The following is a 72,089-nucleotide window of genomic DNA, read 5'->3' on the forward strand; positions in this document are numbered from 1 at the left end:
TCACTACATAAAATGCAACTTCCAACCAAGGAAGGTGGCTTTGGTCTCCCAAATCTGGAACTATATTACCAGGCCTACCTGCTGAGTAAGACTAACGATTGGAGAGCTAGCAGGAATCCCAGTTGGGTTACTCTCGAATATAGTTTCTTTGAACCTCTTGTAGGGTGGACTAAACTAAGCTCCAATTTTATGAAACATCCTATTATCCTGGAGACTATTAAAGCGCCTATAAAAATTTGGATGAATATAAATAAAAATAATAAGGACGACCCCTATCAGCATGAGAAATTAACAATATGGGCCAACCCAAAATTAAAAAATGGAAATCAAGTAATAATTTGGCAAAATTGGATGAAAAAAGGTATTTTGACATTGAATCAATTAATTGACAAATTTGTGGAACATAAGACTTTGCATGTAAAGTATGGATTAACCAGTGAAACACAATGGCAATACATCCAATTGATACATATGCTGCAAAGGCAGTTTGGCCCTGACGCTATAGCAGCATCGGAAACACCCATGCTGCTACAAGATTTAATTTCTGCAACAAAAACAAAGAACTCTACACACTTGCACTATATAAAACCCTACTCAACAGAAAGAAGTATGATTGAGAATATGATAGACAAAAATGGAGTGAAGAGTTAAGGGTACAGATAACAAATGATATATGGGAGTCAAGTATAAAATTAACAGAAATAGCTTCTATGGATCTAAGACTAAGACTTATTCAGCAGAAAATAATATTCAGAGTCCATTGGACTCCAGCAAAACTTTACGAGAAGAAAATAACAAATGCAGACAACTGCTGGAGATGTGGAAATAAAAATGCAAACTTAGTACATATGATGATTAACTGCCCGATGATAAGATCATTTTGGTGTGAAGTGAGGATATATATAGCAAGAGTAATAAAAAGAAACTGTTATTTAGGGGATTTGAATTTAATTCTAAATTATATACCGGAAACGTGGGAGATTACAAGGAGATTACAATGCATGTTAGAAGCAAAAAAAACTTGTTTTGATGAATGGGAAGAGCCACAAAAAGATCCCATTGAGCACATGGATTGACAATATGGACAGACTAGTTACATAAGAACGAATTGCATATCGACGCAAATTAAGAATGGATAAATATGAAGAAATCTGGAAGGAAAACTTAAGCGATAAGGCGGAAAGTGGTGGGAAGTAGGGGAGGAGAGGTGGGGAAATATTGTTAAAAAGGTGTAGTTATAGGTATATCAGTACTCAAATCTAAATTATTAAATTGTGTTATTAGTGTTATTGTGGTTTTTGTTGTATGTGTTTTTTGTGGTTGCTATTTGTATTGAAAAAATGATTAAATAAATAGAAAAACCAGGCCTGTTGTTCCAGAACCCTGTTGTCACAATGGCCAACCAGATTATTTATTTATTTCATTTCTATACAGCTTTATATTTTAAAGAAAAATCTCAAAGCGGTTTACAGAATATTAAAACATCCCAAAAAAATTTAAAAAAACTGTAGAAAATCAAATATGGCGTTTACAGTCAAAGCAATATAATTAACAGAAAACTAAAATATTATCTTAAAGATTTCAAAATAAAACATTGCAAAGGAGGTCAACTACAGAATACATATTTAACACAACCAAAGTTGCCGTATTTTTCGCTCTATAGGACGCACTTTTTCCCCTCCAAAATTGAAGGGGAAATGTGTGTGCGTCCTATGGAGCGAATGCAGGCTTTCGCTGAAGCCTGGAGAGCAAGAGGGGTCGATAGCTTCAGGCAGCTATCAGGAGTTCCCGCTGCTCTCTGAAGGCTTGCAGATAGCTGCCTGTTCTGGAGGCTGGGGTTGGGGGAAGCTCGGGGTTCCCCGCCCCCAGCCCCACAAGCTCTGGGAGCGGCGGCGAGGTTGCGAGCAATCTTGCCACCGCTCCTGGACTGGGGGGGGGGGGGAATAAAAAAAAATTCTTTATTTCCCCTCCTAAAAACTAGGTGCGCCCTATGGTCCGGTGCACCCTATGGAGCAAAAAATACGGTAACAAACAAAAACATCTTAAACATTTCCCCCCAAAAAAAAAACATTTCCAAGTGAAATCAAAATTTAAAACAGCATAATTTAAAACAGCACATTTAAAACAGCATAATTAACAAGACAATACAATATTTTCAGAAGCATGACCCGGCTGTTTGGCAGGCACAAAAAGATGGGGCAGAAGAATCCCATACTTAGGGTTTGGGGTCAGGCATAGCGATGTCCCTCTGGTCTCCCCAGGAGCCTCTTTAGTAAAGTTGGTGAATCTGGCCCCGACCCCTAGGGTAGGCCAGGTCGAAAAGGCCTTGCAGGAAGCGGCCTTCACGACTCACAGCTGGGCGATGCCTGTGCAAAGCCTAAAAGCAGGACTGGATAGTGACACCACTCTCCCCCTTTGTGATTCCCAGCGGTTGATATTCAAAGGAATACTATCTCCAACAGCTGGGGTAGGATATGGCCAAGTGGGATAGTAGCCATTGGTAGCCTTATCCTCCATGATTCCTTTTCCTCTAATCCTCAGTCAAGCAAATCCAAGTTGCTTCCTGTGAGCGAATTCCAGAGTTTAACCATGTGCTATTTCAAGGAGCATTTTCTTCCATCTGCCTCGAATCTTCCAACATTCAGTTTCATTGGCTGCCCACGGATTCTAGTGTTATGAGAAAGGAATGAAAACGTTTATCAATTTTTATGTATTTTTAGAACCCACCTTATTTCTCTGATTGCAAATTGCTTAAAACTGTTCTGAATCTTATGCTTTAATCCCACAATCCATCCTGAGACTTTAAGGTGAGAAACAGATAGTCAATAACAACAGCAAGAAGTAGTGAACACACTGGGAATTTTCAGGGTTAGTGGGGGGGGGGGGTTTGATCACCACCAGGATGATCCATCGCTGTGGCTGGAGACTTGATCTGGAATCTGTCCTGCAGAAGTCATCGTATCATAGAGCAGGAAGGGAGCCCCCCCCCCCCCCCGTCATTTAGTTCAACAACTCAAGTGATAACTGCTCATCTGACAAAACTAGACATGACCCCAGGAAGGTGTACGTATTTGGAATTCTATCCCACCTTTTGCTGCAGATATGTGGGATTGTTACATGTCACATTGTAGCCTTATGAGGCTTTGCCCTCGGGTGGGAAAAATATTGTGCCCGGGAAAGGGAAGTGGGAGTCAACAGACACTCAAGGAATAGTTTCAGAGAAAAAGCTTTATTTCTGCCATCCATGAACTGGTAGAAGGAGCAAGTGTGATAACTCACAAAACAAGCACGGGTTCACAGTCATTTGCACAGAGCATATATTCCCCTTCTAGTTCCCTCCCCTTTCTCCTCCTCCAGGAGTCCTGCCCATGAGTTCCTCTGAGCATGAACAGAAAGCTCCTATCTTTGGGACTATTGTGGACTCTTCCCAGGAAAGGGGGTGAGAAGCCAAGGGGCTTCAGCATGCCCAACAAGTTGCAACTGAATGAGATAAGAGTCAGTTCTGTTCTTTTAGCGAGGTCAACTGGCCTGAGAAATTGTTCTATTCAGCTACCTTTGTTACAGCAGAGCAAATGAGATAATGCCTTTTAGCTGCTGAGAAAATGATTTTGAAAAGCTTTGAGCCTGCTTTAGGGGGGTGACTTTGGGCCTAGGTGGGGTCACCTGTCCTCACCTTCCTTCAACATGTCTGTTTACATTCCAGCACAGATTGCTGGCATGAGTGGAACTTCTTCTCTGTATTGCTTTTGTTTTTCAGTCTCTCTCCGAGAAGACGGCAAGGAGTGAAGACATGTTTTCTTTGTCATGTTTTATGTCTAACTAATACATAGCCTTAGTATTGTATCTACGCCTCAGGCCTCTTCTGTTGCACAGTTTACACTGCTGAGTAATGTGTGCTCAAGTATGCACTGCAGCTTGAGTCACTGACGAACGTCAGAGGAGCAGAGGTCGATGGATCTCCGCAGCAGCTGAGAGGGGAGATGCTCCAGCTGGGGCTGAGCCAGCTGGCTTTTAATCCCCAGTTCCAACAGTACCTGGGTCAGAAAGTACGATGGCAGTGCACTGCGTGTTCCATGGCAGGTGAAGACTTTCTGGTTCCAGTGGGCTTTTGGGAACTGACTACTTTAAATTAAGGGATGGTGCCATGGTGTTTTTATTGCAATCATTGGCATGGTTTTAATAGGGTGTGTGTGTCTTTTTTCTTTTCTTTGTTGACTTCCTGTTTGTCTGCCATGACGATCGGATGTGCCAACTTCTGTGCTGGTATTAGAGGATAATATGGGAGAAATTATCCTCCCAACCCCCCAAGGGTCAGGGGGGCACTCCACCTGCAGATCGTCTCATATCTGCTGCCCATCCAGAAGGAATAGGGGGTAGGGGACGCTGGGTGTACACCGCACGGTTGTGGCAACTCTCCAAAGTCAGTGTCAAGAGCAGAAAACACCTGCTTTTTAAGATAAAAATTCACACTTAATTAACAGGCATGCCCTGAACCATCGGAGTTAAAATAACTTGCTGATTTAATCAGCCACTAATAAGGAATCAATCTGGGAAAAGACTTTCATTGTGACTAAAATACAACGGCTTGAAAAATGTAAGTGGACACTATCTTAATTATGAAACAAACTGGTGAAATCGTATGACTCTGGCAATGATCATTAAGGGAAAGATGAAAGGAATTCCTGATGGAGTTATTGGTTTAGTGTGGAGGAATCATCTCATTAACAGCTGGATGGAGGCCAAGAGGAGAGTTTGAATAGACCAGTGGTTGCATAAATAAATGAAAATTAAGTGAAGGATCAACATCGGAATGGATTATTGACTAATTAAGAAATGCAATGTGATATTAGATTATTAGCACTCCGCAAAATTCAGAGCATGTGAAGTCACACAAAGATATATAATTTGGCAATATACTTGGCTTCTGTATTATATTGTAATTTGGAATGTTATAATGTGGTTTTTATTGAATTATTAAATTGGAAAACTTAATAAACTATTATAAACAAGAACAAAAAAAGTTTTCTGATTATTATTATTATTATTGCTCCTCTTCAGGATGATGAAAATCCAATAAGATTGTGAAGAGCAGGAATGAGAAGCTGTGGTCCTCTAGACCAGTGTTTCCCAACCTTGAGTCTCCAGCTGTTTGTTTTTTTTAAAAAAAAAAGCACCCGCAATCTCTCACTCTCCCTCCCTCTTTCTATTTCTCAGATAACAGAGTCTAGATTAGGAGTACTTGGGAGGAGGAAGAGATTTAATTTGTTTTCAACACTGTGCTTTAAATTATGCTATAGCGTGATTAGAATTCTAGCAATTTGTGACACTGTCTGAACCCATTGTTCCCAAGTGCTGGCAAAGTGCTCCTTGCCATAATCTATAAATTCCCTCAACTAAGGCTCTTCATGCATCAGTTCCTTCTTCCATCGGGGGGTTGGCATATGTATTTCCCCTCCCTCTTTGCTCTCTCACCATCATCCATCCAGCAATGTAGAACCATGTGCTTGTCTGGGCTTTGGAACTCAGACTCCATCATAAGCTGGACCAATGTCTTTGTAACTAGATCTCCATTTTAAGACGGCCTGGACAAAGCTGCTGTATCTGTTACTCTTCAACAAGTACCGGTATTCTGAGTGAGTAAATGTTATCTTTACCTTTTACAGCAATAATCTGTGTGATTATTAAGGGGAGAAAGACTTTTTAAGCTGCTGTACTCAAAACATGAGGAAGGTAGGATAAAATCTAATAAATGCATCCTCTCCTAGCATCAATACATATCTCTACTTGAAGGGCAGCAGGCGACGGCATGATGTGATGGCATGACATCATGGCGTGTGTGTGTGTGTGTGTGGTGGGTACCCACAATCTGGGGCCCAAGTTGGAGCCCCTGGTCACAGGTGTCTTCCAATCCTGCTGCAACAGGCTCTTCCCTTTCTCCCCCCCCCCAAAAAAAAACCCAGGAGGGGCATTAAAAGGGCAGAGGAGAAATTAGTTGCACATAGCGTCAGTCTTGGGAAAAGCCCTGGAAATAAGGAGACATAGGCATCAGGGACCTTTTGTATTGGCAACTGATTTCAAGAGGTGAAACAGGATGTGTTGCCTCTGCCCTAATGTGCGCGGTATTTTTCACATTGTTTAGCTGGTGAACTGCAACAAAAAACTTGAGGAAGTGTGAATTTCAAAGCATAACAGAGATCTGGTGTGAATTATGTTGTTCCTGATTAAAATGCCAATTTCTCCAGCATTCTTAGTTGGGATCAACGGGAATTGGAGTCTTTCAACATCTGGAAGGCCACAGGTTCTGTACCCATTCTAAATGTTTCTTCTCTGTATTTTTTTAAGGTTGTGCAGTCCCCTTTACTATACACAATCCAGTTTATTGATGTCTTTCTCACAATAAGTGGTGTCCCACCTGCCCCAGGGGCGGCAGAAAAATGGCACTGGCATCAGCACCATTTTCCAGCAAGCTCTCGCCAAAATCTCATGAAATCTAACCAGAACTTGCTGCCAGTTGGTGCTGTTGCCACGCAACCTAGGGAAGGGATGCCTTCGTGTGAGTTACACAGCACGGCTGCTGTGCCATTCCCCATTTCACCTCAAGTGGCAAAATGGGATGCACCATCCCTGACAACAAGGGAGCCCAAAGTTGACACATTATTGATTAAAATTGGACATGGAAATCTGGCCAGGGATTTCATCCCTGCCCGCTGCCAAAGCTATCTCCCATCTCCAAGCACTATTATTTTTTCCAAATGTTGCATTTGAATAAATGATAGAACACACATTATTTGCCATATATATTTATTTTGGACATGATTCAATGACTTCATTTGCACATGAAAGTCAAATACAGCCTGTCTTTGAGGAGGAGCTTCTAGACTTCTAGAAAGAAAGCCTGGGAGTCCTCAGGCTGAGACCACCCCTCTTCAACCATTAGCCCATCATTTCCATAAATGGCGGGTTCTTCTGGGCTGTGGAGGTTTGCCTTCCCTCAGCTACAAGTGCATTGGCATCGTCCTCCATTGCTTTGGTGCACTCTGCATGAATGACCGCAATACTTAATCTTTCAAGAAGAAATTGAAACAACCAATCAGTCTGGTTACAGAAAGAAGCTGTTCCACAGCCTTGGAGAGCACCCAATACATCAGCTCCCCCTGTTGGGAAAAAAACACACACATATTTTTGGAATCCAAAACCCTCTCCCTCAAACAGAAGGGTGGGCAACTTTTTTTCAGACCAAGAGCCTTTTTTGAGTCTGGGTGACCTTCTGGGAGGTGCACATGCCAATGGAAACATATGTAAGATTCACCTTTACACAGCAGGCTATTTTCTAGATACATTCAAATCCCCCTCTTTGTCCTCCCTCCAGGTAACCAAGAGTTCAGGGGCAACAACCCAGCCAGGCCAAAGCATACAGGTAGGCTATGAAGTGGGGCTTGTGAGGGGTGTGGCCTAGGGAGAGGAGGTGTGGCTAAGTAGGATCTGAAGGGCCAGAGAGAGAGAGTCTTAGAGGGATGCCCTTGGATCTTGGGCCTGTGGGTCTCCATCCTTCCTCCCCTTCCAAATGAAAGTACAAATTTTAAGATGTATTTTTATTTAACAAAATCTATATATTGCTTGATTGCAGTAAAAACTGATAGGGGTTTACAAGAAATATTAACATTAGCAATAAAAGCAGATAAAACCTGAAATATACTCGGAGTTGAGTGTTGATTTCATGCTCTTTATATCAGCTCATGATGAACATGGAGTGGCTATATATACATTATTTACACAATGGGTCCTGCGTGATTGGCTGATTCAACTCCCCTCCTGGAGCCTGATTGGGCTGCTGCTGCAGGCCAATCAGCTTGCTGATTCACTTCCTTCTGGAGCCAGATTGGGCGGCTCCTGCAGACCAATCAGGGTGCTGCCATCTAGGATCCTACTTGCCTATTGTTCTAGGATCTAAGCTCAGTACATAACATGGGTCTCCTAATAAACTTCAGAACCCTTAATAAACTAAGTACCTTAGTGTCTTTTAGAGGAAGCCATGACTGCTCAAAGTGGTGTGATACTGCTTTAAATGCAGTATAGATGGGCCCCAACTGCACTCCATCAAAGAAGGCTCACCGAAAGTATAATGAACCCCAAAGGAGAAGCATTGATCCTCCTCATTTCTACAGCTGACGGTAGTGATGTACTCGCACGCGTCTGTGTGGGATTCCAAGCAAGCCGGGCACTTCAGCCCATTGTCCTCCCTCTTCTCATGCTCAGGAACTGTAAAACAATCACCACACCACCCCAAGATGGGGGTCAATGTATTTCTTTTGCAGATGCAAACCACAACTTGCTGTATGTAAGGGGCAATAATTGTTCTCCTCCTTCAAAGAGGGATGTGTACCACCTTCCAGCACTTCTCCAATCAGAGTGCTTCAGCCATGCTCCATTCATCCAGGGCTACATTAAGGCATGGGGCAAGAGATTTTGACTAGGGCCACATTCACAGCATACATTTCAAGCACAGGGATACCACTTTAAGCAATTGGGCTTAGCACTGAGCAGCACTGGGGGGCATTCTGAGAGACAAAATGGTAGCCACAGATGCACACAAATGATGATAAAATTCTACAAATTGGCCCTCTTTCTTAGAGTGAGAAAGAGAAAGAAAGCTCTCAGCAGTTTTATCCTTTAAAAAATCTCTTCTGGGAAAAGATGTGCTTAGTTCTAGGTAAAATAATGATTTCATAAAGATAATAATGATTTCAATAAAGATAGTAGGTAATAAGAGCTATTGTGTGGGGTTTGATTGCTAATACATTCCTCTGTGAGGGGGATAGGGGTTTTCCTATAAATTCTCAGCACCCTTAATAAACTACCTCTCCCATAATTCTTTGTCCTAGTGTTGCTATAGTGCTTTCAATAAAAGCATACACCAGGGTGGGGAAAATGGTAAGCCGAACCACAAAATGGTGCCTCCTCCCACCAAGGAAGGAGGAGTGAGTGAACATCTCCATCAAGAACAAGGGTGGGAGGGGACTAGAGTTGAAATCTGTACTTGAGCCACGACACTTGCTGGGTGACCTGGGGCCAGACACTGCCCCTTAGTCTGAGTTATTTCACATGGGTGTTTGAGGATAAAATGGTGAGCAGGAGAACCAGACACGCCACCTCCAGCACTTTGGAGGAAAAGGTAAGATGTAAAAAGCAGGATCTCTGACAACGTTATATGGAATTAAAATTAGGCCACAATTTTATGTAGGAAGAGCTTGGCTTAGGTCTTGGGCGTGTATCCCTCCCGGACCCCCAGCCGGGGGGAACTGGGGCTAATCAGGGTAAATGGGATAGAGGGGGGTGAGTCACCACTTTATGCCACCACAGGGGGGTGAGTCACCACTTTATGCCCATTACAGGGAAGAAAGGACTAAAGAATTCCACCCAAGGCCATAACCATTGTGACAAGATGCTATGGGGAAGACAAAACCTGCAATGCAGGAAAATTTCTTCTCAGTCCTTCAACAGCAACCAGTCAAAGACCGTAGTAGCACCTACTAAACAGGAAGAAAAAGTTAACCTGCAAACAAGAAACATTAAACAAAGGGAAGGTAGGGAGGGTGAATCTCCGGAGCCGACTGCCTGGCTATTGTCAGCTCCAGCCCCTATTTATAAATGGGGCTGGCTCCACCTCCCAGCAAGAAACTTGATTACTGAGGCTGGGTGTGAAGCTCCAGAGATTAACACTGAGAGGCAAGCCAGCCCCTGTTTGCCAGTCAGCTCCCTGGGAACGGTAGCACCACACACAATCCCGGAAAGGGCACCCGCAGTGTAAAGTGTGAGTGCTCATTTTTGCACCATCATTTTTGCAGGTAGTGCAAAAATGAGCACTCACACTTTACACTGCGGGTTCTCCCCTTTGTGTAGATACTGTTCCTCTATAGCTTAGTAATTAAGTGGCACAGGAGCCCATTGCATCTAATAGATCTTTATTAGCATTTGCTTTTACCTGAAGATATTAATTCTCTGGATGCAAACCTAAAAGAAATCAGTTTCCTCCCACACAAGAAGGACAGGGGCATGTCCCACTAAAATATCTCTACAAATGCAAATGCATCAAAGAAAGTGGGTTGGTGTAGGTTTGGGGCTAGAGCACTGGGAAACCAATGAGCCAGTGAAGTGTAGTGGTTAGAGGGTTGGACTAGAATCTAGGAAACCAGGGTTCAAATTCCACTGTAGCCATGACACTTGCTGAGTGGCCTGGGGCCAGGAACCATCTCTCAGCCTAACCTATTTCACAGGATGTTTTGAGGCTAAAATGGTGAGTGGGAGCTCAAGCTTTTTGGAGGAAAGCATAGGATGTAAATACCAGAAGCTGCTGTAGGAGAGGAACTGTGAGTAACGTTATGGGACGGGTGTTTCTAGCACTAAGGTAAAACTGTGACGCTCCCTTGTAATTTTTGCTAATGAATGCTGCATATTGTTCTAGTAATATTATTGTGATTTTGGGTTTTGTTCTATTAGTTCCGCCACCCACCCCCATACTATGGCTCCAATGCTTCCCTGCTGGTTCCCTCTGTCAGTGGCTCCTCCCTGTCCCACCAGTCTGAATCAGGTTTGAAATCTTTCCTAGTGTCACCCTCAGGCACCTCCTGGAGCAACTGGCTGTCACCACTCCTCCTTGTCTAGCCAGTCCCTGACATCAGGATACTGGCAAAAACCTGTATGTCTTTTTTTGACCTCTCTCATTGCTTGAGTTTTGTGAAACCATCTTTCCTGCTGATGATACTTACCTTCGGGAGGTCCGCTGTTGCACATATCTGTCTTGCAGCAGGACATCTTGCTGTAGATGTATATTAATGACATTATGGAGCCACTGGAATACTGGTAGTTTGCATCACACAACTCTGTCTTGATGCAGGACTTGAGAACCATTGGGATCGTGTAAACTAGTAAAAAAGAATAGGAAGGAAATAACTAGACCTGGAGACAGGGCTGGCCCACCCATGAGGAAAGCTTTGATTATCACCTTATGTGGCAGGATCCACAGGGGCAGCAGATCTGACCGCCAAGTAAAGAATTGTCTGATGTTGCTGCCTTTGAAGCTGTGGTGTGCAACTTGAAGGCAAGATCTGCCATCTCTTTGTCAGCACCTCTTCCCCATTTGAGCCACCCAATGTCCCTGTCATTCGTGGCAGGGACCTCGGAGCTCCTTTCTGAGGCTCCCTCCACCTTCACTGGTGTCAATGGAGGCACACAGCCTCTTTTCTCAAGGGGTGGTCATTCATTCCAGGAGGAAAGATGCAGCCCACCCTCCCAAGTGAAATCCACAAGGCACAGGATTCAAACTCACTCAATCTTTGCCTCACTCTATCTCCGCTTGCAGAGCATGGCTGCCTGCGCTGCCTGCCTGTCTTCAACCAGGAGAGTGGCCTCCGTCTTTCCAACTGTGGTGAAAAAGGCAGCCAGGTGGCAGCCAAGACGACAGCCAAGACGACCTCCACCCAGAGCATGCACCTCACCACTGGCTCATGTAATATGGGGGCTCCTTCAAGCTTCTACATTGAGCAGTGGGCAGCCATGCCCCCCTCAATGGGAAAGGGTGATGGAGCCCATAGCACACCAGGTGAACAGCTGGGATACCTCTCCTACTCGTGTGCAAGCAGGAGCAGGGTCATGGATCTTGCAGCTGGGGAGGGGGAGCAGTGTGAGCCAGTGGTGGGTTGGGGTTTCTGCAAAACTGTTTGGCTGAGGCAAGGGCAGCGGTGTGCTCTTAAACCAAGCAGTTTAAGGAGGGAGGGAGGGATGAACAAGTTTTAGAAGCCTCGTCATGCAGCTTGTTTCTCCCCCTGATGGTATGAGGGACAGACCATGATGATGATTTCACTCAGTGATATATCGTTGATGAAACTGCCACCCCTCCTGAGTCCCTCTGCCTCCAGCTCCCGGCTGCAGCTCGTTTAGTTTTTCCTCAGTGTGCTGGGTGCTGGAGGCAGAAGGACTCAGGATCGGCGGGGTTTTCCCCACCGATTTACTGCTGAGTGAAGCTGTCATCACGGTCTGCCCCTCATACTGGTCCTGCAGCGACATGTCAATAAATCGCCCAGGCCTAATCTTCAGTCATCCTTTCTTCCTGGTCTGTGGGGTGGGGAACATTTCATGGTTTTCCTCAGGTATCCAATTGTCTTGAGCTGGCCCTGCTTGGAGCAGAAAGAGATTTCTCCAGTTATATCTAATTGTTGAATGTGAGTCAGGAATGGAGAACATTTGGCCCTCCAGAGGTTTCTACCACCCTTCTCCTTATTGAGTGGGATCAGTTCAGGAGGCTTCATGGGAAGCAATTAATGAATGAAACAAGTTTTGTTGCTGCCCACGTAACTGGACCAATGAGAGTCGATGTTGGAGCTCATAAAGGGAGCATGTACCACAGGCAATTAGGAAGGGGCAATATGTCAGTATCAATTTCTCTTGGTTTCTTATTTTAAGTTCATTTCTCCACATTTTCATATCAGTTTCCAACTCCCCCCCCCCCAATCAACATTTAGTCTGAATGTTATTTTCACTCTTAGGCCCTATCTGCAGGGTCATACTGATTTAAGCAGTCATGGTTTCTCCCGTGGAGGGGAGGGGTGGGCAGGAAGTTTGTTAACCATCTTGGCTGTGAATCCTGGCAGCCTAGTTCTCTGCCTTGCAGGCCATTTTTCACTTGGCCTGGAAGATGGGAACCGACAGACTGACTCCAACTACAAAAGCTGAGGCTGCTGGACGGACACTTGAGTTGGGGTATTGTTTGGCTTGTTGTTTTTATATCAATTATGTGGCTGTTGCTTGATTTTGTTGTAGGTTCTTATGTGCATTTGTCTACTGATTACATGGCTGGACAACTGAATTGCAAAAATGGGAGAAGTGCAGATTCTGAAGGATGACTTTCTTTTGCTCTGCCAATTGAGTAAATGCACCTTTAAATATGAACTGACTTGAATTTCTTCCCTGCTCCTACAGGCAATGCAGAACTCAGAACAACTCTTTATGAAAAGTCATGTTCCGTGGCTTGTGGCTAAGATATGGCCTTAGAAAGTGAGTCTAGGGGTTTACGTTTTAGTGGTCAAAAAGGTTGAAAGTTCTCACTTACACAGTTGGCCAAATCCAACAACAGACATGCAGGACTGGTCACTGGACTCATCACACTCCTCAGTGGTGACAGTGTTGGGGCGGCAATCTGTTCCTTCACTGTTCCAACAAGACTCACATATCAGAGATGCCACTGCAGACAGGGAGTAATGGGTTTACAAATCCTTAGCAACTATGTAGGGGGAATAGGTCTGTGTCAAGGTACAGAAACACAACACTTTCTGCTACAAACCCCATCTTACAAGAGGCAGCAAAGGCCACCAACTTGGATAGCTCCGAAAGCAGAATAGATAAATTAATGGTTACCATCCTCAATTGATATATTCTTTCTCCAACATTGGAGGCACTATTCATCTGAATACTAGTTTCTGGAAAGCGCAGAAAGGGAGCTGTTGCACTCAGATCCTGCTTTTGGGCTTCCCATAGGACCCATGGCAAGAAAAAGATGCTGGACTAGATGGACCATTGTTCATCGATATAATGCTTTCTATATATATTCCCTCTGTAGTTCTTAAACTCTGTGAATGGGGGTGGCCCTTGCATAGACCAGAGAATGATTGTCCAAGATGGCTCCTGCAGTCTGAGGGAGAGGACCAGTAGAGAAGGTGCGGGGAAACCTTTAACCCTCCCGAAGTTGTTGTACTACAACTCCCATCAGCACCAGCAAACGTAGTAAAGACTCTGGTAAGCACATCTGGTACCCCTGGGACCTGACTCCACTCAGAGATTGGGGTGGAGTGTAACACCAGCAAACTAAAACATTGAATTTGGGCAGGATAATTCCACTCCAAAATATGAGATTGTCTCCTATCATATACATTGTCTCCTATCATAAGTTTTTACAAATGCAAGAAACTTACTCTTTACTTTAAATATAAGCTAGTATTCTGGTTTATTGAAGAGTGAGCTACTTCCTCTCTTGCTCCCCGAATGTACTTGGGAATACCACACCTCTCTGTACACATTGGGTTAAATAAAAATTGAATATTGGGAAGAAGAAAAATCTATCATGGAGGATCCCTTGTAGTTTGGCCTTGTGCTTTATTCCTCTCCCTTTCAAAGGAACCACAACTCCTTGTTCCTTTCTTCTCCTGCTTTAATGGCTGACCCCCTGCTTAGTTCCTTCCTGGAAACAGGATGATCAGCACAGCAGATGTGGTTCTGCTCACCTGGATTCAGAAGGGTCAAGAGGAGGCAGGAGATCAGGAGTGTCTTCATCATTCTAGAGAGCTGAAGAGCCAGGAAGGAGTTCTGGGTCAAGCAAGGAACTGATGCACAAAGTTGGGGGGATTTATAGAAGATTGCAAGAAGCACTTTGCCAGGACCCCGGAACAACGTGTTCAGGACAGTGTCACAAATTGCTGGAATTCTAATCATGCTATAAGATAATGAAAAGCACAGTGTTGAAAACCAGTTAAATCTCTTCCCCCTTCCAAGAACTCCAAGGACACGTCCCTCCTAATCTGTTCCAGCCTCAATTTCTCAACCCTGGATGTGGGGAAACGAGTCCCATCAGGTTACAGCACTGAAATTGGATTAGGTTTCTGGAAGCCAAGGCAGTTTCCCTGACAGCATGAACTTTTTTGAAAGGGGGACAAATGTCTCTCCAGAATTTCCTTTATTGTACAGTTATAAAATGCACAGTGAATTTTAACAGGGAGAAATGTAAAGTATTGCACTTGGGCAAAAAAAATGAGAGGCACAAATACAAGATGGGGGACACCTGGCTTGAGGGCAGTACATGTGAAAAGGATCTAGGAGTCTTGGTTGACCACAAACTTGACATGAGCCAACAGTGTGATGCGGCAGCTAAAAAAGCCAATGCAATTCTGGGCTGCATCAATAGGAGTATAGCATCTAGATCAAGGGAAGTAATAGTGCCACTGTATTCTGTTCCGGTCAGACCTCACCTGAAGTACTGTGTCCAGTTCTGGGCACCACAGTTCAAGAAGGACACTGACAAACTGGAACGTGTCCAGAGGAGGGCAACCAAAATGGTCAAAGGCCTGGAAACGATGCCCTATGAGGAACGGCTAAGGGAGCTGGGCATGTTTAGCCTGGAGAAGAGGAGGTTAAGGGGTGATATGATAGCCATGTTCAAATATATAAAAGGATGTCACATAGAGGAGGGAGAAAGGTTGTTTTCTGCTGCTCCAGAGAAGCGGACATGGAGCAATGGATCCAAACTGCAGGAAAGAAGATTCCACCTAAACATTAGGAAGAACTTCTTGACAGTAAGAGCTGTTCGGCAGTGGAATTTGCTGCCAAGGAGTGTGGTGGAGTCTCCTTCTTTGGAGGTCTTTAAGCAGAGGCTTGACAACCATATGTCAGGAGTGCTCTGATGGTGTTTCCTGCTTGGCAGGGGGTTGGACTCGATGGCCCTTGTGGTCTCTTCCAACTCTATGATTCTATGATTGTAAGAGAGAATTATTATAAGATGATGTACCAATGGTATTTAACTCCAAAGTGTTGCGTATATAGCAGATTAATTGCGCTGCAGAAAGCATGCTGGGGAGACCACACATTCAGGAAACAACAAAGAAACGCAAAAACATCTTTTGCTTGGCTTTAATTACAAAAACAAAAACTCCTCTTACATTAAATCTATAAGTATGACCCATTCACCAGAGTACTGAGAGAGGTACACACTGCTCTTTATATACCATATCCAATTGCTGGTGCAGCTTAATTAACACAACTTAACAGCACCTGCTATACTGTTTCATAGCTGTAAAACTAGGCCATGATATCTACTCTGGCTTTTAAAGAGATATGCATCTTGTGAAACAATAATAAACCTTAATGTTTAAATAAACCATTCAACACAAAGAGGTCAGCTCGAATGTATAAGAATGTACCCAATAAGTTTTAGAAATGTAAACATTGCAAGGGGTCATTCTGTCACATGGGGTGGACCTGCAGGGAGGGTAAGGTCTTTGGGACATGTTATATAATGATTTTTTTAAAATAAAAAATCAGACTGACTTTTCCAAGAGTCCAGAACTCTTCTGGCTGGGGATATTGATCAGCAAAATTCCAAAGCAAGGGATCTTTATGCTCACAGGTGGAAAGTTGTGAGAATACCCTGAAAGGAAGAATGTCCCTATTTTCATCTGAGGAATGTTGGAGGGTATGCAGTGGCTATTGAACATCAATATGAAGCTGTTGGAAACGATCATTTGGAGTTTTGGAGTGAAGTGTCATCCATATACTCAGAGTCAAGAGTGGATTTCATGCTCTTTATTCAGCTCATAGTGGTGAGGAGGAATGAATGTTTCCCCAAAGTATCTGCTTTATATACATTATTTACACAATGGGCTGCACATGTTTGGCTAATTCCGGAATTCTCCTGTAGGCCAATCAGGTTGTGGATTCACTTCCATCTGGAGCTGGATTGGGTGGCTCCTGCAGACCAATCATACTGCTGCATTGTTCTAGGACCAATCAGACTGCTGCATTCTGAATCCTATTGTTCTAGGACCAATCAGACTGCTGTATTTTGGATCCTATTCAACTCAGTACATAACACATATGTTGAAGATACCCAGCCCTAGAAACTCCATAATGCAAACTCTGGATTGGTGCTTGGATGCCATGGTGTGTGACAGCCAACAAACTGAGCTTGAACCGTGAAAAGCTGGAGGCTTATGACTGAGTGATTTCTGGGTCTTGGAGGTCAATTGCTTGGCAGCCTGGACACAGTGGTTCATGCACTGGTAACTTTAAGACTTGATTATGGCAGCATGCAGTGGGGCTGCCTTTGCATCAGGTCTGGAAGCTGCAGCTAGCGCACAACGCAACAGCCATAGAGTGCTCATAGCAGCAGGCTACTGGCCACGTGTCACTCTGTTGCTGAGACAGTGGTACTGGTTGCCAATTTGCTGCCAGGTCACATTCAAAGTGACCACATTCAAAGCTTTATTACCACAAATTCCTTTTTATTCCTTTCTCATAACACTAGAATTTGTGAAAACAAAAAAAAAATCCTTCCAGGAGCACCTTAAAGACCAACTAAGTTAGTTCTTGGTATGAGCTTTCGTGTGCATGCACACTTCTTCAGATACTAGAATTTGTGGGCAGCCAATGACCGTGAATGTTGGAAGATTCAAGAAAGAAGAAAGAAAGTGCTGCTTGAAATACACACAGTTAAACTCTGGAATTTGTACTCAGGGAGTAAAGATGGGCAGCAACGTGGATGTGTTTGGTTGAGGATTAGAAGAAAATAGTGGAGGAGAAGTCTATCAATTGCTACTAACCAAGTTGGCCATGTTCTTCCTCAAGTGTTGGAGACAGTATTCCTATGAATGTTAGTTGTTGGGAATGTCAAGTGGGGAGGGGAGAGACTGGTGTTGCTGTCCAGTCCTGCTTTGAGGCTTTGCACGGTCATCTTGCTGGCCATTGCGACAACAGGGTTCTGGCACAGCTGGCCTGGTTCAGCAGGCTGATGCAAGCTGTGCCAGTTGAAACTTGTGGGAAAACATTAGCCCAAATCTTGATTGCCTCAAAGTGGTGCTCACTCAGTGTACCTGCTGAAGACGAGGGGATTCACAATGTGCTTGCTGAAGAAACATGGTTTCACAGATTCTTTCTAAAATCACCTGCTCAGCTGTTCATTTGGCTGAGTCAGAGAAGCCAAAGGAGAGAGAAAAATGGGAAACTTTGGAGCCCTTTTGTAATCTATACCAGGGGTGGGGAACCTCTGACCTGTGGGCCAAATGCAGCCACTGCCTGCCTCTCCATTGCTTATACCATTCTTAAGACCTTTGAAAAGAACTTGAACTCTATCTGAAACTGAACTGGATTTAAAATGGAGGACTGAGAAAAAATACAATGCCAATTGATGGAATAATTTATAAATATGTACTTTACTAAAAAGGCATCTGCTGGCCAAAGGTCAAGATGAAAAGAAGAGGACAAGATTATTTACTGTGAACACCAACTAAAATAAATTTAGTAACTTTGATTTATTATATTGGATTCTCTTTACTGACTGCCAATATCGGGAGATTTTAAAAGGTGCTACAATGCAGCATTGAGAGACAGAAATGGAAGGCTGTGCCAGACTCCTGGGAGCATCAGAGAGCCCCAAGTAAACTTTTTACTTATGGTTGTGAAAAGGAATGTTTTTAGTAATTGAAATCTATATAAATATTTTATGTTGGATCTTTTTTTTTTTTTTACATGAATGGATGCAAAGATTTGAATATATAATTGTTAAAAATTGATATTTGTGGGAGGTTTGAATAGGTTTGAAAAATAGGCTTCCTCTACTGCAGGCATCCCCAACCTTTGGCCCTCCAGATGTTTTGGACTACAATTCCCATCAGCCCTGACCATTGGTCCTGCTAGCTTGGGATCATGGGAGTTGTAGGCCAAAACATCTGGAGGGCCGCAGGCTGGGGATGCCTGCTCTACTGAGTCTACGACCTTGATAAAGTACTGATAAAGATAAAAAGAATACATGTTGTGGTGGGAAAGAACTCTGTGTTTTGGAATTAAACTCTATAGAGGAAGCTGGGAAAAGGAGAGAGAATTCCCCCCCCCCCCCGTCAATCTAAACTGGAAACGGCAAAAGGAAAAAGTTCAATGCTAAAACTAACTAGTCAGGCCACAAGGCAAGATAATTTAAAATATGAATTGTTTGATTTGCTTTTTGATATTGAAATAGAATTTGAGCAGATAAAGGAAGATGTTAACAATGCAGTCTCTAAAAAATACAGTACAGTGCTACCTCGAGATGCGAACGGGATCCATTCTGGAGCCCCGTTCACATCCTGAACAGAACGTAAGACGCGACAGCGCGTCTGCACGTGCTGCATTTCACCACTTCTGCACATGCGCATGATGTCATTTTGACCATCTGCGCATGCACAAGCGGCAAAACCCAGAAGTGACGCACTCCGTTACTTCGTTACTTCTGGGTCGCCACGGAGCACAACCCGAAAGTGCTCAACCTGAAGCATATTTATTCCGAGGTATGACTATATACTTTTAGAGGCTGCAAGGCCATTAAAAGAGGTGAATGCACAAACCACCAAAGTGGGACTGGTAGACAAACAAGGTCTGAGGAAAATTCAAAGGCAAGTAAGAATAGTCAAAGACAAAAATGAAATTGCACGTGTAATGATATGGGAGGACCTGACTGATAAAGATGGTACCTCGTGTGAAATTATTTGGGAGGCTTTGACTGCATTAGAGAAGAAACAAAAAGGAAGGGCAAAATAAGAGGCTACCTTATGTGGTGGCAATGTAAAATTATCAAAAAACGCCTGGGAAAAGACATATAAAGATTTGAAGAAAATGTGGGAAATGATTGTTTTTTTAAAAAAAAATGAAGTTATATTGAGGTGTACAGGACTTGATGGATTGTTTAAGTGAAAGACTTTGTTCCAACATGCAAGATTGGATGCCAGGCCAAGACTGATGGAAGGAAGAAGCCCTGGCCAAAGAAGATAAAGAAGTAGAAGAAAAAGAAGAAGATTGGCAAAATAAACTACTGAACTGTGCAGGACAAATTATTACAAAAAACGGCAATTGGTTTAATGCATGGTTTTTAAGCTTTGTGTATAGATCTTTACCGCTTTCTAGCGGGAAGGTAAACGGCGTTTCCATGTGCGGCTCTGGCTCGCCAGAGCAGCGATGTCACGCTGGCCACGTGACCCGGAAGTGTCTCCGGACAGCGCTGGCCCCCGGCCTCTTGAGTGAGATGGGCGCACAACCCCAGAATCTGGCAAGACTGGCCCGTACGGGCAGGGGTACCTTTATAGAATCATAGAATCATAGAGTTGGAAGAGACCACAAGGGCCATCGAGTCCAACCCCCTGCCAAGCAGGAAACACCATCAGAGCACTCCTGACATATGGTTGTCAAGCCTCTGCTTAAAGACCTCCAAAGACGGAGACTCCACCACACTCCTTGGCAGCAAATTCCACTGTCGAACAGCTCTTACTGTCAGGAAGTTCTTCCTAATGTTTAGGTGGAATCTTCTTTCTTTATAGCTTTATAGATCTTTACATTAGTATAACGCAGGGGTCAGCAAACTTTTTCATCAGGGGACCGGTCCACTATCCCTCAGACCTTGTTGGGGGACAGACTATATTTTGAAAAATATAAATACCCTGCAAGCCAGTCCCACAGCTGCCTCCAGACCTGGAAGAGGAACGCACTCTGCAGACGCTCAGGAGCACGTCTCGGCGGGCAAGCCGCACAGACGGAGCGCTGGGCAGGCGGCACACAGCTCACCCTCCAGCTGTTCTAGCGCGGCCGCCAAGCACGCCACCAGCAGCAGGGCTGAGTGGGGCGCCAGGCGCAGGGCCAGCAGGCATGCCAAGCTCTAGCTGAAGCCACACGACATGCCCGTCATGATGCCCATGGCATGGCCCAGGCCCACAGCCAGCCTCTCCATCCATGGCCGCGCTGGGTTTACTTCAGCATGTGGGCAGCAAGGCTTTGGATTGGCTGCAGGACCTTCCTGCAATCCGAAGCTGCGCCAGCGTCGCCACCTGCCCAGAGCCATCTGCAGCTTTGGATTGGCAACAGGAGCTTCCTGAAGCCAGTTCGAAGCTGCGCCAGTGTCACCGCCCACCCAGAAGCCGTGCCAGCATTGTGGAAGTCAGTCCCCGTGCAGTGAGACGTCCTCAACGGGCGGCGACTGACTGAGCTGGTGTCAGGGTTTGCGGGCCGGATCTATGAGCCTGGGGGGCCACATCCGGCCCCCAGGCCATAGTTTGCCGACCCCTGGTATAACTTCTAAAAGTCACTTGTAAGAAGATGAAGAAGGTTTTAAAATTGGATTGTTAAGTATATAAGATTTTATGGACATGAATGAACAAGTATACAGTAATGGAACCAAGAGGGGGGTTGGAGGGAAGTAGACGAAAAATTATGTTTTTATTTGGTTATGTCCCCCCTCCCCCTCCCCCCCCGGGGTTTTTTCATTTTCTTATTTTTGGGAAATTAATAAAATGTTATCCAAAAAAAGAAAGTACAATGGCAGTGCACTGCATGTTTCATGGCAGGTGAAGACTTTCTTGTTCCAATGGGCTTTTGGGAACTGACTACCTTAAATGAAGAGCTGGTGCCATGATGTTTTTATTGCAATCATTGGCATGTGTGTGTGTGTCGTTTTAACTCTACCAATGTTTCGCAGGTGCAAAAATGTTGATGTGCTGGCCAAGTTTGATGGGCTTTCTGCTCCTCTTCAGGATGATAAAAATCTGAGCATTTTTATTTATTTTTTGCAGATACTTTTTATTAGCCTTTTCCAATAAACGAAAAACAAAAACAAACAAAGCAAAATACAACAATCTTTACAATCATTTTTGATATCACCATCTTCTTTACATTGCGTTAAATCATGCCTCGACTTCCTTCCTTCCCAGTTGCAGATTTCTTGGTATAACTCTTCTCTTACAGTTTCTTTTGCATTTTTATACATGTCACAAGGTTTATGTTAATCCTACTGTAGTTCTTAAACTTCTGCAATTACATTCAATATACGTTACAAATTTACTCCAATCTTCTATAAACTTTGCCCCTTTTTGGTGTCTGATTTTATATGTCTTTTTCGCTAATTTCGTATATTCAAAAATTTTTACCTGCCATTCCGTAACTGTAGGGATCTCTGATGACTTCCATTTTTGGGCTACCAAAACCCTAGCTGCCACCGTCGCATATTGAAGTAACTTCTGATCCTCCTTTTTTATTTCGTCTCCTATTATTCCTAATAAAAATGCCTCCAAGCAGATTTTAAAGAACTCCTATAGCAGGAATGAGAAGCTGTGGTCCTCTAGGCCAGTGTTTCCCAAGCTTGGGTCTGCAGCTGTTTGTTTTTTAAAAAATAATTTTTATTGAAGATTTTCTTGAATTACAAAAGCACAAGCAATCTCTCTCTCTCTCTCTCTCTCTCTCTCTCTCTCTCTCTCTCTCTGGCTCCCTGCCTGCATGTCTGTCTGACTGTCTCAGATAATAGAATCTAGATTAATAGGGATGTGAAATTGAGGCTGGCACAGATTAGGAGGGACGTGATATTGGAGTACTTGGAAGGGGAAAGATACAGTATTTTTCGCTCTATAAGACGCACCCGACCATAAGACGCACCTAGTTTTAGAGCAGGAGAACAAGGAAAAAAATGTTCTCTCCCTCTCTGCGCAGCGCCCCTTCAGTGAAGCAGCAGGAGAAGCGGAGCCCCTTCCATCGGCGAAATGAAGCCAGGAGAGCAAGAGGGATCGGTGTGCACTGACCCCTATCGGTCTCCTGGCTTCAGCGAAATTGGAAGGGGGAAGATATTGAATTTGTTTTCAACACTGTGCTAGGGTATAGCACAATTAGAATTCTAGCAATTTATGACACTGTCCTGAACCCATTGTTCCTGGATGCTGGCAAAGTGCTTTTTGCAATCTTCTATATATTCCCCCAACTAAGCCTCTTCGTGCATCAGTTCCTTGCTCGGCCCACTGCTGTTCTCGAACTCCTTCCTGGCTCTTCAGCTCTCTAGAATGATGAAGACACTCCTGATCTCCTGCCTCCTCTTGGCCCTGCTTCCTCCAGGTGAGCAGAACCACAGCTGCTGTGCTGATCATCCTGTTTCCAGGAAGGAATTAAGTGGGGGGTCAGCCATTAAAGCAGGAGAAGGAAGGAACCAGGACTTGTGGTTCCATTGAAAAGTAGAGGAATAAAGCAGATGGTCAAGCTACAAGGGATCCTCAATTATAGAGGATCTCAATATTTATTTTTATTTAAACAAATACATACTGAGAGTTGTGGTATCCCCAATTCCATTGGGAAGAAGTTATCCACTCCAGAAACCTAGCTTTCATCCACAACAAAGGGTATGTTTTTTCCACTTTTTTCCAGTTTGTTTACCCCATCATCCAGTCAAATTCTGCCCCTTCCTCTGAAACTCTGTCCTTTTGTCTCTGCCAACTATCGCTCACTTAAGCTAGGTGTTTCCCCTATTTTCTGTCCAGCCCAAAGAGTTTCTCTTAATGGCCTTCTTAATTAGTTAATGATTTACTATCATCACCCTTTTGTTCCTCCAACGACCCCATCCAGCTAGCTCTACTGACAGTGGCACCAACTCTAGGGGGCCCTGGGGTCCTTGACACCCCCAAAATATTTGCTGTAGGTGCCCAGCCTCTGTCCTCTTCCACTGCTTCACACCACTCACCTTATTAATCCCAGGATTACTCTCCTCCTTTGCTGCTATCAGTGCTGTGTCTATTAACCTCAATTTCTTCCCTTCACCACCATCCCTTCCCCTTTTCAATGTACTGTATAGTCAGTTATAAGTGAAGGGCGGATTCAGGTCCATATTGGTGAGTCTGTATAAGAGTGAGAAAAAGAGAGTAAGAAAGAGAAAGATTCCAGATAAACATATGCAGAGTGTTAAATCGACAATAGGAGGTTTTTCTCCACTCAGGGGTGTCCTGGTGATACAAAATGCACTCCAAGGATATTGACTCCCATTTCATTACTGAACTCCTTTGTTTGGCTTGACACAGACTAAAGACAAGTCGAAGTAGTTATTCCAGTTCCACTGAGCTGCTTGCCCATAATTCATTTTCAAGTCAATAGGCAATTATGTTGAAACTCATCCTTCAGGTACTCACTGTTGGAGGGGGATTTCCAGCCGGTGGCAGAGGACAGAGTGACTCCAGGAGACATAGGTGTAAAAACCCAAACTAAAACGAAGACTTTATTGCTAAGCAAATAAACACAAACTCTGGTGGATGTTATTCCTGCAGGCAGGCAACAAAACTCAGCTTTTTTCCTTTATAGCAACGGTCACCTGCAGCCAATTAATCCCAGAAACTTCTTAAAGGTATACACACGTTTCTGTGCCGAATGTCCTCTAACACCCCCTCTCATTCAAACAGAAACAATAGTATTTTAAACAGAATAGAACATATTTACATATCACACACAGCAACTCCCAACTTTGCTACCATTCGTGCATGTTTTTCACAAGTTAACGCTTTTGTAAATACATCCGCCACATTTTGTGTACTTTCACAATACTTCAGCATTATCTGGTTCTGTTTTACATTTTCAGCTACATTTTGATATTTAATTTCTAAATGCTTTGATTTGTTTCTAAACTGGTCAGATCCAGACAAAGTTATTACGGCTTGATTATCTTCCATAATTTGAACAGGATAATCACACTGTACGTTTATATCCTTGAGGATCTGAACATAAAATTTTACTTCATTACATAACTCCGACAATGCACAGTATTCGGCCTCTGTTGATGGCCGATACTTTGTTTTTTGGATTTCCAACCTATCAAAGAATCCCCAAATTGAAATACCATTCCAGAAATTGATTTTTTATCAGGCAGGTTGGCCCAATCGCTGTCAACGTAACACTGCAATTTTGTGGAACCTGAAGATGGTAATCTTAAACAATAATTAAGTGTTTGCTTTAGATACCGGAAAATATGTTTTAAACCTTTCCAGGCATTTTCTGTAGGACAGCTTACTAGTCTGCTTAGTATTCCAACTGCATAACTCAAATCTGGTCTGCTCCACAATGAAATGTATAATAAACTTCCAATTATTGAATGGTACATTTCAGGATTTACAGGTTCTGTGCATTCTCCTTCATTTTTGAAAAAACCTATTTCCATTGGGGTTTTTACTCCCTTGCAGTTTTGCATATTGTTTCTTTCAAGTAACTCCATTATTTTGTCTTTTTGACTCAACAAAAAACTTCCATCGTTTGTTCTTTGAATTTCTAAACCGAGATAATTTTTTACTGGACCCAAATCTCTTACTTTAAATTCCTTTCTTAGTTGTTCTGCAAATTTTTCCACTTGCTTGTCACTTTTTGTAGAGTAAAGCAAATCATCAACATAACACAAACACAATTCTTGTTTATCACCCTTTCCTTTAGTGTACAAGCAGTTATCAGCTAAGCTTCTTTTAAAGCCAAGATTTTTTAAAGCATTATCAAGACACTCGCTCCAATTTCTAGCTGACTGTTTGAGCCCATAAATTGCTTTGTTCAGCCTATATACAGAATTCTGTTCTCCTGCCTCAAAACCTGGTGCTTGATTCATAAAAATTTCTTCTTGCAGATTTGCGTTAAGATAAGCTGTTTCAATATCAAAATGGTTTACCTTAAACCCACGTTGTGCTGCAAGAGCTAGCAATAAGCGTACACTTTCACTCCTTGCAGTAGGAGAAAAGGTTTCATCAAAGCTTTCACCTTTTCTTTGAGTAAAGCCTCGTGCTACCAGCCTGGCTTTGTACTTAACATCACCATCTGCCAAGTGTTTTATTTTATACACCCATCTACAGCCCACTGCCTTTTTTCCTTCTGGCAATGGCTCAATGGTAAAGACATTGTGTTCTGCTAAAGATTTCATTTCTGCTTTCATTGCATTTTTCCACCTTACTATTTCCTGGTGTGGTAACTTTAAAACTTCCTCATAATCACGAGGTTCCTTTTTCACATTAACAGTTTTAACTTCTTGTATAGTAAACCTTTCGGGAGGTACCCCCTTATTGCTTCTTTGTGACCTTCTAACTTGAACATTCTCCCCCTCTGAACTATCTTCCCCTTCTGATTCATCCTGCTCAGGAGAAATTGGTTCAGCTTTAGGAGATTGTGTACTGGGATCCTCATCCCCTGAATCCTCATCACTGTCACTTTCAGAACTTTCTTTAATTTGTGGCTTTTCTTCCTCAGATTTCACAAATTTATCTGTATCATCAGAAGATAACACAACTTCTGAATTTCCATGTAAACGAACCCAACCATCTTGCTCACAAAACTCTGCATGTCTTGATATTACAACTCTGCCACGCCCTAGTGCAAAATGATACCCCTTTGACCAAGTTTGATAGCCAACAAACCTAAGTTTCTTTGCCTTGGGCTCTCCTTTCCTTCTCTGTTCTTTTGGGATGTGAACCCAAGCCCAGCAACCAAAAGTTTTAACATGGTCCAAAAAGGGTTTTTTTCCATAAAGCAAAAAATGAGGTGTGTTGTTTATGGTAGAATGAAACAATCTGTTCTGTATGTAGTTAGCACACAGAATTCCTTCCCCCCAATACTTTCTGGATAGGCCAGAATCACTTAGCATTGAATCTAGCATTGTTTGTAAAGATCTTATCTTGCGTTCTGCAACTGAATTTTCTTCAGGCGAAAAAGGACACGATTTACGGTGACTAATACCATGCTTTTTCAACCAAACTTGGAGGGCTTCAGACATGAACTCGCCTCCACAGTCACTTTGCAACTGGGTAACTTTGTAGGGAAACTGCCTTTCTATATAGTTGACCCATTTCTTAATCAGTTGACCAGTTTCACTTTTGTGTTTTAACAAATATACCCAAGTATACCGGCTGTAATCATCCACAAGAACCAAAAAAAACTTTGCTCCTCCTTCAGACTCTGCAAATGGCCCACAAAGGTCTGAATGTACTAAAGCAAATGGCCTTTTGCTAATTCTAGTACTTTCAGGATAAGACCCTCGCTTACTTTTAGACTCCTTGCAGGTATTGCAGTCTAGAAAAACTGAACATTTTTTCATTTTAATTCCCTTGCTTAATTCTGGCATTTTTGCAATGCTGCGGAAATTGGCATGCCCCAAACGACGATGCCACAGATGCTGGCACTCATCATGCAAGGCTCTATTACAGGCTTTAACACATGCCCCAGACTCACTTACTAGCTGGTCTTTCAAAACAAACAAACCATTTTGTAGTGACGCTGTAACCACTTTTCCAGCTTTCTCTATTCTACAGCCTGAACCAGAAAAGGTTACTTTAAATCCCTGCTTAACAAGACTTGTAACTGAAAGCAAATTATTTTCTAAACTTGGTACACATAAAACATTGGTAAACTTAGTACTTAAACAGTTGATATTCACACTACCCTTTCCAGCTGACTCATGCACTGTTCCATCAGCTAGTACTACATTTACAGATTTACAAGGCTGCTTTTCTACAAGGGTTTGTGCAGACTTAACAAAAATGTTTGTCGCTGCTGAGTCTAAAATCCAGTCTTGTCCAACGTCGTGACTGGTGCCTCGAACTGCTGCAGAAACATACTGGACTCGACTCTTCCTGCCTCCTCGCTTCCCAGCAAACGCAGGCCGCCCTTGTCTTGTATTTTCTCCCACAGACACAGTGCACTGTCGTACTAAATGCTTGGTTGACCCACAATGATAGCATCTTCTAACTGTGAACGCTGCTTCCTCTCTGTGGTCTACAACCTCTTTAGGTTGCCGCTCCTCATTAGTTGCATATCTTTTACTGGACTGCCTCCCATTTCTGGAGTTACGGTGAGGGGTTGTGGCCTTCCTCTCATGGCATCTTTCCTCCTCATCAAGCAAACGCCCAGTTAAGAAATGCATTGTTAATTGGCTTTCTGGGATTGCTTCCAGAGTCATCACTAAATTGTCCCATGACTCAGGAAGTGAAGACAGCACAATATAAACCTTTCTCTGTTCAGAAAAATGTTCCCCAAGTTCATTTAACTGTGAAAATAAATCACGCATTCTTTGAAGGTGTGTTGAAACACATTCACCCTCACTTAGTCTGGCTCGGTACAGAGCTCTCGTTAGAGGAATTTTGCTGCCAGCAGTGTCTCTAATATGTATTGCTCTCAGTGCTTGCCAAATCTCACTTGCTGTTTCAAGGTCTCGCACATGAGATAACTGAGACTTCTCTAAACTCAAAATTAAATTGGCATAGGCTTTGTCCTCCAGCCTTTGGTCTGCTTCATCTACTTCTTCGCCCTCCTCTTTTACAGGAGGGTTAACAATAACAGTCCAACATTGTTCTTTCTTTAAAAACGCCTGCATCTGTAAACTCCATGACATATAATTGGACTCTCCCAGTTTCTCTACTGGAAAATAGGAAGCTCCCCCTTGAGCTCCAGCTCCAAGTCCAGCCATGGCGCCACCCAGCTTTCAGCTTTCCACTCAGTTCTTACTCACACGTGGCTTGAAGAAAAGTTCGGCTCCTGGTCCCAAACAGACACTCCCTGCCGATGCCTTCACACAGCCAGCTGCTTGAGAAACGCTGAGTTGCTTCCAGTCTCTGGGTTCTTTTCACGCTCTGTCTCTGCCCACTCAGGGCTGGGTACTGGGGACTGGTAACTGGGCCCATAACCTGTTGGAGGGGGATTTCCAGCCGGTGGCAGAGGACAGAGTGACTCCAGGAGACATAGGTGTAAAAACCCAAACTAAAACGAAGACTTTATTGCTAAGCAAATAAACACAAACTCTGGTGGATGTTATTCCTGCAGGCAGGCAACAAAACTCAGCTTTTTTCCTTTATAGCAACGGTCACCTGCAGCCAATTAATCCCAGAAACTTCTTAAAGGTATACACACATGTTTCTGTGCCGAATGTCCTCTAACACTCACACATTAAAGCTTAGCCCCCCCTCCTCCTCCATGAGGTTTTATCTCCTCACCACTTCTCAAATAAATATACCTTTCATTTTTAAGTTCTGCTAGTGCACATGTGAAGCATCTTTGACAAACTCCAGTGCCCATCATCCAGAGCCATTGGTCATGCTTTCTGGAGCTGATGGGAGTTATAGTTCAGCTACTTGTGGAGTGTCAAAGGTTTCCTCACACCTGCCCTACAGGTCCTCTCTCTCAGACTGCAGGAGCCACCTAGGACAATCATTCTCTGGTCTGTCCAAGACTCAGCCCCCATTCACACACAGCTTAAGAGCTACAGAGGAAATACCTATATATAGACAGCACTGCATAAGTGAAAAATGGCCCGTTTGGTCCACTATCTTGTTGTCACCACGGTGAACCAGATGCCTATGGGAAGTTCGCAAGCAGGATCTAATTGCAACAGCTCCCTTTGTGCACTTTCCGGAAACTGGTATTCAGAAGCATAGTACCTACAGAGTTAGAAAGAGAAAATATCTCTTGAGGCTGGAAGCCAGCAACAGACTTATTATCCCCCTTGAATTTATCTGTTCCTTTTCTTAAGCCATCCAAGTTGGTGGCCTTCGCTGCCTCGCATGAGATAGACTTCATAGGAGGAACTATCATGTTGATGTATTTTAATGTACCCATATCCCCTGTGTGGACAGTGCTAAGGTTTCCTAAACCCATCTCCCCATGTCTGCAGTGGCATCTCTGAAATGTGAGTTATGTTGGAGTCAAGGAAAAGACTGTGAAGACGTCACCATTCAGGAGTGTAATACGGACATAAATCAGTTCTGCATATCTGGCATTGGAGATACCAAAATGGGTAAGTGAGAAGAACTTTCAGCCTTTTTGACCACCAAAACATAAACCCCCAGACTCACTTTCTAAGGCCATATCTTAGCTATAAACCACAGGGTGTGGCTTTTCATAAAGCAGTGTTCTCGATCCTGTATTGCATGTAGGAAACAGAGAGAAATTCAAGTCAGTTCACATTTGAAGGTGAGCTTACCTACTTGGCTCTTTCCAAAACAATATGCAAAGCCAAACAAAGCCCTCCTTCCACATCCACACTTCTCCCATTTTTGCAATCCAGTTGTCCAATCGTGCAATTTATATTTTATTCTAGGTCTGTTCCCCTGCCAGATGAATCTAGAAATACCTTTGTGCGATTCTTTGAGGTGTACTGTCTTGCCTATCACCGGTATCGACTGGAATAGAAACAGCATTCTCTGCTGGTGAATTTTCATGAGGACTTTTCAAAAGTTCTCCATCCCTGCCTCACATTCAACAAATAGATAAAACTGGAGATCTCTCTTTCCACTCCAGGCTGGGCCAGCCCAAGATATTGTGACACCTCAGGCGAACCATGAAATGCTGCCCACCGGCCAGGCAGGGAAGAAGGGGGGGACTGAAGATCTACATCCCATACAAGGGGATGGGAATGGGGATCTACACTGGAATTGTGTGGGAATAAGATGTACGTTTGCAACAAGGCTGGGAGGAGACCAGCAGCACCTCCTAATTGCCAAGAGGCGGCATTTGGAGGGACTGCCGAGGAGGTGGCAGATCTGGCCTCCAAGGAACAAACCACAGCTGCAAAGGTGGCAGCAGCCTGCAATGCTTTCATTGGAGGCTGCCCCTGTGGATTCTTTCCACTTGTGTGGGCAAGCTATATCTCCAGGTCTTGTTATTTCCTTTCAATTCTTTCTTCTATAGCTGGTTCTGCGAGCAAATTTGTTTTCAAGTCCTGCGTCAATGGAGAGTTTTGCCATGCAGGCTATTCCAGTGCCACTGTAACATCAGATATGTACATGTTGACCAAGACCTCCTGCTGCAACACAGATATATGCAACAGTGGACCTCTCGAGAGTAAGTAGCAGCAGCCGGGGGAGGTTCAAGAGGGCTGGTCGCCCCAGGTGCATTCACTTCCCTCTCCCTGCTGGGAAGACCCCTCCCCAGACCCCACCAGCATCACTGCCACCCAGCCCTGACAGGAGGCGTTTCCAGACAGGGCAGGGGCAACTCACCTTCCCCTTGAGGAGAGAAGAAGAGGCGGGGAGACCATGGGGGTGAAGTGCAGGCCTCTCAGCAGAGTCTGCCTCCCTCCCTCTTTCCTCCAGTCCTTATCCAAATTAGAGGCAGAAGCTCAGGTTGGGATTTGAACTGAGAACCCCAAAGCTTGAAGTTAGGCAGGGCTGAACTACATATTGAGGCCTCCTGAAGGTGGCCTCATCATACTGGTGAGGCAGTATGATACCTCTGGATTGGTCAGGCCACCCTCGCCTGATATTAGTCCCTCTCCTGCAGCAGTTTCTGATATTTACCCTTTTCTCCAAAGAGCTCACCATTTTACTCGAAACACCCTGTGAAACAGGTCAGGCTGAGAGATGGTGGCTGGCATAAGGTCCCCCAGCAAGCGTCATGGCTTGAGCATGGATTTGAACCTTAGTTTCCCAGATTCTAGTCCAACCCTCTAACCACTACATCACACTGTCTCATTGGATTCCCAGAGCTCTAGCCCTTCCTCCAAAACCTAGACTCCTCCTCTTTCTCTGATGCATTTTTAGAGCTATTTTTAGCAGGACAGAATCCTTTCCCATTTCTGTGTGAGGAATTTAATTTATTCAGGTTTGCATCCTTCTAAAGCAAATGCTACTAAAACTATATTAGATACCATGGGCCCCTGTGCCACCTGCACAAATCCTTCCCTCACCTCTTGTTCCATTTTCCCTATTTGAAGATGTTGTCCTAAGTCACTATTAGCCCTACGGAGGAAGGGGAAAGTGAGCAGTTAGTCCGGGTGCAGAGATCCACAGGGTCAACAGAGCCAGCCTCCAAGGAATGCTTTGCCTTCTGCTGCTGCTGCTGTCACCAGCACAGTAGTGCCCACCTTGGAGGCTGGAAAGGAGCATCAAAGCGGGGGGGGGGGATTACCAACACAGCACTACGTACTTCCCTTTAGCAATCCCCCCACCCTGGTGCATACTGTTGTATACAGCACTACAAAGAATTACGGGAGTGGTAGTTTGTTAAGGGTGCTGAGAGTTGGTAGGAAAAACCCAATCACCCTTACAGAGCTACGGTTTAGCAAACAACCCCCACAAAATAGCTCTTATTAGCTACCATTTTTTCTTAGGTGAAATCGTAATGTCACCTAGAACTAAGCACATCTTTTTCCAGAAGAGATTTTTTTAAGGAGGAAACTGCTAAGAGTTTTCTTTTTCTTCCCCTCTCTAAGAAAGGGGACCATTTTCTAGAATTTCATCACCATCTTGTGTGTATCTGTGGCTACCATTTTGTCTCTCAGAATGCCCTCCAGTGGTGCTCAGTGCTAAGCCCAATTGCTTAAAGCAGTATCCTTATGCTTGAAATGTATGCTGTGAATGCGGCCCCAGTCAGAAATCTCTTGCACCATGCCTTAATGTAGCCGAGAAGGAATGGAGCAAGGCTGGAGCACTGTACTTGGAGTAGTGCTGGGAGCTCGTACACATCCCTCTTGGAAGGCGGAGAACAATTCCAACCCTCACATCCAAGCAAGATGTGGTTTGAAGCGGCAAACTAATTGCAAGGTTGGGGTGGGGTGGTGATTGCTTTACAGTGCCTGAGCCTGAGAAGAGGGAGCTCAATGGGCTGAAGTGTCCAAGTTGTGCCTACTTCGGAGCAGATCAGTGTCGATCCACGAAAACCGTCAGCTGCAGAAATGACGAGGACCACTGTTTCTACTTTGGGGGTAGCATCGGTGTTGGTGAGTCTGTGCAATCAGTGAGTGCAGCTAGGGCCCCATCTGCCCTATGCATTTAAAGCAGTATCACACCACCTTGAACTCATGGCTTCCCCAAAAAACATGCTGGCAAGCGTGCTGAAAGTTATTAGGAGACCCTGTTACCCTCACAGTGTGTCTGGGATAGTCAGGAGTCCAAGGAGGAGGGATGTGTGAGCAGAGGAGGCAGGCGGAGGAGCAAGTGATTTGTGGGCTTCTGTGCTACCCGTGAGGCCGCTCCTGGTGGTGGTGGAAGAGGGGAGTCAGGAGGAGGAGACCAGGAAGCCAGATACAAAGCAGGAGAAAGAGGCAGGAGAAGATTTGCAGGACGTCCCTTTTTCTTCCCATCCATCCACCCTCCCTCAGAGTCTGGAGAGCTCTGGAGACCCAGAGAGAGTCATAGCTTTGGAAACCTCTGGATCCTCCCTGCACTTCCACTTTCCCCATGCCTAGAAAGCAGAGTTCCTGGTTGTTTTCCACGTGCAACATCCTTTCTAGGCATGGGTCTGCTTGGTTTTGCCTTGCCCCACTGCTTTCCTCCCAGGAAATCTGCAGGCGAAAAACCAATTGCTTATTGTTCCAATTCTGCACCGAACCACAGGGTTTTCCCCAGGGTAAAGCAGCAGAGCAAATAGAAGAACAGATGAGCCCTAGGTGCGTTCAGGACACAGAGCTACCATTTCATGATTTTCTTGGAAAAGGGGTTGGTTGTTAAACCACGCTGGGAATTAGGCTTAGCCAAGGGAGGATGGTTAATGCTACTCTGCTGAACAAGACGAGCTCTTGTGACTCACAAAACTTAGGTAGCTTGTAGTCAGGCCCAGGCTGCTGCTGTCACCCCCCAAAGCCGGACCAAGTTGGAACAATCCTAATTCTCCATCACTTGAACTTGAACTAAGAACTGAACCATAGGGTTCCACTGGAACCTGAAGTGGAGCCGGCAGAAAAGACTGCTCTGTTAGCAAGTCTAGATGTGCCCCATGGTGGTGGACAGCTGCCAGGAATATACTGGTGACCACCAGATGCATATGGAACTAGTGTTCCATATTGTGCTGTTCTGAAAACTGCATGGCCATCAATAAACCTTGATGAATTGCTGCCTGGAACCCTGTAGCTGTTTATTCCATTTTTTCCTAGCAACTCCATAAAACATTTTTGTTTAGACACGCCTATCCAGACATGTAGATCAGGATGCATTCCATTCCCTTTTGCTATTCATTCTAATGAGTTTTAAATATTTTAATGGTTTTAAATGCTTTTATACCTAATGTTAATATTTCTTGTAAACCCCTAGAGGTTTTTACTGCAATCAAATTGCACCTTAATTTTTGAGGGGCCAGGATGGAGACCCTCAGGCCCAGAGGCCACAGGCATCCCTCTAACACCCTCTCTCTCTCTCTGGCCTTTGGGATTCTCCTTAGCCACACCTCCTCTCTCTAGGCCACTCCCCTCACAAGCCCCATTTCATACCTATCTGGTTTGGCCTGACTGGATGGCCCACAGACATGTTTGTGTGTGTGTTTTTTGACAGGGACTTTTACGCTAAAGGCTGCTGCCCGAGGCTGTGCGACGGCAAGTATGTGTCACTTCATTGATGGAGTGGCAAAGGTTGTGAATGAAGAAATTGGATCCTGGATCACTAGAGCAGAGTGCTTCAAAGCAAATCACTCTGCCCATGAGCTGTAACTGGGAGACAGCGCAAATCTCCAACTCCCGGAAGAACCCACAATTTAGGGAAATCGACTACCTTGTGCTTGAAGCAGGGGAGGTCTCAGCCTGAAGCCTCCCAGCCTTTATTGCCAGAAGTCTAGAAGCTCCTCCTCAACGACAGGTTGTATTTGACTTTCATGTTCAAATGAGGTCATTGAATCATGTCCAATATAAATATATATGGCCAATAACGAGTGTTGTGTTGTGTGTTTTTTCCAAATGCAACATTTGTTGGGGAAAACATTTGCCAGGGATGTAGTAGAGTCAGACGACTGGGAAAGGTCTGACTCTGAGACTGAGAGAACGCAGTCAGCTCCAGAGTGGGTGAGTTGAGCCCTGCACCCTTCAAAGTTTCAAGACATTTTACAGCAGCAGACCCAGGAAGCTCACAGTCTGGGAATGAAGGGGGAGACCAACTTGGGGGGAGTTGCTAGGCAACCTGGAGGAAAGCAGCATTCAGGGTACTCTTCTTTAGAGAGTGGGGATGAAGTCTGCCCACTTTCTCCACAAAGCAGGAGATAGGAAAGGGTTAAGATGCAACAGAAGGACAAGAGGGGAAGGAGCTGACATTGTCGGCCTTCATGTTGCGTACACGGCGGGGACACAGACTGGGCAATTCTTAGTTGAGAATGGCAGGCTCATGCCGCTCTCTGTATGTTAATTGTTAATAAACTTACCATAAATCTTCCAAGAGGCTCATTAATTCTTATCGGAGCTTGTTTGCCTGCCTGAGATCATTACATCTCCCTAAGAAAGAGGACTGTTTTGTAGAACATTGTCCACCATTTTGTGTGCGTGTGTATGTGTGGTGGCTACCATTTTGTATCTTGGAATGTAGCCCTGAATGAATGGAGCAAGGCTGAAGCACTGCACTTGGAGAATTGCTGGAAGCTGATACAATTCCCGCCACTCACCTACAACGAGATGTGGATTGCATCTGCGAAAGAAATACGCTGAGCAGACTAACGGCAAGGGTTGTTTGACATTGCCTGAGTATGAGCAGAGGATGCCCAACAGGCTCAAGGGCCCAAGTTGTTTCTCCCTCATGTCAGATAGTTGTGTGGCTCAACTATCAAAATAAGGAGGATCGCTGCTTCTACTATGGAGTCAGCATCGGTACTGGCGAGTCTCGTATAACGGGGTGCAGCATTTACAGCAATATGATGAATTCCCCACAAAAATGGTGGGAAATGTAGATTATTAAGGGGACTGAAAGTTATTAGGAGACCCCCCCCCTCAATTACCCTCAAAGAGTGTCAAGGATGGGCAGGGCCCCAAAGGGGGTGATATGTGGGCAGAGGAGGCAGGCGCAGAGGAGCTGGGTGGAGGATACGGGGAAGGGGCATAGGAGCTAATTCCTAAGAGCAGTGGGGGCTTTGGCCCCCACAATAAAATATTTGAGGTGGCTCCCCCCCCCCCAAGTTAATGGGCATTGCTATTGTGCACTGCATCATGTGGTCAATTATGCAGGGTAGGGCTTGCCTGGGCCGCCATAATATTTTATTCTAGGCATGGCTGGGAAAATTTTAGAGCCTGGATCACTCGAGCAGAGTGCTTCAAAGCAAGTGACTCTGCCAATGAGCTGTAGTTGAGAGAGAGCAAACCTCCTCAAGGACAGGCTGTATTTGCCTTTCATGTTCAAATGAGGTCATTGAATCATGTCCATAATAAATATATTTGACAAATAATATCTGTTGTATAGCTTTTTCAAATGCAGCATTTATTGGGGAAAATAATAGTGCTTAGGGATGGGATATATATTTCAGGGGTGAAATGCCTGGCCAGACTTCCATGTCCAATTTTAATCAATAATGTGTCAATTGGGGCTGCCTTCATGTCAGGGGTGGTACATCCCGTTTCACCACTTGAGGTGAAATGGGGAGTGCCACAGCAGCCGTGCTGTACTACCCAGAACAAAGCATCCCATGACTAGGTGGCATGGCAACAGCACAAAAAGATCTCATGAGATTTTGGTGAGAGCTCAGTGAAAAATGGTGCTGGTGCCATTTCTCTGCCACCCATGGGGCAAGTAGAACACCCACTCATTGTGAGAAAGATATCAATAAACTGGATTGTGTGCAGCAAAGGGGAATGCACAACCTTCAAAAATTGAAAAGAAGAAACATTTAGAACGGGTGCTGAACCTGTGGCCTTCCAGATGTTGATGGACTTCAGATCCCATCAGTCCCAACAGGGAATGCTGGAGAAATTCTATTTTATTTGCATTTTAATGAGGAAATACATAATTCACACCAGATCTCTGTTATGCTTTGAAGTTCACACTTCCACAAGTTTTGTGTTGCTGTTCACCAGCTAAACAATGGGGAAAATACTGCACATATTAGGGCAGGGGCAACGCATCCTGTTTCACCCCTTGTACTGAAACAGGAAGTGCCACATTCCCCTGATGAGGATGCTCTTCCTGCCACCACCCACCTGCTCCTGCCACTGCTGCCTGCTCTGCCGCCGTTCCTCACCCTGCCCCATCCGCTGCTGGCCGAGAAGCAGCATAACCATCAGTGCTGATTTGGAGCAAGGTCATAACAATTTGGGGTGAGATCTGACCCCAAACCACCAGAGGGCCACGGTTGGCTCTGTGGGTTAAACCACAGAGCCTAGGACTTGCCGATCAGAAGGTCGGCGGTTCGAATCCCCATGACGGGGTGAGCTCCCGTTGCTCAGTCCCTGCTCCTGCCAACCTAGCAATTCGAAAGCACACCGGTGCAAGTAAATAAATAGGTACCGCTCCGGCGGGAAGGTAAACAGCGTTTCTGTGCGCTGCTCTGGTTTGCCAGAAGTGGCTTAGTCATGCTGGCCACACGACCCAGAAGTGTACGCCAGCTCCCTCAGGCAATAAAGTGAGATGAGAGCCGCAACCCCAGAGTCAGCCACGACTGGACCTAATGGTCAGGTGTCCCTTTACCTTTTATCTGACCCCAAATCACAGCAGTTCTTCTGTAATCCACCAGATCTTGTGTAGTGCTGGGCAAGATCTTCCCCCAAAAAAGTAAAGGTTCATTTTGAAGTTCCTGGGGGAGATTAATCAATCACAGGCCTATACTATTTTTTTAAAAAAATAATATTTATTAAAATTTTCAGAAATACGGAAAGAAAAGATTAAAGTACATTCAAAGCCTTATTTTCATACACCCACTTTCCGGGACTCCCTCCTTCCCCCACCCCTACCATATTCCCCTATCATATTGTTGGCTCCACAAGCTCTCAGTTCTAATTAAAACTTAATTTGTTTAAACCATTATTCAAATTTAAATTTAAATTTATACAATCCTCATCAATACCCTTAATAAAAGACAAAAGTTCTCTCCCCAGGGCCCACCCCCTTTCCATTCCACAATTTCCCTTTTTTTTAATGATAAGGACACCCCACACAATAGAAATATAAGAAATAAGAAATAAAAAGTATAGTAGATGAAAGAAAACCAATTCAGAAAATAGTTGACAAGCCTTTGGATTCTAGTTCTCCCCCCCCCCCCCCCGTCCCCGGTTTAATTTCCCCCTGACCACCAATCCATATTGTCTGCCTGGAATTCTTAAAGTCCATAAATCACATTTTTCCCCCAACTCCTTGCTGGCTTTTTCTTTTATAATTATTTTTAAAATTATTTTTAAACCATTTAGCTTCAAATCTTTAATAAAGCTCCCCCCATTGTTCTTTCCAAGTTGTAGTCCAGTTTCCTCTTGTTCCGCTGCTAAAACGTTCTAGTTCAGAGATTTAGTAAGTCTGCAGGGATAATTGTTATTCAGGAACAAAAACTTGCGTTCAGTCCCTTCCTTTCTTCAATAGAAAATTCTATTGTCTCCTTTAGCTGAACACCCTGTAGACACAATATTGTTTCCGTTTTGCAGCTTTCCCAGAAGATAACCAGTCCTGTGAAATTCCGATGGTATTTTTCCACTTACGACCTTCTTTGTAATGTCCCGAAACTCCTCTAGGGGGATTGTTGTAACTTTGTTTTCTCTAGTCCAAAAGTATCCATGTTTTCGCCATTTTGTATAACGGATTGTAACAAATTGTAACAAAATTAACCAGCAAAGTCCTCGTAATAAAGTCCTCTTTGAATTTCCAACTTTGACAGCTACTTTGACAGCTGTCAAAATCTCTGTCGCTTTTCGCCAGGCTCTCTCCTCAATCACCCCGGTTCCCAGGGGGGGGGGGTTACGTTTTCCTTCTCCCTCAATTCTTCCTCCAGCACAGTTCTTGTAATTTCCCATCGTGGAATTCTTAGTTTTTATCAGCAATACAATTCTTTTTGGACCTTGGTTTCCCAGTCCTTGTTTTGGAAGGTTTACAGTAGGGAGGGGGGCTGACTTCCTTTTTGGATCCCCCCCCCCCCCGCTCGTATCAAATCCGGGAAAAAAATCTTTTTTTCTCCTTTTAAACCCGGTTTCCAAATTACTCACGGGTTGTTGTTAAAAGTCCGAATTCTCAATGGAAGAAGTCAGCGCTCTCCACCGGATGGCATGCGGCTTCGCTCGGCAGGGATAGCAGAGGACTCAAAGCACCACGCTTCTCCCCGGCACCCGATCCGTAGCCTTTAAAAAGGCTCCTTCACGAGTCGGGAGGGCGCTAGCGGTGCCAGCCGAGTCTCCATGTCCACGGCCTCCGTGGCCGTGGTTTTTAAGGGTCCCCGCATCGCCGGTGCGGTAGGACCCAGCCCCTGCCGAGCAGGCTCCCTCCGGAGCTCGGAGGGAGTCCGCCATTCGGCGATGGTGCCAACCCGGAAGTCCCAATCACAGGCCTATACTAGGACACATTTCAGTCATGTAACAGTTGAGACTTGCCCACCCAGAGCTCACTGCCTCTTGAGGCAGACGAGTTTAGTCCCACAATTAAAGAGAGCCAGAAGCTTTGCCTCCACTTTTTATTTTTTATTTTTTTAAAATAATTTTTATTAACCGACCAATCAAATCAAATCAAATCACATCACATAAATTCCGAATTACAAAGCCGAATTTTAAATTTTTGTTGGGGGTACCCATATTTCAAGTTCCGAAGGGGATTCCTATCATCTTCTTGCTGCTGCGTTAATGTCCACAAATCTGTCCAAATAATGTTCACAATTCTATCCAGTCCTATCTTGCTGTTTCCACATCTCATCTTGTTATTTTCATATATTTTTCTTTTTTCTTTGTGATCTCTTCTGATAATCTCCTTAAGCAGGTAAACACAAATTGTAATCCTGTGTGAATTTTTCCGTTCATCCAATAACCATATTGAGATGGTTTCCATGTATCATCACTTCCATAAATAAAAGCACTCTTTCCATCATTAATCTTCATAAATCTGTCGCCTTCTTTAGTCCTCCGAGGAGGTTCGCCCATTGTATGAAAACAAATGCATTCCTCCTCCCAGACATAAGTCTTTCGACAGAACTTGCCAAAATGGTGACGCTGTTTTTTACTGCATCATCCCAAAGCTCTTGTACTTTCCATGATCTTCTTAAAACATGCTTTTGGTTAAAAATTATCTCCACACAGTCTTAAATCATCCAGCTTAGGTTATTTAAGTGGCATTTCTGACTTGTGGGGGGGGGGATTATTGGTTAATCACATAGAAGAAAGAAAGGAAAGTTCCCCCCCCCCATCCAGTCCCGTTGCCGACATACCGAGCCTTGGTGTGTCTTCTCATGATATATTCCTGTTTATCCGACCCGTCTTCTTTCTCAGAGATCCCTTCAATTAGCAGTCTTTACTCCCCATTCTTCCTTCAAATATGTGCATTTGCTTCTTTCTAATTGTTTCTTTTGAAGTTGCTGCAGCTAGTGGTGCGAATCAGAGACAGCGTCCAGGAGAGCCGAAGTCCACACAAGGGCTTTCTACCTAGTGCCCCCACCCCCTCTAGTTCGGGGGTGGTATATGGGCACAGCAGGCAAGGGCAGCCCCCCCCCCATTTCCTTGGGGGGGCAGAGAGACTGCATACTCCCATCACAGCCTCTTAATTACCTCGTGTGGGTCGGAGAGATGTTATTGTCGGCCATCTTCCAATGTGCCCCTAGTGGCCCCCTCCTTGCCTCCACTTTTTAAGGGGGACTCGGGTTTCAGCTGGTTCCACGAAGAAGTAACATCTGTCTTGACTCTGGCAGTCCTTGTTTTCCACTACATGCATATAAGCTACAGAGAAGATATATTTCACCTTCCAAATTCACAGCCACATGTTTCAGTGTCATAGTCAGTAACCTGCAGTTCAAACTCTTTCTTAGCAAAAACAGTTTTCACAGACTTGGCTGAGTGTCAGGCCTAATGAACTCAGCAGCTCATTCCCTATTGGTCCTACCCAGCCAGATGGGTGGGGTACAAATAACAAATTATTATTATTATTACTCTGTGAAATCAGTTACCAAGATGAAAGATCCCTGACACCCCACGTCCACGTTACAGGAAGTGTCGCTCAGCCCTGCACACACCCAAGAATCATCTGAATGTCAGAGTCAGTGCTGCTTCAGGCAGGGCAGGACAACACCATCTCCTTGCTTTCTCTTTGAAACACAGTTGGTGGTGCTGATTGTAACCATCTACCATGTAAATTAGGAAAATGAATATTGCACTGGAACAGCAATGTTTGTCTATGGGCAGCCAAGGAGGAAATCTGAAACCTCAATGCTATTTATGCTCAGGGATATATAAGAGATGTATAATTCTATAATTCTAAAAGTATGCAGCTACTTACAATCACAGTATTCATCCTTGCAGAAGTCCTATGCTGTTCTGGAAGTATAAACGTCCTTCTGAAGTGTAACAGTAATTTGCTGAGAGACCATTTCAAACTTGGGTTTTCTAGAAGCACCTTTTAGTTTAAATAATCCAGGATACATGGAGGAGGACTGGATTCTCCTGGTATTTCCTCCTTTTTCTCCCCTTAAAAACAATAATCACACACATTATTGCTTGTAAAAGGTACATTCACTCACTCAGAATACTTGTTGAAGAGTAACAGATACAGCAGCTTTGTCCAGAGGGGCTTAAAATGGTGATACAGTTACAAAGACATATTTGGTTAAGCTTATGATGGAGTCTGAGCTTTCAAGCACAGACAAGCATATGGTTCTGCATTTCTGGATGGATGATGACGACAGAGCAAAGACGAAGAAGAAGTGCCCACACCCTCCCCAAAATGGGACAGAGTGGGAGTGTCTCTCAGAGTTCCTTCTTGGAAACTTACAGGAAGAAACTTGGAGGGCTTCAGCTCCTGCCATGTGCCTATGTAGCAAACATGCATTGTTGGTTTGGCTGCATGGTAAATATCCCACACTTCACAGGTGGGTGGCAGTCCATGGGGACAAGTAGGCAGGGGCATGTTGGCAGAAGAGGAAGCAGAGGGAGGAAGAGGCGTAATGGCATTTTAGGTAGTCTTCCACAAAATGGAAATGCTAGTCTTCACACAATATATGCAAACATTTTCAGAGGTTCCTCTTGTGACCCCAAGCAGAGGAACAATGTGCCGACGGCACACACACACACACACACACACACACCCCGTCTCATTGGCCCTGTGGAGAGGCATGCAGTGGCTGTATGTGGCCCCCAGGTCAGAGGTTTCCCTTACTCAGCCAAATGAGCAGCTTGGTGATTTCAGAAAGAAATTGTGAAACCATGTTTCTTCAGCAAGTACACTGTGAATCCACTCCTCTTCGGCAGGTACACTGGGTGAGCACCACTTTGAGGCAATCAAGATTTGGGCAAATGTTGGATTTCCCACAAGCTTCAACTGGCCATTGGTTACATCAGCCTGCTGAACCAGGCCAGCTGTTTCAGAACCCTGTTGTCGCAATGGCCAACTACATGCCTGTCCAAAGCCTCAAAGCAGGACTGGACAGCAACACCACTCTCCCCACTTGTGATTCCCAGCACCTGATATTCAAAGGAATACTGTGAGAGAATTCCAGAGTTTAACCATGTGCTATTTCAAGCAGCATTTTCTTCCATCTGTCAGGAATCTTCCAACATTCAGTTTCATTGGCTGCCCACAGATTCTAGTGTTATGAGAACGGAATGAAAACCTTTATCAATTTTTAAAATATTTTTAGAACCCACCTTATTTCTCTGATTATAAATTGCTTTAAACTGTTCTGAATGTTATGCTTTAATCCCACAATCTACCTGAGACTTTAGGGTGGGAAGCAAGTAGTAAATAACAACAGCAGGAATTTCCAGGGGTAGTGGGGGGTTCGATCACCACCAGGATTGGTACTGTCCATCACTGCGGCCGAAGACTTGATCAGGAATCTGACCAGCAGAAGTCATCGTATCAAAGAGCTGGAAGGGACACACACACACACACACACCGGGTCATTTAGTTCAACAAGTCAGGTGACAACTGCTCATCTGACAAAACTAGACATGACCCCAGGAAGGTGTACCTATGTCAGAAAGTATGATGGCAGTGCACAGGTGAAGACTTTCTTGTTCCAATGGGCTTTTGGGAACTGGCTGCTTTAAATGAAGAGCTGGTGCCATGATGTTTTTATTGCAATCATTGGCATGATTTTAATAGGTTCTCTCTCTCTCCTTCTGTGTGTGTGTATGTGTGTGTGTGTCGTTTTAACTCTATCAATGTTTTGCGGGTGTAAAAATGTTGATGAGCTGGCCAAGTTTGATGGGGTTTTTGCTCCTCCTCAGGATGATGACAATCCAAGCAGATTTTAAAGAGCTACTACAGCAAGAATGAGAAGTTGTGGTCCTTTAAGCTGGGGTTTACCAACCTTGGGTCAGCAGCTATTTATTTTTTAAAAAATAATTGTTATTGAATATTTTCTTGAATTACAAAAGCACAAGCAATCTCTCTCTCTCTCTCTCTCTCTCTCTCTTTCAGAAATTGAAATTGAGGCTGGCACAGATTGGGAGGGACGTGTCCTTGGAATACTTGGAAGGGGGAAAATATTTAATTTGTTTTCAGCACTGTGCTTTACATTATGGTATAGCACAATTAGAATTCTAGTAATTTATGACACTGTCCTGAATCCGTTGTTCCTGGGTGCTGGCAAAGTACTCCTTGCAATCCTCTATAAATCCCTCCAACTAAGCCTCTTCATGCATCAGTTCCTTGCTTGACCCAGTGCTGTTCTCAAACTCCTTCCTGGCTCTTCAGCTCTCTAGAATGATGAAGACACTCCTGATCTCCTGCCTCCTCTTGGCCCTTCTTCCTCCAGGTGAGCAGAACCACAGCCACTGTGCTGTTGTGGAACTAAGTGGGGGGTCAGCCATTAAAGCAGGAGAAGGAAGGAACCAGAACTTGTGGCTCCTTTGAAAAGAAGAGGAATAAACCATATGGTCAAGTTGCAACGGATCCTCACTCATAGATTGTTTGTTCCCAATATTTATATTTGTTTTTATTTAATCACATATATTCTGAGAGGTTTAGTTTCCCAAAGTCCATTGGGGGAGTAAGGGAGGCAGTTGTCCACTCTTGGATAAACCAGAATCCTAGCTTTCATCTACAGCAAATAATATGTTTCTTGCACTTTTTTCTGTTTGATTACCTCATCATCCATTCAAATTCTGCCCTTGCCTCCTGAAACTCTGGCCTTTTGTCTCTGCTAACTATAACTCACCTCAGGTAGGTGTTTTACGCATTTTCTATCTGACCCAAAGAGTTTCTCTTAATTAGTTAATGACTGACTGTCATCACCCTTTTGTTCCTCCAATGACCCCATCCAGCTAGCTCTACTGACAGTGGCACCAACTCTAGGGGGCCCTAGGGTCCTTGACACCCACAATTTTTTTTCTGTAGGTGCCCAGCCTCTGTCCTCTGCCTCACACCGCCCACCTTATTAATCCCAGGATTACTCTCCTCCTTTGCTGCTATCAGTGTTGTGTCTATTAACCTCTATTTCTTCCCTCCACCACCATCCCTTCCACTTTCCAGTGCGTAATTAGTTATAAGTGAAGGACGGATTCAGCTCCATATTGGGAAGTGAGAAAAAGAGAGTAAGAAGGGGGGAAATTCCACATAAACTTATGCAGAGTGTTATGAGTCGATTGGAGAGACACCGCTGTGAGTGCTGAGGGCCGCTCCCTGGAAGGCCCTTTCTATCTGGCCTAGGGGGTGGAGCCCAGGCTCACCCTGCCCTAGTCTAGTGTCTGCTTGTAAATGTTTTTAAATAGTTTTAATTTGTGGTGTTGTAAATTTTGGTTTATGGTTTGATGTGGTTTTTCCTGTGTTGGTTGTGGGATTAATGTTTAGTTGGGGGTTTGTTTAATTTTTAATATAATTTAACATTTTTTGTTCTTCTTTCTATCGTTTTATATAGGTTGTATCTTGTTTTTAAGGGGAGAGGGTCAGGGCTGCTGGGAAGTGGGCCCCAAGTTGATGGCCATCCAAGTTGGTGGCCTTCGCTGCTTCTCATGAGGTGGGCTTTGTAGGAGGAACTGTCATGTTGATGTACTTTAATGTACCAATTTCCCCTATGTGGGTGGTGCTAAGGTTTTCTAAACCCATCACCCCATGTCTGCAGTGGCGTCTCTGACTTGTGAGTTATGTCTGAGTCAAGGAAAAGACTGCAAAAACGCCATCATTCAGGAGTGTAATACGAACGTAAGTCGGTCCTGCATATCTGGCATTGGAGACGCCAAATTGGGTAAGTGAGAAGAACTTTCAGCCTTTTTGACCACCAAAACTTTAATTCCCATACTCACTTTCTAAGGCCATATCTTAGCTATAAACCACAGGGTGTGGCTTTTCATAAAGCAGTGTTCTAGATCCTGTATTGCATGTAGGAAACAGAAGGAAATTCAAGTCAGTTCACATTTGAAGGTGAGCTTACCTACTTGGCTCTTTCCAAAACAATATGCAAAGCCAAACAAAGCCCTCCTTCCACATCCACACCTCTCCCATTTTTGCAATCCAGTTGTCCAGTCGTGTAATTTATATTTTATTCTACGTCTGTTCCCCTGCCAGATGAATCTAGAAATACCCTTTTGCCATTCCTTGAGGTGTCCTGTCTTGCCTATCACTGGTATTGACTGGAATAGAAACAGCATTCTCTGCTGGTGAATTTTCATGAGGACTTTTCAAAAGTTCTCCATCCCTGCCTCACATTCAACAAATAGATAAAACTCTTTCCACTCCAGGCCGGGCCAGCCCAAGATATTGTGACACCTCAGGCGAACCATGAAATGCTGCCCACCGGCCAGGCAGGGAAGAAGGGGGGACTGAAGATCTGCATTGGAATTTTATGTGTGAATAAGATGTACGCTGGCAACAAGGCTGGGAGGAGACCAGAAGCCCCTCCTAATTGCCCAGAGGCCATTACAGAGGCGGCATTTGGAGGTGCTGCCAAGGAGGTGGCAGATCAGGACTCCAAGGAATGAACCACAGCTACAAAGGTGGCAGCAGCCTGCAATGCTTTCATAGGAGGCTGCCCCTGGGGGATATTTCCTCTTGTGTGGGCGAGCCATATCTCCAGGTCTAGTTATTTCCTTCCAATTCTTTCTTCTATAGGTATTTTTGGGAGCAAATTTGTTTTCAAGTCGTGTATCTATGCACTGTATTGTGCCAGAGGCTATTCCAGTGCCACCATAACATCAACAATGTACATATTGACCAATACCCGCTGCTGTGACACAGATATGTGCAACAGTGAAACTCTTGAACGTAAGTACAGTGGTACCTCGGGTTACAGTTGCTTCAGGTTACATACGCTTCAGGTTACAGACTCCACTAACCCAGAAATAGTACCTCGGGTTAAGAACTTTGCTTCAGGATGAGAACAGAAATCGTGCAGCAGTACACCCATCACTGAATGTTTTGGCCTAGTGTGGGGCACGAAGGCTGTCTGGCTGGTGAACCGACCACCTAGTACAGCAGCAGCCACCCTGTCGGGCCTGTTGGATGTGGTGGCAGGGTGGGCCTTGGAGTTCCCTAACCTCCTGGTTTTGGGGGACTTCAAAGTCCATGCTGATGCCAGCCCCTCCTCACAGGCTCTGGACCTGGTGTCTTCCATGGCGACATTAGGGCTCTTCCAAGTTTGTTTTGGGTCCCACACACCAAGCAGGCCACACGCTGGATTTGATCTTTGGTGCAGGTATAGATGTCCTCACTTGTGAAAGTGCCATGGTCTGATCACTACACTCTGAAAGCCAGGATTGACTTCCCGCCCCCACCCCATTTGGGTGCTGAGCCTATTTGGGCTCGCCTGTGAAGGCTGATGGATCCTGATAGATTTCATCAGGCCTTGCAGGACCCTGCTCCCCCTGGCGGCTCACTAGATGAGCTTGTTGAGAACTGGAATAACCAGCTCTTGGCGGCCATCAATGAGATCGCACCTAAGCGCCCTCTGCGACCCCGCTGAAACTGGGGCCCCTGGTTTACCAAGGAGCTCCAGAAAATGAAACAGGTCATCAGACAGCTAGAGTTTTACTTCTCAGTTTTATTTCTCAGCTTCCATTGCATCCGCTAGCTCTCGTCCGGCGCAACGTTTTAGAATAATTAGGTCTCTAACAACCCTAGAGGAACAGCCAAATTTAAATACAAATTTGACTCATAGCTGTGAGGCATTTGCAAGCTTTCTCAGGGGAGCTGAAGGAAGCAGTGGTGCCTCCGTTCTTAAAGAAAACATCTCTAGATCCGCCCGGTTTTGAATCTTTCATATCTGGGTAAGGCAATTCAGAGAGCTTGGTAGGTTTCTGGATGAAACATCTGCTCTGGATCCATTTCAGTCCGGCTTTCGCCCTGGCTATGGGACTTAGATGGCTTTGGTCACCCTAACAGATGATCTCCGTAGACAGCTGAATCAAGGCAGTTTGGGACTGAGTACACTGTCACGTTTAAGGTGTTGGTTTTGATCTTTAAAGCCCTGTGTGGCCTAGGACCCTCGTATCTATGGAACTGCCTCTCCTGGTATGTCCCACGGAGGACCTTAAGGTCCACAGATAACAACACTTTGGAGCTGTTCAGCCTGGCCTTTGGTTTGGACTCAGTCTGACCCTTATGTTTCCCTCCCCTTATGGTTTTGATTTATGGGCTGCTACTAAAATGAGGCTGCATTTTAAATTGTATTTTAACCCGTATTTTAACCTGTATTTTAATTAACTGTTTTTTTCTTTTTCTTTTATGTTATATTGCAATTTTATTGGTGTTAGCCGCACTGAGCCCAGTTCTGGCCAGGGAGGGCAGGGTATAAATAAAAATTTATTATTATTATTATTATTATTATTATTATTATTATTATTAGCTACCATTTTTTCTTAGGTGAAATTGTAATTTCACCTAGAACTAAGCACATCTTTTTCCAGAAGAGATTTTTTAAGGAGGAAATTGCTAAGAGTTTTCTTTTTCTAAGAAAGAGGGCCATTTTGTAGTATTTCATCACCATCTTGTGTGTTTCTGTGGCTACCATTTTGTTTCTCAGAATGCCCTCCAATGGTGCTCAGTGCTAAGCCCAATTGCTTAAAGCAGTATCCTTGTGCTTGAATTGTATGCTGTGAATGCGGCCCCAGTCAGAAATCTCTTGCACCATGCCTTAATGGAGAAGGAATGGAGCAAGGCTGGAGCACTATACTTGGAGTAGTGCTGGGAGCTGGTATACATCCCTCTTGGAAGGGGGAGCACAATTCCCACCCCTCACATACAGCCAGATGTGGTTTAAAGCTGCAAACTAACTGCAAGGTTGGGGTGGGGTGTTGATTGCTTTACAGTGCCTGAGCCTGAGGAGAGGGAGGACAATGGGCTGACGTGTCCAAGTTGCTACTCCTTCGCAAGAGATCAGTGCCAGTCCAAGAAAAATGTCAGCTGCAGAAATAACGAGGACCGCTGCTTTTACTATGGGGGTGGCATCAGTTTTGGTGAGTCTCTGCATCCGGTGAGTGCAGCTAGGGCATTTAAAGCAGTATCAGGCCACCTTGAAGAGTCATGGCTTCCCCCAAAAAGATGTTGGCATGGGTGTTGAAAGTTATTAAGAGACCCCCATTATCTTCACAGTGTGTCTGGGATAGTCAGGAGCCCAAGGAGGAGGGATGAGTGAGCAGAGGAGGCAGGCAGAGGAGCATCCAGGGGAGCGGCTAGTGATTTGTGGGCTTCTGTGCCACCCGCGAGGCAGCTCCTGGTAGTGGTGGAAGAGGGGAGTCAGGAGGAGGTGACCAGGAAGCCTAATACAAAGCAGGAGAATGAGGCAGGAGAAGAGTTGCAGGATGTCTCTTTTTCTTCCCACTCATGCACCCTCCCTCAGAGTCTGGAGAACTTGTGGTGCTCCCAGAGAGAGTCATAGCTTTGGAAACCTCTGGATCCTCCCTGCACTTCTACTTGTCCCATGCCTAGAAAGCACAGTTCCTGGTTGTTTTCCACTTGCAGCATCCTTTCTAGGCACGGGTCTGATTGGTTTTGCCTTGCCCCACTGCTTTCCTCCCAGAAAATCTGCAGAAAATCCTGATTGCTGATTGTTCCGATTCTGCACTGAATCACAGGGCTTTCCCCAGGGGAAAGCGGCAGAGCAAATAGCAGAATGGATGAGTCCTGGGTGTGTTCAGGACACAGAGCTACCATTTCCATGAATTTCTTGGGAAAGGGGTTGATTGTTAAACCACTCTGGGAATAGCCAAAGGAGGGTGGTTAATGCTACTCTGCTGAGCAAGAAGAGCTCTTGTGACTCACAAAACTTAGGTAGCATGTAATCATACCCAGGCTGCTGCTGTCACCCCCAATACCAGACCAAGTTGGGCGTTTGTAATCCACAATGCTAGTTCTCCATCACTTTAACTTGAACTAAGAAGTGGACCATAGAGTTCCACTGGAAACTGAAGTGCAGCCAGCAGAAAAGACTGCTCTGTTAGCAAGTCTAGATGTGCCCCAGGGTGACAGATAGATGCCAGGAATATACTGGTGACCACCAGATGCATATGGAACTAGTGTTCCATATTGTGCTGTTCTGAAAACTACAAGATCGTCGATAAACCTTGATGAATTGCTGCCTGGAATCCTGTAGCTGTTTATTCCATTTTTCCCCAGCAACTACTTAAAACATTTTTGTTTAGACTCACCTATCCAGACATTTAGACGCACTCTATTCCCTTTTGCTGCTCATTCTAATGAGTTTTAAATATTTTAATAGTATTAACTGCTTGTATCGCTAATGTTAATATTTCTTGTAAACACCTAGTGGTTTTTACTGCAGTCACGTGGTATATTGATTTTGTTAAATAAAAATACTTCCTAAAATTTGGATCTTAATTGGGGAGGGCCCCTCATGTCTAGGGACCAAAGGCGTCCCTCTAGGACTATCTCTCTCTCACCCTTGGGATCCTCCTTAGCCACACCTCCTCTCCCTAGGCCACACCCCTCACAAGCCCCACTCCATACCCTACCTGAATGCTTTGCCCTGACTAGATTGCCCACACACACGTTTGTGTGGTTTTTCCCGACAGCTAGTATTATGCCCTTCTGTTTGAGGGAGAGGGTTTTGGATTCCAAAAGTACCTGTGTGTTTTTTCCCAACAGGGAATATCAACATAAAGGCTGCTGCCCGAGGCTGTGCAACGGAAAGAATGTGTAAATTAATGGGTGGAGTGAGAGACATTGGGTATGAAAATTACAGAATCCAGACCACTAGAGCAGAGTGCTTCAAAGCAAATCATTCTGTAGTTGAGAGAGAGAAAGCAAATCTCCAACTTACAATTTAGGGAAATTGGCTGCCTTGTGCTTGAAGCAGGGGAGGTCTCAGCCTGAAGCCTGCTAGCCTTTATTTCCAGAATTCTAGAAGCTCCTCCTCAAGGAAAGGCTGTATTTGACTTTCATGTTCAAATGAGGTCACTGAATCATGTCCAAAATAAATATATATGGCCAATAATGAGTGTTGTGTCGTGTGTGTGTTTTTTCCAAATGCAACATTTGTTGGGGGGAACATTTGCCAGGGATGTAGCAGAGTCAGACAACTGGGAAAGGTCTGACTCTGAGACTGAGTGAACACAGTCACAGGCAGCTCCAGAGTGGGTGAGTTGAGCCCTGCACCCTTCAAAGTTTCAAGACATTTTACAGCAGCAGACCCAGGAAGCTCACAGTCTGGGAATGAAGGGGGAGACCACCTTGGGGGGGAGTTGCTAGGCAACCTGGAGGAAAGCAGCATTCAGAGTACTCTTCTTTAGAGAGTGGGGGTGAAGTCTGCCCACTTTCTCCACGAAGCAGGTGAGAGGAAAGGGTTAAGATGCAATAGAAGGACAAGAGGGGAAGGACTGGACATTGTCGGCCTTCATGTTGCGTACACGGCAGGGACACAGACTGGGCAATTCTTAGTTGAGAATGGCACGCTCATGCCGCTCTCTCTGTGTTAATTGTTAATAAACTTACCATAAATCTTCCAAGAGGCTCATTAATTCTTATCGGAGCTTGTTTGCCTGCCTGAGATCATTACATCTCCCTAAGAAAGAGGACTGTTTTGTAGAACATTGTCCACCATTTTGTGTGCGTGTGTATGTGTGGTGGCTACCATTTTGTATCTTGGAATGTAGCCCTGAATGAATGGAGCAAGGCTGAAGCACTGCACTTGGAGAAATGCTGGAAGCTGGTACAATTCCCGCCACTCACCTACAATGAGATGTTGTAAAAGCAATACGCTGAGCAGACTATCATCAGCCTCAGATATGCAAGGGAGGCAGGCGCAGAGGAGCTGGGTGGAGGATATGGGGAAGGGGCATAGGAGCTAATTCCTAGGAGCAGTGGGGGCTTTGGCCCCCACAATAAAATATTTGAGGTGGCTTTCCCCCCCCCCCCCCCAAGTTAATGGGCATTGCTATTGTGCACTGCATCATGTGGTCAATTATGCAGGGTAGGGCTTGCCTGGGCCGCCATAATATTTTATTCTAGGCATGGCTGGGAAGGAGTTAGTGATTTCTGGGGTTCTGTGCCACCCGTGAGCCTTCTCCTGGTGGTGTTCCTGGAGAAGGCAGAAGGAGGAGATCAGGAGAAGGAGGAAACAGGAGAAGAGCAGCAATGTGCATGTACACTTCTTTAGATAGTTTGGAGAGCTTGTGGTGCACCCACAGGCAGTCATATCTTTGGAAACCTCTGAAGCCCCCCCCCCCTCCAATTCCACTAGTCCCATGCCTGGAAAGCAGAGTTCCAAGTGGTTTTCCACTTGCACCATCCTTTCCAGGCACGGGTCTGATTGGTTTTGTCTTGCCCCACTGCCAGTGGTGGAGCTTCATGCTCCGGCACCAGGGGGCAGAGAGCAGGCAGGCGCAGGGCTGGCGAGCACCCCGGGGGCATGGCACCCAGGGTGTGCAGGGGGACAGCCACGATGGCACACCGCGGGTTCACACTGCCGGGAACGGTGCACTCCCTGCCCCCACACCTCTTCCTCCACCAGTGCCCACTGCTTTCCTCCCAGGAAATTTGCAGAAAAACCTGATTGCTGATTGTTCCAATTCAGCACTAAACCACAGGATTTTTCACAGGGAAAAGCAGTGCAGAGGTTTTGGTGACCCCTGGCTGTGTTCAGGACACAGAGCTACCATTTCCTTTTTTCTTTTGAAATTATTTTTATTCAATTTTTCATAACACATTTCAATTTAAACATATCATTCACCTTCACATTTGGATTCCCAGAGTCCCTTGACTTCCCCCCGCCCCTCTCTGGCTTCCATATCTATCCTTTTCTTCAGCTTATCTTTATTTTTTCCAATTTATTATATCTATTTTTCCCATTCTCTCTCAAACTTCTTCTCGTCCTGATCTCTCATTCTCCCGGTCACTTTTGCCATTTTGGCATAGACCATCATATTCATCATCCAGTCTTCTTTGGCTGGAACTTTATCCTCTATCCATCTCTGGGCCAATAGTATTCTCACTGCTGTCATTGCCTACATAAAAAGTCTTTTCTGCTCTCTCTCAGCTGGCAACAAAGACTGCTCTGTTAGCAAAAATTGGCACCTCGGTTGGAGGTGATGGGGTAGGCAGGGTACCCAAAGGTGTACTGCATGGGAGCCTTTTATAATTTGCTTAGGGTCAATTTGTAGAGCATCTCATTTCAAACTTGGATTTTCTAGAAGCACCTGTGAGAGACAATTGGAAAGAAATAGCTACATCTGCAAAAAAAAAAAAAAATCCTGCCATTGCAGGATTTTTGCCAGCCAAATAATGGACAACACTAGAATAATTATAGACTTAATAGAATATGTCGAAATGAACCCAAATAAAGAAATTTCAATGCTTTTGGTAGACGCTGAAAAGGCATTTGACAGTGTCTTTTGGAAATTTATGATCAAAACCTGTGAAAGTTTAAATTTAGGTAAAAGATTTATGAATGCAATTCAAGCAATCTACAAAAAACAAAGAGCCAATTTAATTCTAAACAACAAAATTACAGAAGAATTCGACATCGAGAGAGGGACACGACAGGGGTGTCCTTTATCCCCACTCCTATTTATAACAATATTAGAAACCCTATTAATAGCTCTGAGAAAGGACGAAGAAATAAAGGGCATATATCTTGGTACACAGTGTTACAAAGTAAGAGCATTTGCAGACGATGTGATCATTACAACCGAAACACCAAAAGAAAGTATAAAAAAGCATTAGAAAGAATGAAAGAATTTGGCGAAGTAGCAGGATTCAAATTCAACAAAGATAAATCAAAATTGCTAACTAAAAATATAGACGAGAAAGGGAAAAAGGAATTAGAGGAAACAACAGGACTAAAAATAGAAAATAATGTGAACTACTTAGGGATGTGGATTACAAATAAAAATACAAATTTATTTAAGGATAATTATATCAAAAAAAATGGGGACGCGGGTGGCGCTGTGGGTAAAAGCCTCAGCGCCTAGGGCTTGCCGATCGAAAGGTCGGCGGTTCGAATCCCCGCAGCAGGGTGCGCTCCCGTTGCTCGGTCCCAGCGCCTGCCAACCTAGCAGTTCGAAAGCACCCTCGGGTGCAAGTAGATAAATAGGGACCGCTTACTAGCGGGAAGGTAAACGGCGTTTCCGTGTGCGGCTCTGGCTTGTCAGAGCAGTGATGTCACGCTGGCCACGTGACCTGGAAGTGTCTCCGGACAGCGCTGGCCCCCGGCCTCTTGAGTGAGATGGGCGCACAACCCCAGAGTCTGGCAAGACTGGCCCGTATGGGCAGGGGTACCTTTACCTTTACCTATATCAAAAAATGGAAAAAAATTAAAGGAAGTATGGATAAATGGGGGAAACTAAAACTATCATTAGGAGGAAGAATATCTATGATTAAAATTATGATACTCCCTAAAATTCTATTTTTATTCCAAACGATTCCAATTGTAATAGGAACTAAATATTTTATAAGCTGGAAAAGAGATCTTGCAAATTTTATATGGCAGGGGGGAAAGGCAAGGATAAAATTAGAAGTAATGACGGGCCCAAAGGAAAGTGGAGGATTTGCAGTACCAGATTTAAGAAAGTATTTTGAGGCAGCGTGTTAGTGTTGGATAAAAAAAATGATATTATTAAAAGATAATGAAGTCCTAACACTAGAGGACTGGGACAAAATATACGGCTGGCACGGCTATTTATTCTATGACAAAAAAGAACAACATAAAAAAATTACAAATCACATAGTAAGAAAGGCTCTATTGGATGTCTGGGAAAGAACAAAAGGAAAAATTATTGAGAAAACTCCCCAATGGGTTTCGCCAGTGGAAGCAACCACAACATTAAAAAGTAAAAGAGACTTGGCCAACATATAGGGAAATATTAGAGGATGCAGGCGAAAATATTAAATTAAAAACCTACGAACAATTACAAACATTTGGAATAAATTGATTACAATATTATCAATTAAAAGCAACCTATGAAAAAGACATAAAAAGGGGGGATTTGAAAATAAAATCTCAAAATTAGAAAAGGAAATATTGAAAAAAATTGATAAGGACATCACACACAAAAAAGGCAGCGGCATATCTATTAGGAATTCTAGATAAAGATATCCCAAAAGATAAAACTTATTTCTATATGCAACATCAGCGGCAAGAATTTTGATTGCTAGCTATTGGAAAGAAGTCAGCATCCCAACAAAAAGAGAATGGTTGGGGGAACTTTGCGAGTACCTGAAATTAGCAAAACTGACGGATATAATAAGGAGAAAATCCAAAACTATGGTTATGAAGCAATGGGAGTTCTGAAACGATTATTTACAAAACCAGGGCTCAACTACAAAAATCTGGTTGTGTTTAGAATAATCTTGTGCATAATATAAAAAATACAAAGTGAGACATTAAGGAAATCCAAAGGGAAAATATGAAGAACAAAGGTTCTGACGAACGGATTATTAAAAACGCGTGAGGAAAACAGTGGAAGTCTTTTTTAAAAAACAACAACAACACCCAGAGCTCACTGCGTGTTGAGGCAGATGAGTTTGGTCCAGCAGCTAAAGAGAGCCAGCAAGCCAGAGATTAATCAATCACAGTCCTATACTGGGGCACATTTCGAGTTTCTACTGGCTCCACAAGGAAGTAACATCTGCCTTGACTCTTGCATTCCTTGTTTTCCACTGCATGCATATAAGCTACAGAGAAAAACCTCTCACCTTCCAAATCCACTGCCACATGTGTCTGTGTCATAGTCAGTAAATTGTAGTGTTCAAACTCTTTCTTAGGAAAAGCACAATTTTCACAGAGTGTCAGGTCTAATGAGCACAGCAGATCATTCCCTGTGGGTCTTCCTCCATAAAATCAACTGCCAAGATGAAAAGTCCCCGACGCCCCATATCTCCTCCTCTCCAGGGCTTTTTCCAAGACTGAGACTGTGAGCAGCTAATCTTTCCTCTGTCCTTTTTATGCACCTCCTGGGGTTTTTTCAGTGGGAGGACAAAAGGAAAGAGCCTGTTGCAGCAGGAGGGGAAGACACCTGTAACCAGAGGCACGAACCTGGGCCCCAGATTATGGGTGCCCAACACACACACACACACACACACACACACAGTGTGATGCCATGACATCAACATCACATCATGCCATCACCTGCTGCCCTTCAAGTAAAGATGTGTATTGATGCTAGGAGAGGATATATTTACTGGATATTATCCTTCTGGATAATAGATTGCCGAAAGAAATATCATCAGCCTCAGATATGCAGATGACACAACCTTGATGGCAGAAAGTGAGGAGGAATTGACCTTACAGGAGCCAGATACTAGTACGAAAAGAGTTCTAGAATTAATTCAAGTATTTGGTCAAGTTGCAGGTTTCAAACTGAACAAGCAGAAAACGAAAGTGCTAGGGAAAAATCTAACGGTTGACGAAAGAGAGAGATTTCATAGTGAAACTGGCTTAATGTTAACAAAAAGAGTGAAATACCTAGGGGTGAACTTAACATCTAAGAATGTGAATCTATTTAAAGACAACTATGAGAAATGTTGGACAGAAAATGTAGCACCCTGCTTGTGGTTAACGCTTAGCTGGAATGAAATATTCAACGCAGCAATAGAGAAATTAAAATAATAATTTGTCAGACAAATAAATGAGAGGCACAGTGGTATATAGTTACCAAGCTCTGGCCTGGCCTCCTGCCATTATGGCCAGCACTTATATTCCCTCAGCCCAGCTCCCTTGCTCCTCCTTTGGCTGCCTCTGTCCAATCAGCCTGGTTGAAATTCCTATTGGCTGATTGCTATAACCAATCCTAAAAGATACACCCATTTCCTATTGCCTTTTATGGGATACAAAAAGCTATATATTCTTCTATCTATAAATGACAAATAAGTAGTCATATATCTTACATTTGTCTCAACAAGGATCCTTAATTACCAGCTCACCTCTTGCCCTCCTTGCCCTATTGCCCTCCAAAACAGATGGTTAATAATTTTAAATTTTTATCTTGAACAGATGTCAGAGACCTTGGGTTCACATTCTCATGCATCATCAATGAAAGATCTCCTTTTTGGAGGTCTTTAAACAAAGGCCTGACAACCATTTGTCAGGAGTGCTCGATGGCGTCTCCTGTCTGGCAGGGGGCTGGGCTCGTTTTGCCCCTCTGGTCTCCTACAGCAATATGACTCTATGAAATAAGAATTTAACATTTCTTTCTTTCTAGATCCTTTGCATAATTACATTTAAGCCAGCATATTTCATACATTATCATAGATAGCTTTTTAGAAGAATAAACCTCCTTAAAGTAAAAGAAAGGAACAGTTTACAGCCTCAAAATAAAATAGGAAAAAAAAACCTCTTCTTGTGTTTACACTTCCCTTCTCCAGCCAGTTGCTTTCTTTTCCATTTGCTCTTGGCCTTTAACCTTAGGAAGATGTGGCTCAAGTTTAATGGGAGGCACATGGTTTTATTTTACTATTTACCAACTCTTAATTATGTAGGGTCAGTGTAACCTTGCTCTCAGCCTGTAATTCCCTTTTTACGACTTTGAGAATTGTTTTCTGCTATAAATCAGGGGGGCCCCTTGTCCAGGAGGATAAACATCTTGCCAAAGTACTTAGGCAGCTGGTCTTCTGCCTGGCATGAAACATTTGTGAATTTAAGCCCATTTTTAGAATTTAGGAACCTGATCAAAATATAAGCCAATATAAGCCTTGATTAAAATGCAGTCTATATTCAGATGCCTCAAAATTAAGAAAGATTTAGAAATATGGTCGAATTTGAGACTTTCCTTGTTAGGCCGAATTGCTGTTATTAAGATGAATGTTTTGCCAAGAATGCTGTTTTTGTTTCAAGCATTGCAGATTGTGGACAAAATGGACTGTTTCAAGAGGTGGCAGAAAGATATATCTAGATTTGTCTGGCAGGGCAAAAAGCCCAGAATAAAATTTAAGATATTAACAGATGCGAAAGAAAGAGGGGGTTTTGCCCTGCCGGACTTGAAATTATACTATGAGTTGGTGGCTTTCTGCTGGCTGAAAGACTGGCTACTTCTTGAGAACACGGACATTTTAGATTTGGAAGGGTTCAATAACAGGTTTGGTTGGCATGCATATATATGGTATGACAAGGTAAAAATCCATAAAGGTTTCAAAAACCATATTGTTAGGAAAGCTTTGCAGAATGTTTGGATTAGATATAAGGATTTTTTGGAAAACAAAACTCCTAGGTGGTTGTCACCAATGGAAGCTAGAGAAGTGAAAAAGCTTAATATGGAAGCCAAATGGCCTAAATATTGTGAAATTTTGGAACAAGAGGGTGAAAAAGTGAAACTACAAAGTTATGAGAAGTTGAAGTCCAAAATAAGAGATTGGCTTCATTATTTTCAGATTAATGAGATGTTTAAACAAGACAGGAAAATTGGCTTCCAGGTGGAGAGATCAAAATTAGAAACTGAATTGTTAGAACCCAATACTAAGAATTTGTCAAGAATGTATAATTTGCTGTTGAAGTGGAACACACAGGATGAAATAGTTAAATCAGCTATGATTAAATGGGCACAAGACATTGGTCATGACATTATGTTTGCTAACTGGGAACAGTTATGGACCACTGGTATTAAATTTACGGCATGTAATGCCCTAAGAGAGAATATTATGAAAATGATCTATAGGTGGTACATGACCCCAGTCAAGCTTGCAAAAATATATCATACGCCCAATAATAAATGTTGGAAATGTAATGAAGCTGAAGGTACTTTCTATCATCTTTGGTGGACATGCCCAAAGATTAAGGCTTTCTGGGAAATGATCTATAATGAAATTAAGAAGGTTCTTAAGTGCACCTTCCACAAGAAACCAGAGGCTTTTCTCTTGGGCATGGTCGGCCAAATGGTACCAAGGAAGAATAAGATCTTTTTTATGTATGCTACAACAGCAGCAAGAGTTCTTATAGCAAAGTATTGGAAGACACAAGAACTACCCACACAGGAAGAATGGCAGATGAAGGTGATTGACTACATGGGACTAGCCGAAATGACTGGCAGAATCCGCGACCAAGGAAGAGAAACGGTGGATGAAGATTGGAAGAAATTTAAAACTTATCTTAAAAATTATTATAAGATTAATGAATGCTAAAAATGTCAAGGGTAATGTAAAAACCTAGATTACAGCTGTAAATGATTGGGTAAAATAAGAAGAAATAGAAAAAAGTTTAAAAATTGGCAGAAGTGAGGGGTTGCTGGAAAAATTACTAACTAGAGATGCAGAAAAGGGAGGCATGGGGAAGTCGGTGAAAGAGGGTAAATGAAAAGAGGGTTATGAACTTATATGTGTTTTATATGTTTTGTTTGTTTGTGTATTGTGTTGTGTATGTTTAAAAATTTATGTTGGAAAATTAATAAAAAATTATTTAAAAAAATATTTTAAAAAAAGAAAGTGAGGAGGAATTAAAGAACCTTTTAATGAGGGTGAAAGAGGAGAGCGCAAAATATGGTCTGAAGCTCAACATCAAAAAAATGAAGATCATGGCCACTGGGCCCATCACCTCCTGGCAAATAGAAGGGGAAGAAATCGAGGCAGTGAGAGATTTTACTTTCTTGGGCTCCGTGATCACTGCAGATGGTGACAGCAGTCACGAAATTAAAAGATGCCTGCTTCTTGGGAGAAAAGCAATGACAAACCTAGACAGCATCTTAAAAAGCAGAGACATCACCTTGCCAACAAAGGTCCGTATAGTTAAAGCTATGGTTTTCCCAGTAGTGATGTATGGAAGTGAGAGCTGGACCATAAAGAAGGCTGATCGCCAAAGAATTGATGCTTTTGAATTATGGTGCTGGAGGAGACTCTTGAGAGTCCCATGGACCTATCCATTCTGAAGGAAATCAACCCTGAGTGCTCACTGGAAGGACAGATCCTGAAGCTGAGGCTCCAATACTTTGGCTACCTCGTGAGAAGAGAAGGCTGCCTGGAAAGGACCCTGATGTTGGGAAAGATTGAGGACACAAGGAGAAGGGGACGACAGAGGACGAGATGGTTGGACAGTGTTCTTGAAGCTAGAAGCATGAGTTTGACCAAACTGCAGGAGGCAGTGGAAGACAGGAGTGCCTGGCGTGCTGTGGTCCATGGGGTCATGAAGAGTCGGACATGACTAAATGCCTACACCCTCCCCAGAGCGGGGCACAGTGGAAGTGTCTCTCAGAGTTCGTTCTGGGAAACATTCAGGAAGAAACTCGGAGGGCTTCAGCTCCTGTCATGTGCCTATCTAGCAAACATGCACTGTTGGTTTGGCTGCATGGTAAATATCCCACACTTCACAGGCGGATGGCAGTCCCCTCAGAAGGCGGAGCACATCGTCCACAGGAGAGGCAAGGAAAGTCCACCTTCTCACTCACCTCTCACCTTGCCCAGTCACGCTATCTTTCACCAGGACGTCAGTGCCACCTCTTTGTTTCCATGGGGACAAGTAAGCAGGGGCATGTTGGCAGAAGAGGAAGCAGAGGGAGGAAGAGGCGTCATGGCATTTTAGGTAGTCTTACACAAAATGGAAATGCTAGTCTTCACACAATATATGGAAACATATTTGGAGGTCCCCCTTGTGACCCCAAGCAGAGAAACGATGTACCACCTGACCCACCCCCTTTCCTTGGCCCTGTGGAGAGGCAGGCAGTGGCTGCAATTGGCCCCCAGACCAGAGGTTCCCCACCCCTGCTATAGATTACAAAAGGGCTCCAAACTTTCCCAATTTTTTCTCTCCTTTGGCTTCCCTTACTCAGCCATATGAACAGCTTGGTGATTTTAGAAAGAAATTGTGAAACCATGTTTCTTCAGCAAGTACATTGTGAATCCACTCGCCTTCAGCGGGTGCACTAGGTGAGCAATCAAGATTTGGGCAAATGTTAGATTTCCCGCAAGCTTCAACTGGCTAGAGCTTGCATCAGCCTGCTGAACCAGGCCAGCTGTTCCAGAACCCTGTTGTCGCAATGGCCAGCCAGGTGCCTGTGCAAAGCCTCAAAGCAGGACTGGACAGCAACACCACTCTAACCCCTTATGCTTCCCAGCAACTGACATTCAGAGGAATACTGTTTCCAACACTTGAGGAAGAACATGGCCAACTTGGTTAGTAGCCATTGATAGCCTTATCCTCCATCAGTTTCTTCTAATCCTCAACCAAACACACCCAAGTTGCTGCCCATCTTTACTTCCTGTGAGCAAATTCCAGAGTTTAACTATGTGCTATTTCAAGCAGCACTTTCTTACATCTTTCTCCAATCTTCAACATTCACTGTCATTGGCTGCTCAAAACTCCTAGTGTTACGAGAAAGGAATAACAGCTTTTCTCTGTCCTGTTGCACTAACAGCTTCCTATGAATTGAAGGCTGACTAAACCTCAGGGGTGCAGGGAGCTACAAAAATTGCCCCAATTAAAGGATCTCAGTGCTTGAGGTGTCACATAAGGGCAACAGCGCGCCACCCACCCATGATTCCTGAGCCTCCCCCAATTTCCTGTCCCCTCCCCTGTTCGTTTTGAGAGATCGTGGGTGGGCGGCTGTTGCCCAGGAGTGGCGCACGGTGCGCAGTTTCTCTGCTGGGCAAGGTGCAAAGCTCTTCTTTCGCACCCTGTGAAACTCTCAAAAAAAGGGGGAAGGGGGCAGGAGATCAGGGGAGGCTCAGGAGTCACGGACGGGTGGCACGCCGTTGTCCAGGAGGGGGCGCAAGGTGAACGGTTTCTCTGCTGGGCAAGATGCGGAGCGGTGAGATGATTTTGATCCCCTCGGCCAACTGGAGCGGCGGAGGAGCTGGCGCAGAGCCAGGCAGTTGAACGTGAACGAGAACATGTCCCTGATGGCTGGGAACTGCAGAAGTCAAATTGGAGCAAGGAAGCCTTATGTTCTTTGAAGTTGAGGCTGCTTGAGTTGAGGTACCTCAGTGGCAGGGGGTTGGCCCAGATGCCCCTCAAAGGTCCTTTCCAAATCTATGATTCTGTGATCATCCCACAGTCGTATTCTCAAACTCTGCTTCCAACTCAACCCCCCCCCCCCCAGGTTTCTCTCCTCCTTTGGACTTCTCAAGACAGCAAAACAGCTGATGTATAGATGTAATTAGGGATAATAAAGCATGTAATTTGTTCCAATGGGCTTTTGGGAACTGACCACTTTAAATGAAGAGCTGGTGCCACGATGTTCTTATTGCAATCATTGCCATGGTTTTAATAGGGGGTGGGTGGGTGTTGTTTTAACTCTACCAATGTTTCGCAGGTGCCAAAATGTTGATGAGCTGGCCAAGTTTGATGGGGTTTTTGCTTCTCCTCAGGATGATGAAAATCAGAGCAGACTTTAAAGAGCTCCTATATCAGGAATGAGAAGCTGTGGTCCTCTAGGCCAGTGTTTCCCAACCTTGGGTCTGCAGCTGTTTTTGAATTTTTCAATTTGTATTGAAGATTTTCTTGAATTACAAAAGCACAAGCAATCTCTCTCTCTCTCTCTCTCTCTGTCTGTCTCAGATAATAGAATCTAGATTAGTAGGGACATGAAATTGAGGCTGGCACAGATTAGGAGGGACGTGTCCTTGGAGTACTTGGAAGGGGGGAGATATTTAATTTGTTTTCAGAACTGTGCTTTACATTATGGTATAGCAGAATTAGAATTCTAGTAATTTATGACACTGTCTTGAATCCGTTGTTCCTGGGTGCTGGCAAATTGTTCCTTGACATCATCTGTAAATTCCTCCAATGAAGCCTCTTTGTGCATCAGTTCCTTGTTCAGCCCAGTGCTGTTCTCAAACTCCTTCCTGGCTATTCAGCTCTCTAGAATGATGAAGACACTCCTGATCTCCTGCCTCCTCTTGACCCTTCTGAATCCAGGTGAGCAGAACCACAGCTGCTGGGCAGTTCATCCTGTTTCCAGGAAGGAACTAAGTGAGGGGGGGTCAGCCATTAAAGCAGGAGAAGGAACCAGAACTTGTGGCTCCTTTGAAAAGTAGAGGAATAAACCATATGGTCAAGCTGCAAGGGATCCTCAATCATAGATTTTTTTTGTTGTATTTGTTTTTATTTAACCAAATACATACTGAGAGGTTTAGTATCCCAAAGTCCACTGGGGGAGTAAGGGAGGCAGTTGTCCACTCTTGGATAACCAGAATCCTAGCTTTCATCTACAACAAAGAATATGTTTCTTGCACTTTTTTCTGTTTGTTTACCTCATCGCCCACTCAGATTCTGCAACTTCCTCTGAAACTCTGTCCTTTTTTCTCTGCTACTCACCTCAGGTAGGTGTTTTCCCCATTTTCTATCTGGCCCAAAGAGTTTCTTTTAATGGCCTTCTTAATGAGTTAATGAGTTAATGACTGACTATCATCAGCCTTACATAGGTTAGATCTCAATGTCGAGCCTACCAAGTGGCAATAGCAACATCAAAAAAGACTGCATCTATTGCATCTGCAGAAAATTGCAGCAGGAGACTCCTTCAGGTGGTTCGCAGTTTAACGGAACCATCTTTGCCACTAGGGCCTTGTAAAGACCCCAACATCTCCTACAACAATAAAGTATTTTGCAGATAAAGTTGCTCAGATTCGGACGGAGGTAGACTCCACCGTGGGAGCAGGGTCGGGCGGGAGAGTGCTAGAGTCTTGTCTAGTCGAGCTGCATGGAATCAATTCCAATCTGTTACCTCTGAGGATATGGACAGGTTGCTTGGACAAGTGAAACCAACCACCTGTCTCCTTGATCCTTGCCCATCCTGGCTAATAAAAGCAAGCCGGGAAGGGCTGGGTGATGGGCTCTGTGGGGTGGTGAATGCTTCCCTCTGTGAGGGAGCTTTCCCAGACCCGCTGAAAGAGGCAGTCATTAAACCGCTTCTTAAAAAACATCTTTAGACCCGGCCAATATGCCCAACTATCACCCAGTCTCAAATCTTCCATTCTTGGGCAAGGTGATTGTGCGGGTGATTGCTGAACAACTCCAAGCATGCCTGGAGGATGCAGACCATTTGGATCCCTTCCAATCAGGATTCAGGCCATATCATGGGACTGAAACTGCCTTGGTCACGCTGGTTGATTTTCTACAGCGGGCAAGGGAAAAGGTGAAAGCTAGTTATTCCAGTTCCACTGAGCTGCTTGCCCATAATTCATTTTCAATTCAATAGGCAATATGTTGAAACTCATCCTTCAGGTACTCACATATTAAAGCTTAGCCCCGCCCCCACCTCCTCCATGAGGTTTTATCTCCTCACCACTTCTCAAATAAATATACCTTTCCTTTTTAAGTTCTGCTAGTGCACATGTGGAGCATCTTTGACAAACTCCAGTGCCCATCATCCAGAGCCATTGGTCATGCTTTCTGGAGCTGATGGGAGTTATAGTTCAGCTACTTGTGGAGTGTCAAAGGTTTCCTCACACCTGCCCTACAGGTCCTCTCTCTCAGACTGCAGGAACCACCTAGGACAATCATTCTCTAGTCTGTCCAAGACTCAGCCCCCATTCACACACAGCTTAAGAACTACAGAGGAAATATATATAGACAGCACTGCATAAGTGAAAAATGGCCCGTTTGTTCCACTATCTTGTTGTCACCATGGTGAACCAGATGCCTACGGGAAGTTCACAAGCAGGATCTAATAGTGCCTACAGTGTTAGAGAGAGAAAATATCTCTTGAGGCTGGAAGCCAGCAACAGACTTATTAACCCCCTGGAATTTATCTATTCCTTTTCTTAAGCCATCCAAGTTGGTGGCCTTCACTGCCCCTCATGAGATGGGCTTTGTAGGAGGAACTGTCGTGTTGATGTACCTTAATGTACCTATTTCCCATATGTGGATGGTGCTAAGGTTTTCTAAACCCATCTCCCCATGTCTGTAGCGGCCTCTCTGAATTGTGAGTTATGTCTCAGTCAAGGAAAAGATTGCAAAAACGCCACCATACAAGAGTGTAATACGGCGATAAATCGGTTCTGCGTATCTGGCATTGGAGATGCCAAAATGGGTAAGTGAGAACTTTCAGCCTTTTTGACCACCAAAACTTAAATTCCCAGACTCACTTTCTAAGGCCATATCTTAGCTATAAACCATAGGGTGTGGCTTTTCATAATGCAGTGTTCTAGATCCTGTATTGCATGTAGGAAACAGAGGGAAATTCAAGTCAGTTCACATTTGAAGGTGAGCTTACCTACTTGGCTCTTTCCAAAACAATATGAAAAGCCAAACAAAGCCTTCTGTGATGGGATGATGAGCTGCTTGTGCGTAAAATCCTAGTCCCTCAGAGTTTGGCCGAGTCCCCAAACCTCTGCCTCCGACGGAGCCCCTCAAGCATGGCTCTGTCAGTCGCTAGCAGAATCCGAAAGTGGGCGCTTTCGGAATCTCTTCCAGCATAAAAGCTCCTTAACGGAAACACGTCTTCTGGACTCCCGGCGTGACAGTTTCCGGCGAGGAGTGAGTGTCCCTATAGGAGGTCTTGAAACCTCCCCACTGTTTTTGCTGGAAGTGTCCCTGAGCCATCCCTCCGACTCACTTTCCCTCGGAGCTCCTCCTCTCCCCCTGCTGGTTCCCTCTTCAGCTGTTAAGTCTGTCTCCACCTCCGTGAGCCCTTCCACCTCCCGTCCTTTCGATGGCAGTTCCCTGACACCTTCCTTCCACATCCACACTTCTCCCATTTTTGCAATCCAGTTGTGCAGTCGTGTAATTTATATTTTATTCTAGGTCTGTTCCCCTGCCAGATGAATCTAGAAATACCTTTTTGCCATTCCTTGAGGTGTCCTAACTTCCTATCACTGGTATTGACTGGAATAGAAACAGCATTCTATGTTGGTGAATTTTCATGAGGACTTTTCAAAAGTTCTCCATCCCTGCCTCACATTCAACAAATAGATAAAACTGGAGGTCTCTCTTTCCACTCCAGGCCGGGCCAGCCCAAGATATTGTGACACCTCAGGCGAACCATGAAATGCTGCCCAGCGGCCAGGCAGGGAAGAAGGGGGGACTGAAGATCTACATCAGGAACAAGGGGGTGGGAATGGGGATCTACACTGGAATTTTGTGGGAATAAAGATGTACATTGGCAACAAGGCTGTAATTTCACCTAGAACTAAGCACATCTTTTTCCAGAAAAGATCTTTTAAGGACGAAACTGCAACAGCAAAAGCAGCCGCAACAACCCACACCCACTGATGAAGGTTCTGATTCTGATTTCGTAAAGAAGGTATTTGAACCTTCAAGTTTCCAAGAAATCCAGGATTTGGATTCAAAGGAAGCTGAGCCATGGTTAAATGCCATGAAGGCTGAGCTGGATTCCTTAGAAAGGAACAAAATGTGGGAGCTAGTTCCAGTAGTTCCAGGTATGAAACTGCTTGGAAGCAAATGGGTCTTCAAAGCGAAGACAGACCAAAATGGCAAGATAGTCAGACACAAAGCCAGATTGATAGCCAGAGGTTTTGCACCAGGTGAAGACTATCACGAGACCTACTCACCCACAGTGAGATATGAGAGCATTAGGCTTATGCTCAAGCTAGCTGCAGAGGAGAATCTAAACGTTAGTCACCACGATGTGAATACAGCGTTTTTGTACGGATCTCTAGGTGAATCACTTTATATGCTTCCACCTGATGGCGTACAGGTAAAACAGGGATTTGTTTGTACTCTAAAGAAGTCCCTTTATGGTCTCAAACAAAGTGCACAGTGTTGGCACACGAAACTCACTGAAGTATTGTTTTCTCTAGGTTTTCAGCAAGGGAAAGCTGATCCATGTGTATTTGTCAAAGAGGAGGGGCAAAAGAAGCTGTATTGTTTGTTTTATGTTGATGATATTTTATTCTTTTGGAAAGATATCACAATGTACAATAATGCCCTAGCTCAACTGAAGGAGCACTTTGACATGAAAGATCTTGGTGAGGTAAACAACTACCTATCTCTGGAAATAGAGAGAGATCAAAATGGTAACATTCTAGTACACCAGTCACGGAAAATTGCTGATGTGTTAAGCAAACTAAACCTGATGGATGCTAACCCTGTAGACACACCGATGACAACAGGTTATCAGGTAGAGGACACTGAAGAAGCATTTTCTGACACTACACTGTACAGAGGTGTGCTAGGCAAGCTAAACTTCATTGCCAGATGTTCAAGACCTGACATTGCTGTTAGCTGTAATTTGCTAAGCAGACAAGTCAACAATCCTAGTGTTAAGGATTGGAAAGCTCTAAAACGCATAGCACGCTATTTGAAAGGCACTATGCATTACAGACTGAGATTTAACAATCAGAAGTCTGGTGGTCTTGAGATATTTGCAGATGCGAGTTTTGGAAGTGACACTACAGACAGGAAAAGTATGTCTGGAGTTTGCTACATGTACAATCAGGGTCTATTTGATTGGTCATGCAAGAAACAAACAACAATTAGCTTAAGTACTTGTGAAGCTGAACTGAATGCACTGTCTTATTCACTTAAGGATTGTGAATGGTTGTTACACTTGTGCAAAGACATGAAAATTCCTGTCAAATGTCCAATCCAGGTTTACCAGGACAACAAAGCATGTTTGGCTTTGCTGAATTCGGAAGGTTGTAAGCAAAGCACGAAGCACTTGCAATTGAAATTGCAACATGCTAGGGAATGTATTCAGAAGGGACTCGTAACGGTGTCCTATATGCCAGGTAATGAAATTCCTGCTGATGTATTGTCCAAGATTGTATCAAGGGATCAACACTGTACCTATGTACAGAGGTTGGGTTTGTACTGATATTGTACGAACACGCTGCCCAGTGATGTTCACAGAAAGGGGGAGGATGGTGGTTTCTGCTTTCTTCACTGTGCAGTGAAGTGCTTGTCACGGGACAATGTTTTGCATTCCACTGTCAAAGTACTGTTGGGTTTCCCACGGGAATGGGAGACTGGATGTGACGTACACTGGTTTCCTGTTTTTCACTGTTCTCTCGGTGTTCTTTTTGTCTTTCCGAGGAGAAGGTTGCTTCTCTGCTCTCGCAGAGGCAAGATGCATGTTTGTAATCTCTCAGCATTGAAGTGTAAATAAAGTAAACTTAAGCATGTGGCACGTACTGCTCATCCTTCCGCTGTGTACAGGACTCTGCAAAAACAACAGCGCAGAGGAGTTGGGTGAAGGTTACAGGGGAAGGGGCTTTGGCTCCCACAATAAAATATTTGAGGATGCTGGGCCCCGCCCCCAAAGTTAATGTTCATTGCTATTGTCCACTGCATCATGTGATCAGTTATGGAGGGCTGGGCTTTTCTGCACCACCACAATAAACACCTAATAAAAAAGGCCTCCTAAAGCACCTAATAAAAAAGCCCCTAGTTTTTTCGTAAATCTTATATTAAACATTTTCTTCAATTCATTATATACCATTTCCCTGAATGCTTTTGTTACCTTACACATCCACCACATATGCTGGAACGTCCCTTCTCTTTCTTTACATTTCCAACATACATTAGAAGCTGTTCTATACATCTTTGCTAATTTTATTGGTGTTAAATACCATCTATACATCATTTTCATATAATTTTCCTTCAATGAACAGCACACTGTAAATTTCCGGTTTTCTTTCCATAGTTTTTCCCATGACTCCGGTTAAATATTGTGCCCTATATCTTGTGCCCATTTTATCATTACTGTCGACGAAGCTCAGATGCTGACAGGAGAAGAAGAAGCAGGCATAGAGAGAGAACAGTTAACAGTGGAGGACAGAGAGGAGGGGGAGAGCAGCTGTAATCTGAGCTCTGAACAAAGCGGAGACAAAAGGCAGGGCCAGAGTGACAGGCTGATGTGTGAGAGCTCCAGTAGTGAGTCAGACATTGGCATACAGGAAGCATTCTCTCCCAAATCTCATAGGATCTCAAAAATGGCCGAGACGCTTGAAAGATACTGGAAGAGAAGGTGGGGGCTTCCGTGCTGGGGAAGGGGGAGGAGCTTAGTCTGGGCAACTCCATCTTCTGGGGAGGACGATGAGTAGAGGAGCTCCGTCCTAGTTTGTTGTTTTAGCAATAAATCTGAAATAATTAACAGCCAGAGTCATCTCGCATTTGTGAGAGAGAAGAAGCCATAACAATTACTGATTTAACTTCTTCATCCTTCGTATGCCATTCTAGCAACAATTTATACATTCTAGACAGTAACTTCTCCTTATTTCCCAATAATTCCTTTTCAAACCTTGAATATTCTGTACTAAATCCTCTTTTCTTATCTGCTTTAAACACTTCAGTTGATCATACTGCAACAAATCTGTGACTGCCTTATATCTTCCATGTTTTTAAATTTTAATTGTTGTTCCCCCTCAATGAACAACTCTTTATAAATTGCCCAATCCGCTTTCGCATTAACCTTTTTCAAGGATATCGCTTCTATTGGGGAAAGCCACCATGGGGTTTATATATATATATATATATATATATAATTTTTATTGGATTTTCACAATTTTTAAGGACAAAAATACATCAAAAACAAAACAAACACAATCTCAAAACCTTATTTCTTTAACCTTATTCCCTGGACTCCCCCCCACCCCCCTTCATACATCCCTATTCCCATGATTAGGTCAGCAAGTTCTAATTTCTCCTCCTTAACCTATAATTAACATTTTTAAAAAAATATAACTCTTCCTAATTAGCCCCATTTCTCTTAACCCCATCTCTTATAAACATTTAGATTCTTTCCTAAGGTCGGCCCAATTTCCCTTCCACAGGGGGTTTTCTTTTCCAACAAATTTTTATACTTTTCCCATACGCCATAGATTGCTTTTCTTATTACGATTCAAAAAAACCTGTATGTACTTTGGTCTTTTCACACCACAAATATGCATGCCATCCAAATCTGTTATCATGACCCCCCAAGGTCTAATATCTCTGTATTTTTTAGAATTATCCATTCCTTTAGCCAGCAGAGACAAGACGCCTCATAATACAATTTTAAATCTGGCAAGGAGAAGCCCCCTCTTTCTTTATCATCTGTTAGTAATTTATATTTAATCCTTGGTTTCTTCCCCTGCCAGATAAATTTCATTATATCTTTTAGCCATTGTTTGAAGTGTCCATCCCCACTGGCCACAGGTATTGTCTGAAACAAAACTGAATGTATTCTTGGCAATACATTCATCTTTATAACAGAAATTCTTCCCCCAAGTGATAAATTTATTCTTCCCCAAATTTCCAAGTTCTTAATCTCTTTCTAATTTGTTTCATAATTATCCTTAAATATATTTATGTTTTTAATAGTTAGCCATACACCCAAATATGTCACCTTTCTTCAATTGTTAGTTGTGTTGCCAGTTGTAATTCATTTATATTTTCTTCAGTCATATTTTTTACCAATAATTTCGAGTAGCACGGGGCAGCAGCGCAAGCGCAAGGGCAGGAGCAGCCTTTCCTAAAAATGGTCAACAACTTTGGGGTCCTCATGTTTAAAAAAGCTCAACAACTCTGGGAAACTGGGGGGGCACTGGAGGGATCTTTGCACCACGGCACCAGATATGCTTAAGATGGCCCTGCCCTAGCCTGAGTTTTGTCTCCAGCGTGTGTGCAGAAGTCCCAGCACTGGGTAATCAGCAGCCAGTCATGTCATTTTCTCTCCTTTGAGCCAAGCCGGCTGTGCGTGAGAAAGTCAAGGGGTGGCGGAGAAGAAATAACACCACCCAAAAGAAACACACACACACACCTGTGGCTGCCAAGTCGAGCACTCCCCTGGATGGTATCCCTTACTGCAGGTGGCAGCAGCAGGAGACAAGAATTGGAGGGGTGGGTACCCACCCGGGAAGAATGGCAGATGAAGGTGATGGACCTGATGGAAATGGCCGAAATGACAGGCAGAATCCGGGACCAGGGTGAAGAGTCGGTGGAAGAAGACTGGAAGAAATTTAAAGTTTATTTACAAAAACATAGCAAAATTGAGGAAGTTTAGAAGGAGTCTGGAAAGAAACTATGTGACTTTTGTATAAAGATCATAAAGGACTTAAGTTAAATAGATTGTTGAAGGAAATAAGGGAAAGTAAAATTATACTATGTTAAGATAAATTAATGGTTAAAAATTGGGGAAAGATGGAAAGGATTTGCTGAAATAATTAATTGAAGCAGAATACAAAAAAGGGAGGCGGGAGGAGGTCAAAGAAACAAGCAAATGAAGTTAAGTTAATAAGATTTATTGTATTTTTGTGTATTTTCTTTTTTGTTGTTTGATTGTTTTTGTTTTTCTTGATATCTTCGTTGTTGTTTTTTCTTTTTCTTTTTTGTTGTATTTTTAAAACTTTAATAAATATTATTATAAAAAAAAGAATTGGAGGGGTGGGGAGGGGGAGGAGCAGGGGAATGGGTGGCTTCTCTCTTCTCGATCCACTTGGTTCATTTCTTACGGGGGGGGGGGGGAGAACCCTGAGAAAATATGCTGGAGACGAGAAAAGTTAAGATGCCTCTGTTTGAAGCGAGTGGGGATAGTTCCGTCTTCTGCCCAGATTTTCACCCTGCAGGCACATTTACACAAGAAAGGACCCTGAGATCCTTTGAGTTGGGATACGCCTTTGAGTTGGGATGTGTCTTTTTTTTTTTTTTTTTTTTTTTTTTTGGATCGCTGGTGAAGTAGAGAGGAAATGCAAGCGAGCAACTTTAGAATCAATAGCAGGTTTTTTTGTTTTTTGTTTATCAGCTCGGTGCTTTCATTTGACTTGCAGGGTTCGTTAGAAATTAGGCAGTTGAGAATAATCCCCTGGAATGATTGCTACCATCAGCACAAATTGCATATTCTCTTAGGCATGCATGTTTCAATTGTTCAAAAATTATCAAGAGTACCCTTCACAGCAGACGTGCAAAGTAGGTTAGGATTTGTCCCAGCCTACTTCGCAGGACTGTTGTGAAAGGTACAACAGTACAAATTTTGAACACTAGAACAATGCATGTCTAAGGGAATGCGCAATTTTGCAGGTGGGACAGAGAACTAGGACTAATGGAATGGTTTGCTTGATGACATATTGTGAACACAACATGTATACCTGGTGTTGTGTTCCTGTTAATATTTTTTGAACTTAAAAGTTGACAGACAACCTTTATTACCAATAATATGTAATGTACTTTACAATGTTCCTGACATATATTACAGCTTCCTGGATATATTTTTTTTCATCTGGCCTTCAGATATGATAGGCAGAGTGATTTGTCATCCATGTGACGAAATGAAAAGTATGCCGTTTGCAATAAACTTTGCATAAAATAGTTAATTTGCATTTAATTTGCATTTAATTTTAATGGTTCAAAGAATGTCAGGCAAAATGGTCGGCCCTCATGCATGTTCACTTCATCAAATCTGGCCCTCTTTAAAAAAAGTTTGGACACCCCTGCCCTAAAGACTTGGAGATCCTTGGTTCTTTTGGAGGAAGGGTCGGGGGGGTGTGCTGGAACAAGAGAACAGAGCCAGGACTCCTCTAAAAGATGCGAAAAAAGTGAGTTTCAGAAGATTGGGAAGTGAGAGCCAAGACTCCTACATCCTTTCTTTCCAACTTGGGAGGTAGCAGAGTCAGGATAGAAACATTTCTATCTGCCTGCTGCGTTTTTAGCTGGGTATCAGTGCTAGCAAGGCTGCCAGGCACACAAGCTGAAATGCATAAAATACTTCCAGCCAGAATAATAAACCAAGTTGGTATCTTATGGTGCTACAGCACCCTCTAGTGAATGTCTTGGGAGGATGGTTGTGTTGAAAAAACTAAACACATTTTAATTTAAAAACATGACCTTGTGAAATAGGCTTGATTAAAATGAATTGGATGGAGCTGAGGCATTGTTTTAAAATTGTGTGCAACTGTCAGCGATGTTAAGAATTAACACAGGCTCATTATCTTCTGCTCTGACATCCCATAAATATCGTAAATAAATCAACCTGTCTGAATGGTCCCAGAGTCAGTTTCTCTCAGGGAGGTTGGTATTATCTACTTATTTCCTCTCACTTTTTTATTTTCTTGGTGCTGCTTGGCCTTTTCAAACACAACAAAAGAGAGAAAACCCATAATTAAACCTCTCTCTGTTCTCTGCCTCCACTCCACTCAGGAGGAGAAAGTAGCAGGAACAGTTTAGAGGCTAATCCCCTAGCCCAGATTAAGGAAGTAATAAAATGAACATAACCTGCCATTTAGGAAGATATTTTTCTGATTGGAATTTACTTTTGTAGGTAAGCATTGTAAAAGGATCTTGTCCAAGGTATGAGTGGATAATTTATAGGATGTTTTAAGTGTAGCCAGCACTTTAATTCTGCTTTGAACTCATTCCACACACAGAGAGAAAGAGAGAGAGACAGAGAGAATGGAAAGAGCGGGCAGGATGACTATGAAATCCAAGAGATATCACAAGAGATATCACTCTTCTTTGTA

At 43.9% G+C, this 72,089-nt stretch overlaps 1 protein-coding gene across 1 annotated transcript; it reads right to left on the reverse strand.

Annotated features, from left to right (window-relative positions):
- Positions 1-6,814: 6,814 nt before the first annotated feature.
- LOC114601575 (phospholipase A2 inhibitor gamma subunit B-like) lies at positions 6,815-14,393 on the reverse strand. The gene is made up of 5 exons (XM_028738852.2): positions 14,274-14,393; positions 13,106-13,237; positions 10,767-10,922; positions 8,113-8,259; positions 6,815-7,154 (listed from the first exon to the last, which is right to left on the reverse strand). The coding sequence occupies exons 1-5, from the start codon at positions 14,323-14,325 to the stop codon at positions 6,934-6,936; spliced, it is 708 nt and encodes a 235-aa protein (XP_028594685.2). The 5' UTR covers positions 14,326-14,393; the 3' UTR covers positions 6,815-6,933.
- Positions 14,394-72,089: the final 57,696 nt, after the last annotated feature.

The sequence above is a fragment of the Podarcis muralis genome, chromosome 7 (genome assembly GCF_964188315.1).
Source record: "Podarcis muralis chromosome 7, rPodMur119.hap1.1, whole genome shotgun sequence".
NCBI lineage: Eukaryota > Metazoa > Chordata > Lepidosauria > Squamata > Lacertidae > Podarcis > Podarcis muralis.

Coding starts and splice junctions, on each gene's coding strand:
- LOC114601575 (XM_028738852.2), bottom strand. CDS start 14,325: ATGATGAAGACACTCCTGATCTCCTGCCTCCTCTTGACCCTTCTGAAT. Junction 10,923..13,105: donor TGTTGGATTTGGCCAACTGT/GTAAGTGAGAAC, acceptor CTTTTTTACTAG/TTTACACGATCCCAATGGTT. Junction 7,155..8,112: donor TGGGGTTCATTATACTTTCG/GTGAGCCTTCTT, acceptor TTTTCCCAACAG/GGGGAGCTGATGTATTGGGT.